Source organism: Gossypium raimondii, chromosome 7 (genome assembly GCF_025698545.1).
Source record: "Gossypium raimondii isolate GPD5lz chromosome 7, ASM2569854v1, whole genome shotgun sequence".
Classification (NCBI taxonomy): domain Eukaryota; kingdom Viridiplantae; phylum Streptophyta; class Magnoliopsida; order Malvales; family Malvaceae; genus Gossypium; species Gossypium raimondii.
Window position 1 is genome coordinate 31,695,669 of NC_068571.1, and position 69,214 is coordinate 31,764,882.

A 69,214-nucleotide genomic window follows, 5' to 3' on the forward strand; every position below is an offset into this window, starting at 1 on the left:
TGGGACGATGAGCCACCTTGATAGAATAGTGACTGTGGAGATGTTTGCATCACCAACGGCGAAGCTGTTTAAAACCCATACGGTGATGGGGATTGGTAAAAAGAAGAGCTCCCCGACTGCCCCTCTTGCGATCCCTCGTACGATGCTGGCCTATACATCGGCGGTCCACTCGGCACAACAGAAAATGGAGATGAACTGGGCCATGGACTCTAACATGCCATAGGACTGGGAAAAGGAAACATATAAGGGTTAGGATACATAAAAGGGCTAGGATACGCACCTGGCATCATCTAAAAAGGCTGTGTCGTCGGTTGAATAGCTGGGTCGAGTGACTGTGTCGGTGCTCTCGCTGGGCCTGGTGATTGAATGGCTGCTGATGATGGGCCGGGTGAATGTTTGGGCCTCGTTGATGGGCCTGCGTCGTCGTCCATTCGTCTTAGATTTAAAGGCCCACGTCGTTCCCTTTGGACACGTAATTCCCGCTGCCTCTCCTCTGTCGACAGTAAATACAGCTTGTCATGGATCCTAAACCATGGCATGTATTTTGGCACGCACGCTAACTCCGGAACTATGATCGGTTCCCGAGTAGGTATATAATCATACCAATCTTCCCACATTTGGATGTAGTAGGACCGGAATCTCGACCAATTCGTATGCAATTTTCGTAGGTCGATTTTGTGCTAATCATCAAACACCTCAGGTACCACGGAAATCAGTTGTCTACACCTAAATTGTCGTAACACTCTGTCTGACTGGTGTATCTCCACAGTCGCATAGTTGATCAATGTGACTTTCATTTGCCAAGCGTTTGGATTTTGGAGGTACTCATACTGAATTACTGCCCGAATTGCTGGATCCTTGTATGGTGTCCATTGAAACTATATAAACATGATGGAAATATTAGTTATATACATAATACTAAATACTAAATACCAATCGACTAGCTCATGATGGAAATATAAATTTTATCTAATACTTACATATGCTTTCAACTGTTGGTCTAATAGAAGTCGCATATCTTCAAGAGAGGTAGGTAATCGAGCATAACTTGCCGGATGGTTCCACCTAATTAAATAAATTTTTAGCATACTATTATTTTTAAAAATCTACGTAATAATTGTAAAATCTAATATAAAATTTACCTCGTTATGAGTGGGAATGTATATGGGTGGTCCACTCGAAGACGTAAAAATAGAAAGTGAAACCGTGCCCATGACTGTAGTAGTGACAAGAAACCTTCGATTTTCGCTTTACTCGGTTGCGTCGCCCTGCACATCTCCTGATATAATGTTGCCAACATGGCAAACCCCCAACTCAATTCACCAGCTGCTCTAAAATCAACGAGTTTCAGCAGCCATCTTAGATGTACGAGGTTCCATGACAAGTCTGGTATCAGATAACCTCTAATTATCTGAAGAATGTATGCCCGAGCATATCAAATTCTTTCTACTTCGGTTGAATCATCATCCGAATCCGAGAATGTGCCTCGTAACCAGCCCATCTCAATCTGACCTCCGTTAATTAATGTGTCTCGTAACCAACCCATCTCGATCTGACCTCCGTTAATTTTTTCCGGAATAGCGCCCAAAAGCTCGTAGCACACCACTCCCCAATTGCCAGATTGAACAAACCCGGTGACTGGGTACCCGTCCACCGGCAATCCCAATTGCAGATTGACATCTTCCAAAGTGATAGTGCACTCTCCACATGGAAGATGGAATGTGTGCGTATCGGGTCTCCACCTCTCAACCAACGCACTGATAAGTTTCGAGTCCAACTTGCATCCCCGGCCTACCGTCGTCACGTGCCAAAAACCCGCTTCCCGCAGGTAATTCTCTACCAACGGTGATGGATGACCATGCATATTCCGGATATAGCATTCTGATATCCGATCTATAGACTTTTATAACAAATAATAAATTAATAATTATTTAAAAATGCATAAATAAAAAAATCTTAAATAATATTTAAAAAATAAATTTAATACTTACCATTTTCATTTGTTCGACGTATATGCGCTTGTTATCAAGACGAATCAATTCACCGGCCATTGCTAAATTCGTACAAATTTTTACGATTTAAAAAAAATTAAACATATCATTAAAGATTTGGGGTAGAAATTTTAAAGAGTTGTAAGGTTAAACATTGTCCTCAAAGGTTGAACAAATTAGTTAATTTGGAAAAATCATTAGTGGTGGAAAGCTAAGGTAGTGGAGTATGCAATTGGGGTCGAACAACTCTAAGTCTGTGTCAATAGTTTTAATTTTCTCTCTTTACTTCTACCATTACTTAAAAAGGCCAATTCACTCCCTTCTTGGTGTTTTTGGTTTGTTCTATCGAGCTAACAATAATCTATCTGAGGTCTCTGCCCCATCCGTTTGTTCCACAATATAGTAAATTCTTCATGCTCCAATGCCCAATTCTTGTTGTGTTTTCCCATTTTGTTAATTTCGTTTACAACAACCCCCAATCTTTGTGGAGGATCTGGAATATGTTGGACACACCCGAATTGTCGCAATACACAGTCCCCATTATACCACTCGATCATTTGAAAATTCAACAATGGTACGTTAATGCACCACAAGTGTGAATGGATGTGAGCAGACGGGGGAATAACTTGCACAACATTTGGTAATGAGTACGGCAGTCAGATGAACTGCACAATTAATATCATGGAGATAGTAACACGATTAAAATACCATGAAGGTAGTAACACAATTAATAACATGTATTAAATATTAATAAAAAAATACCTTGGCCTCGGCGTGTGTTTCGACCATCTATCGGCATATGGGAAGCATATATGACCTCCCGATACCTGGAGAAGTACTCAATCTACAAAAAATTTAAACCTGTTAGAACAATTTTCCATATTGGACAAAGCAAAATTCTTGTTGTGATTGTTAAATTTTATCACCTATTGACGAGTGGGAAGACATATGCTTAGTGCTTAACTGGTGCCAAGAATGGCATCCTATAAAGCGCCCAGGATTGCAGCAATACCAAGAAATGGCCTATGTCAACGGCATGGTATTTTGTTGTCCGACAAAGCTCGCGACACAATGTAGCCAGTACTGCTGAACCCCAACTATACGAACAGGAAGCATATAAATCCTACAACAGGGGCAAGAACATCAAGTGGACCTTGTTATTATTAGCATCTACCATGAGTACTCCCTCTATGAGATGCATTATATACACTCGAGCGGCGCACATCAAATCCTGCTCAATGGTATTATTTGGTAAATATTCGAAGTTTGCATTCAGCCATGAAAATCTCAAAGTCGTTAATTTATCACCACCGGCACCAGGCAAGCGCCTTAGTATGTCATCACAAAAGGTCTTCGGATCGAACAATGTAATAAAACCTGTGACCGCAAAACCTTCGATGGGAAGGTCCAATTGCAGTGCAACATCTTCTAGTGTTATGGTGCACTCCCCACATGACAAATGAAAGGTGTGGGTCTCCGGACGCCACCACTCGACTAACGCGGAGATCATGTCATACTTCAAATCGAACATGCGGACCAATGTTGCCGATCTGAATCTAGATGTCTCCAAGTATGGCATAATACGTTCATCCGACAAATAACCCCCACCGTTGACACGGCCCCTCAGTACGCAGTAAGGAATCTCACTCTAACCACATATTAAACCGTAATAGTTAATGTATACCAATTACATAAAAAAAATTACGTGCAAGCTTATAAAGTGACCATTGCATAACAAATAACAATTTTATTATCAATAAATCAATCATATCTGATGTATGATCCATTTCTGTGATCAAAGAAGCAACTCTGATATCTGCATTTTCACGCAGAAAATTTAATTATCGCATTAACAAATAACAAAAATAAATTTTGTATTGTTTTAAATTTTTTTAAGAATTACTAATATTTTTACAGATAGAAAAAGTCAATAACAACATAAGTTGGGATACAGAATGTAAGTCGATCGCTTATTTTTCAAAACCATCTCTTTTTTTCATTTTTATCCTATAACAATTTTTTATTACATAACATTATTCAACATTTGTAAAATACAATTCTTTTACCGAATAATAAAAAACTTAATTACAAAATGGATCACTATAAAATTTCAAGCAAATAACTCATTTCGTATTTATTTTTTAAACCTATTATGTATTTATTTTTGTAGCAAACGATCTGTTTTGATAAATAATCTCTTGAACATACTATTTCAGTTATTAATTTTTGTATTACATTCTTGAACATAATAATCATCTATATACTAGTTACGTAAATAACAAAATAAAATTTCCAATAATCTCAACACAATGGGACCATATATTAAGAACAAAAATTTAAAAAATTAATGTTAAAAAATCAACAAAACAAACTATTGTTATTTACGTTTTAAAAAACTATCCACAAAATTAATGTCATTATACTTGCTCCTTTCTTGAAAACAACTTCTCTACCAAATAAATTATAACAAAAAAATTAAACTAATACACTTTCTATTGTTATTTTCATTTAAATTACAAAATAAAAAACAAAAATTAAGACAAAGTTTAAAATATACATGTCTTCCTTTCAAACACACCCTTTCTACAAGATAAAAAACCAAAAAAATTAACACATTTATAAAATAAACAAACCAAAAAAAAAAATTTAACATAACCAAACAAAACTAACCAAAATGTTTTTTCTTTCTTCCAAACGATGGTCCATAGTAGAGGTGCTCATGGGCCGGGCCTGCCCAAAATATGGGAGGATTCGGATAAAAATATAGTCCCGAAATATGAGTTTGGGCAAAAAAACGATGCCCGTTTAGAAAACAGGCCAGGCCTCGAGCACCACTTTTTTGGCCCGGGCCCAGCCAGGCCCGAATATAATAAATATTTATTTTTTTATTTTTAAAATATTTTTAAAATACTTTTTTTTATTTTTAAAATACTTTTTTTTTAAAAATTTGGTGTTTATTAAAAAAATGGGCCGGACCGGGCCGGGCTCGGACTTAGAAATTCTTTCTCGGGCCAAGCCTGGACAAAATTTCAGGCACATATTTCAGGTCAGGCCCGAGCCTAGAACACGGGCTAAAAAAATTTTTTGGGCCCGGTCCATGAGCACCTCTAGTCCATAGTCCCTCTTATATAAGCAAATAAAATAAAATAAAATAAAATACTACAGCTTTTGTTGGCACCCCGTTACCGAGTGGTCACATGGACGCTAGCGGTGTCGCCTGCCTCCACCGCCTACGGGCAGTCCTCCAAGTCCCGGTGCAAGTTGATTTCTCAACAGCTAGTCTTTTTTTTTTATTTTTTTTGAATTAAATAAACCACTAATCACTTCTCCTCCACCTTTTAAAATTTTTTTGAAAACACATCATTTTGTAATGATGTGTTAATGATAGTATCATAAATCTTTTAGGAGCTGCCCATCCTTCTCCCTTTACCCATTTGTATTATTTCAAACACCCTTTTAATGGTATTGCCACAATTATTACCTTTTTTATTTGAAAAATAAAAGTAAAACTTTTTTGTTTTCAATTTTCGTTTTACTCTCTTTTTACATTGAAATTTTTTTGAGAACTTTCTCTCTCTTTTATTCTTTTTGGTTTTTGTATTCTACGAAACTTGAGTTACAAGCGTGCTAGTGGGTGAAGATCGTCGACATCCTGTGAAGCCACCTTCATCAGAGCTCCCCTCTTCCTTTTATTCATCCATACAAAAATAAAAAATCGAAAACAAGCAGGGAAAAAAAAGAAGACTTATTCTACCTTTGAAGAACTTGAAATGCTTTGTGTAATTTTTATATTTCGTTTCTTGACTGATTGACTCTTGATTCTCTCATTGACTACTACTAACTTCTTTTTCTTCTTTGCTTTTTATTTGCAGGTGAATATATATTGTTTGACTAATTATTATTAACTTCTAATCAGGCCTGCCATGGGGTGGTCTAGAGGGTGTGATCACTCAGGGTCCAAGGTTGAAAGGGTACAAAATATTATTTTTCAATTTTTAAGGGGCTCCTCAAAATTTTTTTTAATCCCATTTTATTTCAACAACGGTCCTGCTTCTAATCATGTGTTAGATTGACTAAAAAAAAACTTGTTTTGATATGTTTTCGTGCAAAAATCTATTGAAATTGATTTGGCTGAAAAAATGGATAGCTGTCTCCTTTTGTGTGTTGACACTGGCGACAGTCGGAAAATTAGGGCTTCTAACCCTGTCGTGTACATTGAAATATGAAAATAGACTTTTGGTTTTGACTAATTGAAATAGATTGAGCTCAAAAGAAAAGGGGATGCAATTTAGAATTGATATGGGCATTGAGGAAAAAACATATTAAAATTTAAACATTCTTTCAATATTTAGTCCAATAAAATAATTGGAGCCAAATTTTTATTTTATTTTCTAAAATGGATTTCATTATTTATTTCAAAACCTCCCTACCAAAATTTCAAATTTTTAATTAAATTAAATTAAAACTAATTGAAACCAAAATTAAACAAAATCTAACTTAATCCAATTTCAAATTTTTAAAATTTAAGATAAAAGAATTCTAGTCCCCATTTCATTTTTAATTTCAAAATAAAAATAGCAACAATTTAACTTAGAAAAGGAAATTCATGGCGGTTTAATAATTTTAAAGCTCAAGTCAATATCATAAGTGTGTACGTTGCTTGTGTAATAAAAACGTGCAAAGACGTAAAATCTAATTATTTCGAACATTTTCTTGAATGAAACAAAATAAAAAAAAATCAAATGGTTAAAATTCATAACAATTTGATAAAGAAAAGAACAAGTTGAAGAGCCTCACTACTAGGGTTTTAAGAGAAAATGAAATAAAAGTGAATTTCACAATTAGGTTTAAAATATAAAATGAAAACACATCAGGCAAATGACACAAGCTGGCCCTCTAATAACAATAATAACCATTTTCCATTAAATATAGACTTGGATAAGATATCAAGCTAAAACAAAGATAACGTCATAAATTTGTATCTATGGATAGTATTATTATGACATTTTATTTTAATTATCTGGTTTTTCTCAATCATTTATTATTATAAATTTAATTTTAATTATAAACTTTACCATATTTTATTAATAATTTTCAATGATAATTAGGTTCGAACTTGATCGCATATTAAAATTAATTATCAATTAACGCACTAATATTAATAGTTCACATTTTATTAAACTATGAAATTAAAATTATATTAAAACAAAGTTATGTATATCTATTTTAAATCTTTCAATTTTTTTACATAAATAACTCCGTGTAATTTTATTATTAACTAATGGTATATATTAAATTTTTTATTAAAATATGAAATTAAAATATATTTTACTTCTTTGTAGTTATACCAAAACTACTGGAATATTTGATATCCGCTATTCAAATTTCAAATAAATTTAGGTATGTGTTATAGATTACATCAGTAAATCAAGAATTTATAACCAAAACATGAAATTTTGTAATGTTAAAATAAATATTATATATTATATATTATATAAATATTAGTGTATAATCTTTTCGAAATTAGATAATTTACATAAAAAAATTAAAAATTAAATGATTAAAATTATGGTTTACTTTTTATTAGTCTGCAATAAAATAACATCAAATTTTGGAAACATTCAAATGATTCCCAGTTGGTTCCTAGCATGCAAAAAGGTCACCTCAACGTATATGAACTTGGTCATAAAAACAGTATAGAACTTTTGTCACTGCATAATCCTGAAACTAATTGCAGTTTACAAAAGAGGCAGTACGTTTCTCTTTTCTAGGCAAGCCCCTTAGTCACCACTGCATGCTTGATGAGCCTCAGTGATTCCACTATGTCATCACATAGCTGGTGAGGATTGGGTATTGTTCCTTCATCTGCCGATACAACAATGGTCATCTTGTCGATATAACTCTGGAAGTTGATCATCAATGCCTGCAATTTTCAGTCATCACATCAGCAACCAATTAATCGGCCCATCAACATCAACTGGACGACATTGTAGCTGCTCTCGAATGAAACACTTACATGGGGTTGACCATAAGAGCTAGGTGCAAGGAAAGCCATGGGATGACCGTAAAACCCAATTTCCTCAAGTGGTCCAACAAGATTCGAGAAGCACATTGTTGTATGAGACAAAATTCTATGGGACAAAGCACTTGCCGTCTGTTTTCAGCATTGGACAAATCAGTGAAGCAGCTAAGACTAAAGAATAATTAGAAAGATTGAAATTGACCTTAACGCCAAAAAGCTTGAGTGCTAACTCAGCAATGGAGAAAGTGAATATAGCTTCAAGGGAGCGTTTCTTTCTGTCTATTGTGGCCTTAGCATCACGAACATAATCTAATGGATCATCCCTTCTCGCAATGGTGAAAGGGAGGAGAACATAACCAATCCAGTTGCCCCACTTTGCTTCACCATCCTTCTCCATTATATCAGCTAAAGCCTGCCATGCATGCATTCAACATGTTTAGTTCAGATTATTTCAGAGATTAGGGAGCAAATATAAAATTATTTTGAGAGAAAACTACTAACCTGGATTCCTGCAGATGGTCTTATGTTGATGAGCAAAGTTGATCGGAGGCGAATTTTCTTTGGAAGATTATCTATTTCTATTGCTCCTTCAGCTTTGTTATTCCCACCTAATTAACAAGTGAAGGAAAAAATCAATCATTCTTTCTCGTTTCAGGCATAAACTATATCCTAGTAAGAAATCTTACCATATATTCTGTTGATATAGCGGGACAGACCAGCCTGTGTAATCCCCAAAGCAACATCGTTTATGGTCTGCAAATTGAAATGTTTTTATAAAAAAATTCTTCTGCAGTAACTGAGGTTTTTTCCTAATGCAACGCATGGACTTACAGTGTTCATTGCATTCTTGACCAACTTGATGTCATCCAAGCTAACTGTTCTATAAACAATTCGACGAGGAGTGAATTCAACTCCCGGTGGACCCTTGAGAGGATTCTGAGTGTCTTTCAAGAACAACGCGGTGGCAATAAACATGAAAACATCAACCACAGTATTCAAAAACACCTGAAAAGAAGACCAAAACATGGACGTAATTCTCCAAAACCATGTATGGTCATTCTTCTTTTCTTGCTTCTTGATTGGAACAGTTGGCAAAGCCAGAGGATCATTCATTTGGCGAGTACAAGCGAGTAGAAGAGACATGAGAGAAGTGCCATCGCCAAGGGAGTGATGGATCCTGAAAACACCAACGGCCTCGGATTCTGAGGTTCTTAAGTTGAGCAAATGGAGGTCCCAAAGAGGCTGCGATTCGTCAATGCTGGTTTTGCTCAGGTTGTAAATGTAATCCTCCAGGAATTTTTCGGGTGAATCAATGTTTGGGTCCAGCTTTGGAACAATCACATGTTTTTCCAAATCCACTTGAGTTCGAACCCATTTCATTCCTCCCTTGTTTCTCTCATCCATCACCTGACATTTTCAATACAGAGAAGAAGGGGAAACAAGTAAAGCATACATTTTTGAAGTACCCAGAGAAATTTAAGAAAATTGAATATGAATTCGAGCATGTGGTACCTGCAAACTAGAGAAACGAGGGTGTCTAAGCAAAGTATGGCCCAAGTTAGCTTTGAAAACGTCTGGGTAAATTCTAGTCTTGCACCCCATGATGGCTATAACATAGACGTTGAAGTTTGGTTCATGAAACAGACGAGATGAAGGGCTCAATGGCTCTTCTTCACCTGTTTTCTGGCTATTCTTATTCTCTTCTTCTTCTTCGCTTTTGCTTGATGATGATCTTCTCGTCGTATCAATCGGTTTGAGAGCTTGCTTCCTCCATTTGAGCTCGTTCGCAGATTCCATTTTACCTCTCAAAGCCAATTACACGAAATTCTTTTGGCAATTAACAATGAAAAGGAAACGAAGTAAATATGAGAAGTGCATGCAGAGGCTTAGCTTCTTTTTTTATTGGTAATACAAGTGGCTTAGCTTGAGCACAAAAGTTCATCATTTATAGAGAGGGCCAAGAGAGGACGAATTATTATTTCTTTTAAGAAATGGCAATACCAAAAGCAATACAACAATTCATTAAACAACAGTAAAAGTACAAATAGAAAAAGTGGAAGATCAATGAAAACCAACTAGTAAAACCATAATCTTCAAACTGCGCTGAAAATGAATTTTGATTAACAGTAACAATCTCATATTTTCTCATTGGTAATTATGGTAATGCACAAAACCAATTTACACAACTAAATTAATAGATATTAGGCTAATCCAATCTTCTTCAAAAAATTTAGAAACAAAAATCACTTAATGACCAGAGTTAAAATTACATTAAAAAATATTGGGATTAGGATTTTTACATGCACAAATTTTACATCATAAAATTTTAAATTGTAATAATGATGACGTTTATAACTTAATTTAAATGGAATAATAATTAAAGTTTTTATCATACGTTCAAAGCATTGTTGAATCGGATTATAAATCGTGCTAAAGTTAAAACTAAAATGATTATGAGAAACAACACCCTAACAGAAAATTTATTACAAGCAATAAATCTGGAGTTGTTCGCAGGTATGTTGAGGCCTTTACTCTCTTTTTTTCACAACGGTGCAACATAATATTTCTTGTGTGAGGTCAACCTCCATTAATATAGGCCTGTCTTCACTCCTCAAAACAGGGTTTGACTCTAGAATTCCTAGCCATGGAGCTTGGACACATGGTGGAGTCTTGCGGTGAAAATAACCAGGTGGCTCCTTTCTTATGCAATATTTTATGATAATGTTTGATACATAGTAATAACAATAAATATACCTGTCACTGCAAATCAGTGCCATTAACTTCACTGCCATCAACATAACAAAAATTCAACCTTATTGTCAGTTGTTACTAAAACATCCAAGGAACTTTAAATTTCTTTTCTGAGATAGGTATATAATAAGTCAATGCTAAGTTATAGTGGCAGTATTAATTCAGACAGAACAAGTATGCTTACCTAACCAATGAATGCTTGTTCCTGCATTAAACCAGTCCTTCAAATAGATCTGAATTAGTATTCAAAGATCCAAAATCTTCTAATTAAGAAAAGAAATTTCAAATGTACTCTCTGAGTAACAAATTCTATGGCTAATCTCATTTCAACTACTTGGACCAGGCAACAGCATCGATCTCATGTTGTGCGCTCCTGTACAATTCTAGTCGCTTTGCAAGGTTGGCACGACGTTGTTGAACTGCTGGATCCTCATCCAGCATCTTACTCAACTGTTTTGACTGCAAATATAGCATTTGCAAAGGCGATTATAGGATATAGTTTCATATATTGTTGCATTTTTGAACAGTGAGGTGAGAGTTGAGCCATGCGGTTGGGTCCATGATATATACTTACCTCTTTCTTACCCAATTCGGTGAAGAAGAAGTCAAGCAAGCTGCGTTTGGCCTCACGAACTTGACAATAAACAATTGACTTGGGGATAGAGTTCCTCAAACTTGCACAAGTCATATTCACGTATTGCAGGACAGTGCTACCTGTTTTTACACATTCAGAAAAAATTAAGGAAATGTCTCCATACCCAACCTCTTAACGCTCTCGTTTATCTGCAGGATTATGCCATGAATTAACATGGTCTGCTATGAACAAACCAAAAAAGAAAAGGGTAAACAACATATTAGTGACTAAACTATGGTAAGTTTTTGTTTTGGCCACTTAACTAAAAAAAGGTTATAATTTAGTCGCTGAACTATTCGAATACTTAAGTCACTGAACTATTCAAAAGTTTTTATTTATTTAACCCGGCTGTTAAGTTCTTTTTAAAAAAAACTCCGCTAGCAAGTTTCAAGTGATGATTCGACAATTAGTATGGTGGATTAATACCCATCGATGAGTAGAAGAACATTTCTTAGATCCAAGTCGATCTAACGGTTAATGTCGGAGATCGGAGAAAAAAACAGTTCGAATTTTGATTTGCCAATTCGTAATGTCTAAAACTGTTTCATAAAAAAAATGAATAGAAGAGGAAAAAAGAGAGAGCTTTTGATTAATGCAAGCAGAGAAAATCATCTAGCATCGATTTTAATAGCCTAGTGACTTAAATGAAAATTTTTGAATAATTCAGTGACCAAATTGTAACTTTTTTAGTTAAGTGATCGAAATAAAAATTTACCCATAGTTTAGTGAACAATGATTAAGTTTACCCAAAAAAAGAAAAAAGGAAAGAAATTAGTACATACCAACTCGTCGAAGATAGGAATCGTTATATCTATCAAATAGTGAATGTGTAGGATTTCCACCCTTCTCAACATCTTGAGGAAGCTTCCGGAAGAATTCAACAGTGAGATAACCACATTCCATATCAACTAGCTGTAGAGTAGCTCTCTTGCTTTCTTCCCTCATTCTCTCCAACGATTCAAATGCAGCATTCCCTACTTCCACTCTCAAAGTTGGGTACTGCTTTAGTTCCTATATATACAAAAGAAAAGAAAACCAGTAACTAACAAGATAATACAGAGCATGGTTAAAATCATAAAGTTAGCATGGCCAGGAACTTACCGTTGTCTCAGCTATAGCCTTCTGAACAATTCCTTTTAGTATAGCATGGACCTGAAATTGAATCGTGAAAGATATCTCAATCAAAGGACATGCCACAAAAATTGAGAGAGGAGAGCTTGATATAGCAAAATGAATTAAATACCCCATCAACAGCTGCTTCAGCAGGCCCTCTTATAGTTACCAAGCAAGACTCAATAAGACGGCGATATCCTTGCTCAGGGGCTATAAGATGTGGTTGGTATCCATCAGCTTCCGTAATTAACTTCCGTACATTTTCGATTGAAAGATGTTTATCAAATTGCAACCTCTTCAAAGCCGCAGGGAGTTGATTATCAAATACGCCATATATTTTCTCACCTCCTGCACGCCTGTTAACATTGACATAACCAAAATGTACACTAAATAGGAAATTGACAAGAGATTAACAATTGATAAAACACATTAGTACATAGAAACATACACGCCATCAAGATGTTCTTTGAAGTTTTGGTCAAAAGCCCGACAGATTTCCATTGTGGTATACAACTTCCCCTGCAGGAAAAAAAACAATCGTGACTAAACCTGTGAACATCATGCATTCTCTAAGTATCAATTATCAAAGTCTGATATACGGGTAATAGTAAAACAACTTCTATGAAAATCTCTTCCAGTATAAATTTCGCTCAGAAATTTGATGAAAGGCAAAACTTGAAAGCAATCGAACAGGTTTAACACTTACTCCAGCATCAGCAGCAATAGGCTTCCCAAGTTTGGTCAATTCTCCTTCCAGTTCAATAATAGTCTTATTGATAAGAGACTGAAGACCAGGTATTCGAGACTTTATCACAGTTTCCAAATGCTGCAAATTTAACCAATTTCGGTAGCAAGAATAACATTAATAAGTTGGAATGCAAATTATCACTTAAGGAACCCCAAAAAGAAAACGAAAAAAAAATCATCAGCAGGTAAATTAATCTTTGTAAGCCTCACCATATAAATTTATTTACATAAATTACTAGAAAACAATATACATTTACCTTAGAAAGCATCTTTCCTAAGTGCTCAGAACCCATCCTGTGAGCAAGGTGACTGTACTCTGGGCTACTTTGAAAATATTCTCTCTCTCTACGCCGAGCAGCAATCATATCAACACTCTTGTTAATGTCAGCTTGAGAGCGGTTAACAACACCAACCCATGGAAACTGCAGCTTATATGATTTTCCTTCTAGAATCTAAAATCCCAAAAATATTATAAGCAAACATAATCATCGAACGAGCTGAATACATGATTATTGGCAACAAATTCGCACTAATATAATGAAACGAATAACAAGTCCACAAAATACTTTATAAGAATACTTTTGTATGAGAATGGAAAGGCTCTTTAAAGGGGGGGGGGGGAAGGTTGAACTTGATTTGTATATAATATAAAAGATAAAAATATATATCTTAGAGCAGTTGGTATTATATTATACAATGTCAGCTATATCAACCGTTTGAAGAACAAAACTTACATCAACTGCATTGGTACCCTTGTCCATCAGATCAATCTTCGTTAAAACCCCAAATGTCCTATCTCCTGATTTTTGACCATCAACCAACATGAAATTCTATACAAGTTAAATGGAAAACTAGGAAAATAATCACCTTATCAAAAAATGGGAAAAGAAGTGTTCTATTGCTGAATATGATGGATAAATTTATATCAATAAACTATCTGTTTCTCCGGCCAGTAGGCAATTGACCTTGCAATCGAAGTGAAAAGTACCAAACTGTTAAAATGAAACCTAACACTGCTGCCATAACAATAGGTATTCTCCCTTTGATCAATTATGTCACTATTCCATGCACATTTTTATCTAGTCTCTAAGCAGGATCCTTACTACAAAATGTGTTTTATGTAGATGAAATACACAGCTGAGCAGGTAACAGAGGCATGAGGTAAGGCAAAACTAAAGAAAACTGTCAGTCAAGCAAAGGAAATGGACTTCATTTCTTTAACTCGCAATGTCTTCCAACTGATCTTCTATTCCATTTTCACCTCATACAACTTCTCTCTACTAGTTTAAGAGTGGTTCTTAATCACATTCAAAGAGGTAATGCCGTCTTGGAATGTATTTTAATCTGTTGCGAGGTGACCATCCATGCATTGACAAACCCAGATTGCAAGACTACGAGCTCACCAAAAGTGCGAGCTCTACAAAGCTGCGAGCTCACCCAAAACTGCAAGCTCACTCAAGACTGCGTGTTCTCCAATAGTGCGAGCTCATCAAAGCTACGAAGTCTCCAAAAGTGCAAGCTTGTTAGGTGAGTTTATACATGCGAGCCTTTACTTTACAAGTTGCCAACTTGCACTGAAACAGTGATAATTTTTTATAAAACGTTTTGGTTGCTGATTAGACTGAAATCAGCCAATAAAGAAGCAAGTTGTATGAATCAAGTTGCAAGATTAAGCCAAGTTGTAATTATTTTATTTAAGCATAATAGTTCATGTAAACTAATAAGGAGTTGTGGTAACGAAACACTTGTTCACAATTTGATTTCTCCATTTTTATCTTATTTTTGCTTCAGTTTCAGTCCGTCCTTCATCATATATCCAACAGATTCCTTGAGAATGAAATTTCTTCTTATTAACTTAAAAAAGAGGAAATCCCAAGCAGGATGCACCATACTCTTCACTATTGATCTTAAATTATCTTTTTAAATTACTAACGCCTATTTTATTTTGTTTCACCTTTCTCCTTTCTCCTATTTCTGTTTCAGCAGGTTGATTTCTTTCTACTATCAACTCTTTAAAATGAAAACAATGTCTGTTATTTAATACATGAAAGAACATTGACCAAAACTATACCTTTTGGATCAACCTCTCGTGCAATCTTTATTGCATCAGAAGTGGCAAGATCCTGATTGGCAGGAGAAATTGCAAGTATGATACAGTTGGGCTGCAATGAGAAACAAGTATAGCATAAATTTTTTTCCTTTTTGGGTAAAGTATATATTCTACATGTTAATAAGCATTAGAAACAAACACTAGTTTAGGCATTAGTAGACCCTCGAACATCATAAATACTAACAGATTGCATGTTTATGAACAAACAGTTGGAAAGAAGAATCAGATGAGCAATAATTAACACCATTTTCAATTAGGATAGGTTTAGTGTATGAAGAATAAGCAAGAATCTCTCAATTTCTGCCTCTATTTACCTTCTCAATAAATGATCGAACCATATTCTCAATGTCTTGCACAATTGTTTCAGATTGCCCCTCTACATGACAAGCCAATTGCCATATAAGCTAAATTAATTAACATGAATATGCCAACACAACATAAACAAACTTGCAAAAGGTGAGACAATCACCGATAGCTACTTTTGTAAGTCCAGGGAGATCAATCAGTGTCAAATTCACCACTGCAAAGGTATTGAAGAGCAAAAATAATAAACAAAAGAATGTGGTTTATTTTAGAAAAAAAAAAAAAAAGGACACCTATTTATGATAAGGGGTTGAACAACTTGACAACCACTCTTATCTCACCATTAGGAGAGAAGATACTGAGATGGATTGGAACACTAGAGATTTGTTTGGAACGACCAGTTTCTCGATCTGTCTCGTCAGAAATCTCCTGCCTAACAGCAGCTGCAGAAAGTATAGTAAGCATAGCGTTCAAGATTAAACAAAGTATTAAAATGAATTGATAGTGGATGGATTAGCTTAAGAAGCTGAAAAAGAAAATGCTAAGCAGTTAATTAGTACTAACAAAAGTTCTACTCTAACAGAAAGCATACCAAAATCGGTGAATCTCTTTTTTGGGAGATGCATAAATTCTGCATATTCTTTTCCATCATCGATCCTATGAAGTTGCAACACAAGAGGCCGCCTTGTAACAATCCCTGTAAAAATAAGTTTTTGTTTTTTCAATCATATCGATGTTTTTGCATTCATAAATGGGGTGAAAAATGAAAAAGAAAAAGTTTACCTGCGCCACGAGGTAAAAAATCTTTTCCAACAACACTTTCCAGCACTGATGACTTTCCAGAACTCTACATCCATTGAATTAATAAAAGTATTAAATAAAAAAACCTATTATGGAAACAAAAGACGTGAATGATCAATGCCCAATTTCAATAAACTCAAATTTCTAGCTTCAAAATGGGAAAAAAGCACAACCAATACATTGTGAGTCAAAATAACGTAGAACCAAAAGGAAAAATAAATGGATCAAACGCCGAGAAAGACACAAGAAAACAAATATTCGGAAAAACCCGACGAATATTAAAAAAGAAAAAGAAAATCAAGAAAAGAACATTGAACTGATAATAAAATGTCATTTGATAGTTATGACGATGAAGATCGTACTTGGCCACCGACGACGGCTATGGCAGGCAAGGAATCCCAAAGGGTAGGCAATGCGCTTTCTTCGCCATGATCACCAAGAGCGGTACACGCTCTCTGTATATTATTCACCAATGTTATCAAATTCTCCATGTTGTAGTGACGGAGTCAAAAAAAATGAAAAGAGAAGTTAAGGCCGAGACGAATGAGTCGACTCGGAAGCTAGCGCATTTTGAAGAAAAATGTGATTTTTTTTTGTTTTTTGGTTGAGGAATTTCTGAAATGAGATGGGAATCAGTCGTTTTCTGTTCGACTCAGAAATTTGGGTTGGCGAAGGAAGCGGGAAAAAGTCGGACATAATCGTTCATGGTGACATGGACATTTTATAACGGTCTAAGACTCGATGAGCCGAACCTTGTGAATCCAGCTCATCATGGAACAAACTGAACTTTGAATTTCGTACAGGCTTTCTGCCTAAACTAACCGATGTTCCAAGATTGAGCCTCACTGCCACTGGTCCATCTGTTCGCTTGTTGTAGGCAGTTAAATTTAGTGTTTGGTCATAATAAAAAAATTAAATAAGGGTTAATATGTAGTTTACCCCTGAATTTGTCCAAAAGCTCCTACTTGGTACCTGAAATCTTTTTTTTACCTAGTTGGTACTTGGATTTGAAATCTATCACACACATTGCTCTAATTTCTTAACAACCTTTATTTTTTAAGGTTAATATGTAGTTTATCTCCTAAACTTGTTTAAAAGTATCTAGTTGGTACCTGAACTTATCCAAAAATTTATTATTTTTAAATTAATTTATATTTTTAAAGATTTTAATTTTTTTTGTTTGCCACATGTCATATTGAGAAGCTTCCATGTTTCACAATCAGTGCCATGTTAGCCCAAATTAACGATGTTAGTGCAAAGGTACCAACTCGGATGACATAAAACAATTTTAGGTACCAACTAAGTAAAAAATAAAATTAGGTACCAACTAGGTACTTTTGGAAAAGTTCAAGAGGCAAAACTACATATTAGCCCAAAAAATAAAAAAAATGCAAAAAGGGCACTGTCATTACAAAACGTTTTCATTTTAATCATATGTTATTATATATTCATTTTAATTAATCAATTTTTGTAATTTTTTTTTTGCCACTCATTTTATATTTTTAATTTCCTTTATTTTTTTAAGGAAATGAGTGACCAAAATGAAAATTGTTGATGCAATGATACAACAAGAAAGAAATACAGATGAGTGGTGGTTGCTACAGAGCCTAGTTCACCCAATTAAGGTGGAAAGCCAGAGGTTATGGAAAGTGAAGGTGTAAAGAGTGCTAAGGTTGAGAGCTAAAGGTTTGTTGATAGAGTATAGGTTTGGTATTCTTGAAGAGTCCATCTTGTCTTCATTGTTCCTAGAGATATTTATGGGCGAAGGTCTCATTCAAGATGGTGTTAACGTGTTTGACTAGTTATTTGGCCATCATTACGGAGTGTGTAGGGGGATGTTTTCGATGGGATGAGGATGTTTGTGACAAGACAAATTTTATCATTCATTCTGACTTGATGGAATAAAGCAAATGAGCCTACGTGATGTTTGGTGACTGACAACTTTTTGTTCCTAATGAAAATTAGACTATTTGTTGCCTGGGTGGTCATCTCGGAAGGATGAGTTTAGCTTGCTGCTTAGGCATCTTTTTGGCTTGCCACATGTCTAAACGTGAGTGGAGGTATAACAAAAATTTATTAAATTTGGGCGAATAAAATAAGTGTACAATAATATTGAATTAATGACACGTTATTAATATAAAAACGTTTTGTAATGGCAATGCTTTTTTTGCAAATTTTTCTTTCCATAACCAAAGTGAAAACTTATAAAAGTTGAGACACTAACTTCGTAGTTTACCCTTAAGTTTACTTAAGTAGGTCCTGGTAGCATATTCTTTGCGTCGCGGCCTTGAAAGAACGGGTAAAGACTAAAGAGTGGCATATTCGTTAAAATAAACCAATAACGAGGGTTGTTCTCCACCACACGTTTCCATCTATCTAGTAGTATCTCGTAGAAATAAGAAATTCATTCATTCATTCAGTTGCTTCGTCTCTCCACTCTCTAATCTCCAAGTCTGAAGTTAAGCTCCCCATGTAGATCCTCTCCTCCTTATCTTTACTGTTTTCTCTTTTTTTTTTTTTCTCTCAAATGCGGATAGAAGCTAATAGAAACTAGCTTTTTCACTCATGGGCTCTGTCACTGTAAAACCCTCATTAAATACTTTCTGTTTCATTCCCGAGAGCCCCAAAATTCGTTGTCATTCGCCTCACTTCTCATTCCTCAAACTCAGACCTTCCCCTGTTTCTTTCCCCTTTAAATCTCCTTCTGATCCAATAAACTCATCTCCCAAATGTAAAATTCGAAGCTTTATGGTTAACCCTTTATTGGTTTTAGTCCCAGTTTTGAGAAGCATCAGAGGCTTGGCTTTTTCGCATTCCCAAAAATGGGCTTCACGTTTGCACGATTGCATTACAGAGTCGGAGGAAATTTTAGACCAATACAATGGCAATTGCTTGCAAAGTGGAGGTCTTGGGATGGCTTTATTGAGTGTAACAGCTAGCGCTAAAGTTCGGATTAGTCCATTCGTGGCGACATTGGCGGCGAATCCCACGTTTGTTTCTGGTTTGTTTGCATGGTTCATTGCTCAATCGGTGAAGATTTTTTTAAATTTCTTTATAGAGCGGAAATGGGATTTCCGGATATTGTTTGCTTCTGGTGGGATGCCTTCTTCGCACTCGGCTTTGTGTACTGCTTTGACGACATCGGTTGCCATTTGTCATGGAATAGCGGACTCCCTGTTTCCTGTTTGTTTGGGGTTTAGTTTGATTGTTATGTACGACGCCATTGGAGTTAGAAGGCATGCGGGGATGCAAGCTGCGGTAAGAACTAAGAACCAACAATTTTATTTTCTCTGTTATTTACCTCGAAGATTTTTGAGTTTTGGGTTGTGTTTGTTTATAATGCTGCATCAGCTTTTCTTTTGTTGTTTTAATTGTATAGGTTCTTGAAGCTGGTCTATTAAGATTTAAGAGGGCTGACTTGATTTTCTGAACATTATCTTGGCAAGTTGTTGGTCCTGTTATTAACATGGCGAAATTGTAATTGTAACAGGGACATAGGTCTTGGTTGTTTAGAGAAAAGGAAAAGGAGACTTGCAGGGTGGGTAAACTTTGGACATAGATGAAAATTAATGAAAAACACCAAATTTTTTAATTTACTCAAATAGAGTCCGGAGAGAGATAGACTTAATATTCTTTTCAACTTTGAAATTGGAATATTTGCAGTGCTAATCTTTTGTCAGAACTCAGAAATGCACCTAGTTTGAGGCTTAAAATCTGAATTTGGTTATAGATGAATGTTGCCAATGTTTGAGTACTTATGTATGCTTAAATTGTAGGTGAATGGCTAGTTGATAATATTCTTTTTGGGTATATTGTGTAGCATATGCCATTGGATTTCCATTTACAGAATCTTGTTCTTGGGGTCACGGACCTCATGTATGCGTGGTATATTTGGCATTACAATTACATCCTACGCTTCTGTAAGTGAATTTTCCCCACTGATGACTGGAGCTTTGAATTTGATATGGACTTTGAAGTGGAAGTGTTGAATGGGTTCTTTAATGATTAGAAAAGCAAAGATGTTATCACAACATGGTTCTTGAATGTCACTAAGTTTAGATTCTGAATTGCAGTATTGCTTTTCTTTAGCTTTTAAGAATTAATATCAAATAATGAGGTTTCATTCTCATCTAAGCAAATCGCAGGACGAGCAATGTGGCTAATTTCAAGTACATGCTTCACATTTTAACAACTTTTTCAACTGCTAATTGAATCTGATTCATCGAAACAAATATGGTGGCCATCGCTACCCTGCTTCAACTTAAAATGATCATAATCTGTCTGCCGAAGATTAGGGTTTCATAAACAATAAGAATGCCTTTCCATATTTTCTGTCTTGCAAAAATATTGAAACATTTGGGTAAGCTTGTTTTTCATAAGTCTACATCTGCAGGAGATTCCTATTGCCTACAGATATATGCCTAAATCTCACTTGTTTTTTTTTCCCTGGGTACAAATATGACCTTTACTTGAATGTTAGCTCATCCTCCAATAATTGCATGCAACATTCCGAAATTCTAATAGTAGCTTGCCTTGAAAACTTTCTCTTTGTTGGTACTAACATGTGTTGGGATCATGGAATAATTTTTTCTTCCCGGTTGTAGGTTCTAAATATGATCGTTGAGGACCTATTTCAAGGGCATCCAATTAGTCAAAGAAAACTCAAGGAACTTCTTGGCCACACACCGTCACAGGTCTTTGCTGGAGCTATGCTTGGGATTGTGGTAGCTTGTATATGCTGCCAAGGTTGCTTGACTACAACCTAGAAATGCTTATAGAGGTAAATTTTTTGTCATATCATTTGGACAGTGTTTTACTATTGTAAAAACCTGGCTCAATTTTATGGCTTGATGTGTTTATTGTACTCTCACCAGAAGATGCTGAACTTTTGTTCTTGTTTCAGTAACTTTCCTACTTGTAACACAAGTCCAACTTGACGCTAATTTAGGAATCTAGAAACTTTCCTGCCTTATCAAATAATGAGGTTTCATTCTCATTTAGGTAAATCACAGGACAGGTGATGTGGCTAATTTTCAAGGACACATTTTTAACAACTTTTCAGCTACTATTTGAATCGGAATCATTGAATTAAATATGGTGGCCATTGATTCCTGCTTCAACTTAAAATGGTCATAATCTGTTAGCAATTTCAAAGTATTTAATGTTCCAATAGTTACAAGGGAAATGTTATAAGTAATCCAAAATTTAGCAGTGAAGAGTTATAAGTGATAAATTAAGTCTCTTAGTTATTAAATTTTACATCTCTTGGTTATTTGTTACTAATCAAGAGTTGTGACAATCTAGATAGATACTTTTTGAATGGTATGTCTATTGCTAGGAGATGTTTGTATCTATATGAACAAACATGAAATTTGTTATAGATAAAATTCAGATTTTATTTGGAATGACATATCAAAAGCTTTGAAACAAAGTTCCGTTTTGTTCTTTCTCCATCTTTTGATGTTCATAAATTATTTTATAAAGAATTACTTCAGAATTCTTTTATAGAAATTTATATTCTGTTAAACATGGCTTAGTGCTCAGTGAATTGTTTTTGTCTGTACAAAATGTAAACAATCATTTGGTTTCATTATATTCTTGAGGTTTATTTGTTCATAATTATTTTTGCGCACAACATTTACAATGGGAACTAATAAAAAAGACTAACAATGGCTTGATATATGACTTGGTGTTTTGTCATATTGATCAGTTTTTGTGTTCAAGCTTTATTTTCATGTTTGGTTCAATTATTCAGACTTACATCCCCAACAATTGAAGAAGTTCTGCACCAGCATAATCTATCTGCAAAATATTAATTTTCCATACAAACAATATGGACGTCTCCGCATTAATATTGAAACGTCTATGTATGGTTGTTTTTCTCAGGTCTACATCTGCAGTTGCCCTATTCCCACATATGGGTTCCTAATTTCTTCTTTCTTTTTTTCGCTCGATACAAATATGACCTTAACTTGAATGTAAGTTCCTCCCATAATTATATGCAACACCCCCCAAAACTCTAGTAGCTTGCCTTGAGAACTGTCATTTGATCTCTTTGTGGTTACTAACTTATGTTGGAATCGAGTCATAAAACTTAAGGAACTTTCTGGCTAAACGCCATCACATGTCTTTGCTGGAGCTATGCTTGGAATTGTGGCGGCCTGTATATGCTGTCAAGGTTGTTCGGTTGCAGCATAGAAATGCTTCTGCAGGTAATTTTTGGTAATATAATTGGAACGGTGTTTCGCTATTGTTTAAACCTGGCTCAATTTTATGGCCTTCTGAGCTTATTGTACTCCACATACTCTCATTAACCAAAAACCTGAAGATGTTCAACTTCTGCTCCCGTTTCGGTAACTTTCCCAGTTGTAAGTTAGATTTGTTTTGTTCGTGAACTGGGTTACTTATTCAAGTGTAAAGGTGTACCCAAAACATGGTTGGGTTTGAGTGAAAATATTAATCTCGAAAAATGGGATTGAGCAAAAATAATTAAACCAGTTTAAGATATAGGCTTGGGAAGGACTCAGACATTCAAGGCTCGAGTCCGGCTTAAGTATCTATTTTTCTGAATTTATGATATATTATATTATGTAATTTTTATATATTATGCGATTTATAATCCATAAAAATTAGACTTATAGTAATATAATACCCTAATGTCAAATTAACCGAATTGAAATTTAAGGGATAATTGAAATAATCGAATCAATGTTTTGATTCCGTTTATCAGGTGTTTTTTTTTTTACTTGATTGAAACAATCAAGGATCTTGAAGCTATAACCTCCAGTAATGGTGTTTTCAGATTCGGGTTTTTAGCCTTATTAGTTCTATAGATAACTACATAATCAGGGTCATTAGCAATTTATACAAATATTATAGAGATCTAAAGAAGTAAAAATATAAAAAATTGGTGCTTAATAAAGATCAAATTTTATATTAAATACATTTTATGATCAGTTATTTACCTTTCTGAAAAGCAAAGATTAGTCACTGGTTGTGGCTATGAACACTTTAGTTTCGACCCAAAAAAATATATAATTTTTGAATTTCTTTTTTGAAAAATTTAACATTAGCCTACCAAAGAATTGAACTTGGAAGTGAAAGTGAAGCAAAATATAGGGGTGTTGGGCAGACGAATGATGTTGTGGGCTGGTGGTGGTGGACGCTAGACGGGTGTGATCATGTGGCCTTCGGTAGTGGTGACCGTGGAGGAAGGGTTGGTGGTGATGCATATGGTGTTAACCTTTAGGTATTGGGATGGAATTTCGGATATGGGAAAATGAAGAACAATTAAGTTTAAGGTTTTTTACCTTTTAAGGCTTTTTCTTTTTTGACTTAATAAAATTAATGCAAATGGAGAGATACAGAGAGCCAAAGATGAAAAAAGAAAGTAATTGTCCCTTTTCCCCACAACCCCTCCCCCAAACATACCAGACGCAAAAATGCTTCAGTTAACATAAAAACCCATTGAAAGGCTTTAAAACTGGAGCGATTTAATAAAAACGCTAATCAGCATCTTTTGATCTAGCATTCCTTGTCAGCACAACCGGAATCGTTAGCTGGTACTACGCATATTTTGCCCTTCGGCCTCCACTAGCCTTTGAATCCCTACCGGAGCCTCCTCCATTCATCAAACGTCTCGTTTCCGGAGGAAGCCTTCTCTCACAAGCAAGTGAGCCACCTGATTACCTCCCCTTTTTATGTGTTGAAATTCGAAGCTCTCAAAGCCCATTATAATTTGTTTGCCTTCCCAAATATATTTGCTAACCTTCGATCTATCTATGCATGGCATCCTAAGCTTTGAAGTAATCAACAGTCTCATTCAACCTCCACCGTCTAAAACTCCATCTCCTGGGCAAATTTGATAGCCTGAATGGCAACCAATGCCTTCGTCACCTCCACGGTTGGTATGTTTCTATTCCAAAGACACACTGCACCTATTGTCAACCCGTTGTTATCTCTAATTATTATACCTGAACTTAACGCCTCCAAATCTCTGTGAAATCTATAATTGAAATTAACTCTAACCCACGGATTTGGAAGAGGCCGCCACACCACCGTCTCATCTGTCATATTTCTCGTTTAAGCCCCCTCCAATGCTTCCAATTCCCTAACATAGCCCAAAATGAAGATACATAAGTCATTGTTGGTTTGTTGTTTTCCTTCATGCAATAACTTGTTTCTCGATAGCCATAAAGCCCAAATGGTAACAATAACGAGTAATTGTTGTTGATTACGCCTTGTAAATAATTGCATAACCCATTAACGCAACGATTCCCCTCTCTGGTTTAGTTCCCAAGTTATACCTAGTTGTTGCCAAACTTGCAGGGCATAGGGGCAACTGCGACAAGCATAAGAGCCAGTTTTGAACTCTTCTCCACATCGTAAACATATTGCATCAATCACTAATATTCTAAAACAAATTAGACTTTGTAGGTAAATAGTTATGTATAAATCACCAGATTGTAATTTTCATCTTGTTTGGCACTTTTGCTTGCCACAATTGTCTGTATAAAGATCGTGTCTCCAAACCTATGTCTCTATAAAAGTCATCCTCAACTTCGGGGAACCCTCTCAGCAAAAGTCGATACCTTTTACGCACCATGTACTCTCCAGAATTCTCAGGGCACCATTGCAATTTGTCCGAGAGCGCATGCTATACTAATGGAATGCTCAATATTCTCTTTGCTTCTTGGTAAGTAAAAGTGGTAAGCACTAAATTCTCTTTCCATGCCCAATCTTGCTCGCCAATTAGATTAGCAATCATATTAACATCGTAAACACGTGGTGAATTAATTGGGTTAGGTCTATCACCAAGCAGTCAAGCTGCCTCGCACACAAGTACTGACTTTCCATCATCGACTTGTTAGCTACTCCCCAACAACAGAAGCCCCTTTGTTGCCCAAATGCTTCTCTAGATTGCCGAAAGTTGGCTGACTCCTCTCTTAAAAAAGCGCCGCTGCCATATTTTGCTTTTAGTACTCGTGCCACCAATGAGGCAGGATTACAAACTAATAGTCACCATTGCTTAGCCAGAAGTGCAGTATTCGAAAACCCAATCCCCCAACCTCCTTCAATGCGCACAATCTTTCTTACGAACACCAATAAATTCCTTGTTGTGACTGTGATTTCTGCCACCAAAAACGGCATAATAACGTTTCTATCTTCTTGCAAAAGGAGTTTGGCAATAAAAAACATGACATAACATATGTGAGAATCGCCTGCAATATAGATTTAATAAAAATTGTTTTACCTCCTTGCGATAACCACCGATTACACCACCCATTAATCTTCCATTGAATTCGATCCTTAATATTTTGGAAAGTCAATTTTTTATTTCGACTCACCACCATCGGTAGCCCCAAATACTTCTCAGGATTCATAGAACTTCTCACTCCTAGCCCCATTTCTATCAGGTATTGATTTCTTTCACTAACGTTTGAGCTAAAATAAATAAGGGATTTTTAAAAGTTAATCAACTACCCTTTTTCCTTTCCCTAGCCTTCCAAGCTAATGATGCGTTCGATTCCCGCCACCCGTTCGATATTTGAATTCTATCTATTTGAATATTTATTAATTCAATTCAATGATGCTAAGAGAAAAGAAAAAAGAAAAAAATTTCACATGTTCTTTAGTTTTCCCAACCAAGAGAAAAGAAAAAACCGAACAAGAGAAAAAAAAGTCAAAATATCAAAAAATCGTAATGAAAAGCATCCATTGTCTAATGGATAGGACAGAAGTAATTTAAACCTTTGGTATAGGTTCAAATCCTATTGGACGCAATTTAGAATCAATTTATCTATATTCCATTAAGTTAGAATTTTCTATTTATAATTGTTCTTGAAGTAGAAAATGTTCCATTTATTCCTGAATAATGTCTTTCAAAAGCGTTTCTACTTCTTCAGTGAATGTCTTGGTAGAATATATGATTTCTTGGAACTGAGGTTTATTCATTTTTAAGTAAGTACGTAACTCAATGAGAAATTTCCTTACTTGTTCAATTTATAATGAATCAAGATAACCATTCGTTTCGGTATAAATAGCACTTATTTGTTCTGCCACCATAAGAGGATCAGATTGGGATTGTTTAAGCAACTCGTGTAATCATTGACCTCGTGTCAATTGATTTTCAGTAGCTTTATCAATATCAGAAGAAAATTGTGCAAATGCTTCTAATTTGGCGAATTGGGCCAATTCCAATTTTGATTTACTAGCAACTTATTCCAAAGCTTTAATTTGAGTCGTGGATCCTACTCTAGAAATGAAAATCCCCACATTAATAGTAGGTCTGATTCCAAGATTGAATAGATCGGCGAATAAAAATATTTGTCCATCTGTAATGAAAATCACTTTAGTAGGAATATACGTCGAGACGTCTCCCAACTGGGTTCAACTATTGGTAAAGCAATTATACTTCCTTCACCTAACTGAGAACTTGATTTAGGGGCTATTTCTAAAAGACATGAGTGTAAATAAAAAAAATCTCATGGATAAGCTTCACAGCCCGACAATCTTCGTAATAGAAGAGACATTTGGTGATAAGCATGTGCTTGCTTGGAAAGATCATCATAAATGATTAAGGTGTGTCGTTCACAATACATAAAATATTCAGCCAAAGCAACTCTTGTATAAAGAGCGAGGTATTGTAATGTAGTTGGGGAATCCGTCGTTTCGGCTACCACAATGGTATACTCCATCGCTCCCCTTTCTTGGAAAGTGGTCACTACTTGAGTCACAGAACATCTCTCATATTCTGCCAAAACATTTTTCACATTTTTCCCCCACTAAAGATGCATCCTCGAAAATCAAACTATCATTTGCAAAGAACAAATGCAATACTATAGGCCTTGATCGATCGCCTCCGCTCCCTCCACCAAACCCTTTTGATAGGCCAATTGCAATAAAGATGATAGCCCCTCGCTGCAAAACAAAAATAGAAAATGCCTCAAGGGATCACCTTGTTGAAGTTCTCTAAAGGGGGAAATTTCTCTTATTGCTACACAATTTACAACCACTGAATACTTAATAGACTTTACACATATCATTACCAATTTTACCCATACAACCATGAATCTTATTTTTAGCATTTGCTCCTCCACCAAAAGTCACTTGACTCTATCATACGCCTTGCTCATATCCAACTTCAACGCAAAATAGCCCTTTTGACTACCCTCTTTTTTTTCTTACAAGAATACAATATTTCAAAAGCCACTACCATATTATCCGTAATCAACCTTCCTAGCACGAAAGCACTCTACACCTTATTAATACAATGCGACATAATCATTTACAATCTATTAACAATTGGCTTTAAAATTATTTTGAACAACACATTACATAGACTGATTGGTCGAAAATGAGTCATACTGGAAGGACTAGTTTGCTTTGGAAGAAACATTATATTAGTATGATTGATATCTATTAGGGACCTATCACCATTCAATATATCAAGACAATACTTACTAACATCTTTACTAATTATATGCCAAAATTTCTACTAAAAAGAGCAGGCATACAATCGTTGCCTGATGCCTTTATAGGATGCATACTATGAATTATCGTCTCGATCCCCTTCTTTGTGAACCTCGATCGCAAAATCTCATTCATGCCTTCAGTAACATGAATCGGAATACCCAAAAGAAGTCTCTTCATATCCCCTCCACCTTGTGATGTGAATAGCTCCAAAAATACCAATAAGCAATCTATTAAATCCCTTCGTCTCCCACCAAAATTTGACCATCCTCGTTTTTAAGTCGTTTAATAACATTCGTTCATTTTTCCTGCGAAGCAAACTTGTGAAAATAAGTTATATTTTGGTCCTCATTTCTTAACCAATTAGCCCTTGCTCGTTGTTCCTAATATCTTTCACCCTTATCAATTTCTAAATTCAACTTTATCTTAGTAATGACTAATTCTTCCAATACATCGTCATTCAAAGGCTTGCTACTCAGCTTTTCTAATCAATGCTGTAATCTACTTGTGGTCATCCTTGAAAGTCACCTTATATCCTTTACCCACCTTATTAACCCTCATCCAATCGACTTAATCCGATTAGGCACAGTACTTACTGAATCTGCCCATAAGCGATTGACCTCCTCTTCACATGATTCATTAAGTATCCAAGTTGTCTCAAATTTAAAGTTTCGTTGCCCATTCTCATGCATTTCAGTCGGACAGCTTGTATTAAGTAATAACAGACAATGATCAAACACTGAGTGTACATAATGCTTCAGTCTAGAATTCAAAAATAAGTCCCACTATTCCGATCGTACCACCATTCTATCAAGCCTTTCCCAGATATTATTTTAAGGCAATCTACTACACTTTCATGTAAACCATTGGCCTTCATGTCCCAAGTTTAGGAGTTCACAATCATCAAGAACAGATCTAAAAGCTTCCATAGCCCTCTCATATCTTATTCTACCGTATTATTTCTTATAGGAATACACTATTTTATTGAAATCTCCCACGACTAGCCATGTATTGTTTCCTTCATCTGCTAGTCTCTGAAGTAGTGCCAACAATTGATACCGTAAGGTTCCCACCGAATTTTCATAGAAACCAGTGAATGATAAACCACCATTTGTACCATTACTACTCACCTCAATTTCATTCGTAAAATCCCAACTCTTTCAAACTTTCTCCATCCTCAAACTCTTCAACTTTGTTTCCATGAAGAAATTCATCTCAAGATTAATTTCCCTCAACACATGCCGAAAGCGACGAATAGCTCAGGGGTACCCCAACCCCCAAACATTCCGACTTAAAAGTTTCATCGCGTCTGGCTGCTCTGCCGAACAAAACTAGTCGTTATCTCAGAAATGTGAACAGTATTTTGTCCAGCAGAAGCCTTCCCTGAATCCAACTCATCAGAAACTTAAAAAATAATGTATTGTGAGGTCATTTCTTTCCCTCCCCAACCTCCACCGAATGATCCTCCTCAACCATTTCCCAATTTGGATCTACTTTCACCCTCGCTCCAATATCAACTAGTTTCCTTCCTCCCACATTCAATCCCAGATTTGCACCGATGTGATTAATAAAGTCAGCATTTCGAAAAAGGTCATGTATGTCTTTCTATCCAATCGTCTCAGACCAACCGCTTGCCTTTCTTAAGTCACCTATCCGCGAAGCATCCCCTTTCTCACGTAACCAACAACTTGTAGCCACCATTACTCTTCTTAGATATTTTGAAGTGTCTTGAATACTTCTAATCTGATTTAGAGCTCCTTTGTATGCTCGTTTTCCTCCGGTGTGGTGCGATTAAGTGTTATTTCAATGTAATCATACCGGTGGATGTAACACTTCTAACCTGTATCCGACGTCAGAACAGGGTTACGGAGCATTACCGAACTTACAATCAAAAAAATAGTCATTTTATTTTCGTTTCACATTCAAATCAAAAACCAATCACATTTAATCATATAGTCCTTAATACGAGCCCTCGATGCCCAAAATAAACATTAAAAATAAGTCGGGACTAAACCGAGTACTCAAAGAATTTTTCAAAAAATATGGAAATTTTTCAAAGGTGCAAGGGACACACGCCCATGTGACCAGGCCGTGTGGACATTCGAAATAGGGACACACGCCCGTGTCCTTGCCCGTGTCCAATCTAGTAAGATTACTGACTTGGGTCACACGGCCAAGCTACACGCTCGTGTGCTAGGCCATATGAAAAATGGTGAGCATACTGACTTTTAAGACACAACCAAGCCACACGCCCATGTGCTCGGCCGTGTGAAAATTGGAGGTTATACTGATTTGTGTTACATGGCCAAGCCACACGCCCGTGTGCTAGGCCGTGTGAGGCTACTGACTTACTTTCATTAAAAGTTACTTATTTTGGTGTGTGTCTCAGCTGTGTGAACAAAAATAAGTCATTTTTCAAGCCATATTTCTCACCCAAATAGGTATCAACCTAAACACTACAACTTGCATATAACCATGACATAAATAGGCATTCAGAACCAACCAAAATCAAGTTTAAAACATGCAATAACATCACATACAACTATAATGCACATAGGCACCTCAATTGTCCATTTAAAAACATGCCAACTATGTCTCCAAAACCTACCTAAATGGCCAAACACATATATGCATATTTGTACCAAAACTTAACATGAATGACACTTATCAAGCTCAAATATTTGGTACCCCAAAACACCAATTCACAAATTAGACATTCACATGACAACCATACACCACATATAATAAGGCCATTTACATATTTACATGACAAAATAGATCCACAATATAAGCCAATTCTAATGGCTAAAACACAACAAAACATATAAGTTACCATTAGTCAAAATGACCTATACATGCCATTAAACCCAAAATATATAACCAAAAGTACCAAAATAGACGATTGATAGTGTGATGAGATCTCCAACAACTTCCAATCCGAATGAACTTCTGAAACACTATAAAATACGAAAAATAACACAGAGTAAGCATTTAAGCTTAGTAAGTTCGTATAACTAAAAATATAACTTACCATGTAACCACAATTTAGGCAAGAAAATTAAGGCATAGCACAATTCAATTTGGCCCCAAAAGCCTAACACGTATCCATCAACCAAGTTAGCCATGAATTCATTTGTCATATAAATACCATTTCCAAGTAATTCACGTAAATACCTGTACTAGTTCATATCAAACTCATATAACCTCATAACTGAACTGTGCCCGCTGAACCACTTAGAATAATATCGGATACATGTCTTGCACACTATGTGCCAACACGTGGTCGAAACCACTACTATCTAATATCTCATATCAATATTTCTCTCTCGAGCCATAACTGGGTCTACTCACACAAGTTGTCAATCAAGACGTAGTTACACGGTGCTGCTCACACAAGCTATAAAGTAACCGCAACACATGTCGGAAACTCAGCCACTGGTAGGACGTACGAGGCCAGCACCCAAAACACAGTAACCCCTAATGGCATGTAATTTGTATCCTATTTATTCCTAAGGTTCAATCGAGATCCTTAAGTTGTCGAAACTTCGTCGGAGATTTTCGTAGAGCCATAATACAAATATTATAACACACAAGCATTTAAATCACATATAATTTAATGCTAATTAAGTACACGAACTTACCTCGAACTCGTACGAAGAAAAACAATCGATTACTACAACACTTTATCTTTTCCTCGATCTAATTTCATACGTTGCTTTTTTGATCTATATAATAAAATTTAACTAATTCAAACCTCATTCTATTCAATTCAATCCAAAAGACATGTTTTGGAAAAATTACTATTTTGCCCCTATACTTTTAACTTCTTTACAATTTAGTCCCTAGGCTCGTAAAATGAAATTCATGCAATTTTATCCATACCTAAGCTAGCCAAATTCTATACATGCTTATAACAACCCATACATTTCATAGTTTCACACATTTACCACACAATTATCACATTTCTCAATTTAACCCCTAATTGACAATTTCATCAAAAATCACTTAACAAAAGTTGTTTATCTCACAAAAAAGATTCATTTTCTTCCATTAAACTTCCCAAGCAACTAAAATGTACTCATGGTAAAACCCTAGACATTCAACCATTTTTCAAATTAGTCCCCGGGTTAGCTAGGTTAAACTACAACGATCCCGAAAACATAAAAATCATTAAAAATGGGACAAAATTTCACTTACATGCAAGGGATTTATTTTGCTGAAATTTTGAGCTTCCTTGGCTCTTTCTTTCTGTAATTTTCAGTTGGAAAATGAAACAAGAAGGTGACCATTTTGTTTTAGTTTATTTAATTTAGCTTTTATTACTAAATTACAAATTTACCCTTACATAACTTTAAAATTTTCATAATTACCAAGCCATGCACATCCACTAACTCATTTAATGGTCTAATTTCCACATAAAGACCTCCACTTTAAAGCTCTATAACTATTTAATACCTTTAGCTAATAGAACACAACTTTTGCATTTAACGCGATTTAGTCATTTTCATCAAATTGAACATGTAAACATTAAAATTTCTTAACGAAATTTTTATACTATAATACTATCATGTTGTAGATCATAAAATAATATTAAAATAAATTTTTTGACCTCATATTTGAGGTCCTGAAACCATTGTTCCGATTTCACTGAAAACAGGCAGTTATAATGGAAGCTGTTTGGATTGCACAGCATCAGTGTGTTGAATGCTATACAACACCAGTAGAAATGAAATTTTTCACTGGTGAGAAAATTGGCAGTGAGTTCAACGCAGGTATGCTTTTACCCTTTTGTCTTTGTCATGTGCTTATATATATATATATATATATATATATATATATATATATATAATTTATATACTTTTGGTAAAATATATCTCATTTTATCTTTTATCCCAATCTATTTTATATTTAAAATGTTAGTTTTATTAAATTTAAAACAATGCTTCATTATAATAATATTGTTTGTATTTTCATGATATTAAGTACTATTTTTAAGTAGATTTTATAAAATTAATTATATAATTAATTAAAATATTTTTAATAAAATATCATACCATACATTTTAATATTTTATTAAATGAATTTATAAATTAACATATTTTTAATAATTTTGTAAAAGTAAAATAATTTTAAAAACTTCTATTATATATATTTTCTAATTTGATGTCATTAATAGTCATTTTCTACTCTCACCAAACCGTTACAGTTGCGTTCGAATCTAAACACATATTTTACTATTGTTTCTAATATCACCGCTACAATATCTAATTTCACTGCTACAGTAATTAATCTCACTGCTATCGTTGTTTTTAACTTCACCGGAGATAAATACACCATCTATCCAAACTAAGCTTTAGTCTTAATTACGAAATCTGCCTGATGATTCCGATTGCCTTATCCTGCACCGTGATTTTAACTTGGAAGTTCATTTTGAATGTTACGAGAAAAGATATGTGGATTGTACAAGCCCAATTTTTATGTCCGGCCCAATTAACCATAAACCTACCTAAGTCCAACCTCAGCTACTCAAACACAACCAAACCCAAATCCAAACAGAACCAGACCCAACTAGCCTAACCCACTAACCCTCAGCCCAAAACAATTAAGCCCCAAACCCGAACGGCCCAATAGACTTAGGCCCAAATACCAAATTCAGACTAAGGTTTCAGTCTCTGAAACCCTAGCGCCGCATGCTTTGACTCTTGGTCTTCTGGCACCGCACCCTACCCCTAGCCACTGCCACCGCCGCACGTCAGTTACCGTCACTGCTCCCATGCCACTTGCGCCCTCACCTACTCCACCTGCAAACACGCAAGCAAAGAAGGACAAAACAGCAGTAGAAACAATAGAAAAATTGTAAAATGGCTATTTAAAAGCCATTCAAACATATCAAAGGGGGGAACCGATCTTGTTTTGTAAAAAGATGGGGCTCTTCTTTTTTTCTTTTGGTAATATTTTCACAGAAATAAAAGCAAAAAAAAAAATCAAAGGTGATTTTTTTCATTTTCGCATCTCTTCTCTTTCATACTTGTTCATCTTATTTTTATACATATATACATACATATATATATATCAAAAACAATTTATATTTGCGGAAAATACAAAAAAAAATTTACCTTCTTGAACTTTCGGCCACGGCGTGCGGTGGCCGGCGTGGCGCCAGTGCGGTGGGCCGACGATCGGCAACAGGGGTCTTAGAACCCCAAAGGTCGGATGTTGGAGAGAAAGAAGGAAGGATTTTTGGTTTTTTTTAGAAAAACAGTGGCTGAAATGGGATTTTTGAGAAAAATTGGGTTTAAATACCCTAAACAAAACGGCGCCGTTTTGTCCTTAGGGGTCAGGTGCCAAAACGACGCCGTTTTGGCCCTGAGCCGTCGCGGTGACCCGACCCTGAGGGGGAGGATCTGCGTGTTTTCAACGGAAGGGCTAATTGCACCTTTAGCCCTTCCGCCTTTTTTATGATTTGCAATCAGGTTTTTTTTATTTTTCAATTTTGCCCCGATATTTTTCTGTGATTACGGTTTGGTCCTCGCTAGAACGACGTCGTTTTGGGGAAAAGGGGAAATTTCCCTTTTAGTCCCCCTGTGTTATGCGCGCGTTCAAAAGGATTTCCCCCTTTTACTTTATTTGCAGATTTGCCCCAAAAATCTATTTTCAGTTCAATTAGTCCTTTTTTTATTTTGCCATTAAATTAATTAATTTTAGTAATACTATTAGTATTTTTTAATATTACTGTTGTTATTACCGTATTTATTATTGGTACTTACTTTATTGTTATTGTTATAATTATTTATATTTTATTTCAAATTTATTTATATATACATACTTACATACTTATGTATTTTTATACTTATAATTTATATATACATACTTACATTTTTATGTATATTGTATAATTTTATACATATCTATATATATACATCTATATACTTTTTCTCTCACGAATTTATATATATTTATATATTTTCATAATTATACATATATATGTATATATATATTTACATAACCTTTTATATTTAATATCCTTAAAACATATATATATATATTTTTTTTTTTTCATGTTTTCATAATTTTATGTATATACATACATATATATTTCCTTATATGTACATACACATATCCATATGTTATAATTTTCATCTATTTCCCTTTATTGTTTTTTTTATGTTCATTTATGTACTTATTTATATGTCCATTTTTATGCTTTAGTTCATTTATTTATTTATTTGCTATGGTATATGCATGATTTATTTTATTATTCGTTTTTGTTATCTTTGTTCACATTATCATATTTATTATCCCATTATGCATATTAACACTATACTTCAAAAGGAAATTTTTCAAAATAAAGCAATGTTTTGCGTTTGGAAATTCGAGAAAACGTGCCCTAATGTGCTGGATGTCGATTTTTCTCATTCAACCAAATGGCTAAATATCCTTTTAAAAATTTCAAAATAAGGCAATGTTTTGCGTTTGGAAATTCGAGAAAACATGCCCTAAGGTGCTGGGTGTCGATTTTTCGCGTTCAACCAAATGGCTTAATATCCTTTTAAAATTTTTTAAAATAAGGCAATGTTTTGCGTTTGGGAAATTCGAGAAAACATGCCCTAAGGTGCTGGGTGTCGATTTTTCTCATTCAACCAAATGGCTAAATATCCTTTTAAAATTTTCAAAATAAGCCAATGTTTTGCGTTTGGAAATTTGAGGAACGTACCCTAAGGTGCTGGGTTTCGATTTCTCGTTTAACCAAATAGCCAAATATCCTCTCGAATTTCAATCCATGTCATCCGAGTTTTTTTTAAGGATCGTATTTTAAATCTCTCTAAAGTTTTCAGTTTTTCGACACTAAGACATTAAGTAATCAACTAGGTACCAATTTTGGGCGTGATCGAGGTGCTAATCCTTCCTCGTATGTAATCGACTCCCGAACCCGTTTTTCTGAATTTCGTGGACCAAAATCGTTGTTTTAATAAAATTAAATCGTTTATTAAAAACAACCACTTTTTGAGGTAATTCGATCACACCTCATCAAAAAGGATCGGTGGCGACTCCCGTTTTCGTTTTCATTTTTCAAAACCCAAGTCGACCCCATTTTCAATCAAAAAAATGGTGTCAACAGCTTGGCGACTCCGCTGGGGAATTTAAATAAGAGAGTCAAGCCACGAGTTGATTACTTTTTATCTTTTTGTCGAAATTTGAAAACTTGATTTAAATATATGATCCTCTCATTGCATTTCATTTGTTTTGAGTTATAGTTTTTATCATGTTTTGTATTTTAAATTTTTATATCTCTGCATTGCATTGCATGACTGTTGGTCACACCTTTTTAAGTGGGAGTGAGAAGTTACTCCTTCGTGAGGTTTTTACCTCCGTGCAAGATAGTGAATCGCTTTCGGGATACATTCGTACCTATGTCTTCGTGAGATTTTCATCTCCGTGCAGCTATAGGGAAATGTATTCCCCTGAACCGAACTCGGTCTATATGAGCCTATAATGGTGAAGATCGAGGAATCTGCTGGTTCGGGTACCCTTACTTTAGAGCCAAACCTCATGTAGTGAACCTTAGGAGCTCACCTTAGGTAAAACCACTTCGAACCCTTAGTATTCACCCGAATAGGTGTTCTATTTATTCTTGTTTCGTACTAACCTGTTTTCTTTTTTGTTATGATTGCATTGCATTTTCATCATAAAAAGAGGTGTTGATTTACGTTCGGTTGCTAAATAGAGAGCTTGTCATAAGGAAATGGGTTTCTTGATAAAGTGGATAATAATATGGTTGTCCGAATATGGTCCAAGAAAATGTGATAAGAGAAGGATGATAGTTTAATGGAAGACTACATGATCATTGCTCCGTTACCCGAGAATTTAAAATGACAAAGATTATTCGAGAGCTGCTGAAATTTCTTAAGGAGAAGCCAATGAGCATCACAAGGATGAGCGAGCAACGAGTTGAGGCCCGGATCAAGCAAAAAAGAGATAGAAGAGACGTCGCTTTTGAAGAGTTCATGAGATCTATCTCAACGCACGAATGAAGAAAATGATCGTTGTCTTGGAATATAAGGGCAAAGCCGTATATATATCCGCTTTATATAAAGAGATTTGTTTTCTAGTAAAGTTGTTCTAATAGAATTGAACCAAGAATCAACGTCTCTTTTTGCATTCATTTCATGTATCTGCATAGCATTTCATTGCATGCATCAAATTTCACTAAAAGACCCAAATCAAACGAAATCATTTCAGAGTCAATGGAAACCAACCTACCAAACCAACACCCTTGCGCTACCCGAACAAAAACTAGAGAAGTGGAACAAAGGTTGGAAAAATTAGAGCGAATGCAGATACAGATACAGGAGCAATTGACCAAATTTCAACAGGAGATGAGAGATCAGATGCTAGAATTACAGAGAACCATGATGAACCCGTTCAACCAATTGCTAGCTGGAGAAAAAAGGAAGGACCCGATGGACCACTCTGGGGTTGATAATGAGGATTTTGCTTATTTCCTAGATTGTACTTCGACAAGTGCCCAGGTCCAGCCAGATGGGTGCCTACAAGGGACACTCTTCACTATCAGATCTCAACAATATCAGACTGGTACAGTAACACCAGTGAGTTGCCTGACAGACCCAAGATCCAATTTGAGGAACAATTTTCCTGTTGCTCTTGATAACCCAGCTGAAACAAAGCAGGCGAGGGTGGAGTACCTAGATACTACAAAGGCCCCAAGGAAGAAAGGAAATAAATTGGATAATGCAGGCAAGTATAACAGGGGCCACTCAAAGCCAATCACTGTGAGCAGGCCAAAGACAGAAACCACCAGACATTGAAGTCCTTTAGAGCAAAAATCTTATACAAAGACAAATACAGAAAGGCTGCAGTTCACACCTATACCAATGCCATATAGTGAGTTATACCGAAGCTTATTTGATGCACGTGTGGTGTCCCCCTTCTACTTAAAACTCATACAACCTTCGTATCCCAAATGGTATGACATAAACGTACAATGCGACTATCATGCGGGAATTACGGGGCATTCAATAGAGAATTGCACTGCCTTCAAGAAACTGGTTGAAAAACTCATTAACATGGGTGTTGTCAAGTTGGGTGACTCATCTACTGCAGAAAATCCGCTACCCAATCATGATTGACAATAAGGTGAATGCGATGTATGAAGACATGTTGGGAAGTGTTCACATCGATGACATGTATGAAGACACAAATGAAAGAGGGACCTTGTTAGATGTCTGCCCTTATAAACTTGAGAGTGTTCTAAGCAATTGGGTAGCGGAAGAGACCCCTATAGTTTGTAGAGCTTATTCAGAGTAATATTCAGAACACACTTGTTGCTTTTAGCCTAGAGGCAATAAGAACTCTTTTGTGAAATAGGCTCATGTCTGAACATCATTATTTTAATAGAAATGCGTCTTTGTGATATTTTTGAACCAATATTCTTTCATTTCTTACGAATGATTATTTTTATTCTTTTATTCTTTCTTCCAAATCATTATTACATTCATAATCATATTGTACATAACTTCATACATTCTTTGTATATTCTCTTATACCTACAATAGGTCCCCAGATATCAATGACATGAATAACACCGCTACAGACTTAGAATCTCCTTTTGAGCGAGACATGTGCTTAGGGTGATCTCACGACTTTGAAGATGACATAGATTGTGGCCTATCTCCGGATTTATTGAGGATGGTAGAACAAGATGGAAAACAGATCCTACCCTACAAAGAATCACTGGAATCCACGACTTCTACCTATGTGGGGCATGAATGTCATTGAGACGATCTTGCCAAAAATTTTTGGCGGTCAACAATTCATCTTTGCAGCCGCCGATTACTTCACTAAGTGGGTGAAAGATGCTTCATATGCCAGTGTCACGAAGTCGACAGTCAGCAAAACTTTGAAAAATTTGAACAAGAACACAATATCAGAAGTTTACAGTCTGTTCAAGATTAACACCATATTGTCAAAAAAAAACTTTGCCGAGGCAACGCCTTCCTTTTTGGCTTATCGTGGTTTCACCTATTGAAGTCAAGATTTTCTTCTCTTTGAGTTTTTGGATCTAACCCCAATTGAAGAGGAATGTTCAAAGTTATCCATCATGGTCAAGTATGCCAAAAGTAAATGATGCGAGCTCAAAAAATTCACCCTAGAGGATTCCATAAGAGGACTTGGTATCGAAAAAGATCCTTCTCATACAAAAAGAATTTTATGCCAAACTGAGAAGAACCTTATGTGGAAGGCCTTATATGGAAAAGCGTTGATCTTGATCGAAAAACAAGGATATGCCTAATCCTATGATCCCGGATTCAATAAAACTAAAAAAAAAGAGAAAAAAGAGAAAAAAAAAGAAAAAGAAAAAGGAGAGGCCAAGGCGAAAACCCGCAAAGGGCGCCTTGAGACCAAAGAGGCTTGAGTTGAAAACCCGAAAAGGGCGACTCAAATTGTGGATCAGAATGGGGCATAAAGTGATCAGATTGGGGCATTTAGTGATCTTGCTATACCTGAATCAATAGGAAAGGGTAGGCGACATCTTGGGGCATCGACAAAGTCCTGTAGATCTCTTAAACACATGTCAAACTCAAAATGGTCTTCAGAAAGTTTGTACAGAGAAGTTCAAGCTACGATATCTGGGGTACCCAATTCTCATATTATTTGTTGTTCTTGGAATACTTTTTTCTTTTCCAAGATATACATTCCCAATTAATTCCTTTGTCATCCTCCTTTACTATTTTCGATAATTTATTTTTTCGAGCTATGCTCAGAACCAACTTTATTCTTATCCATTGTTATGACCTTTTTTGCAAACATGTTGTATTGGAATAATGATTTATGGACTAATAAAACTTTCACAAAGGAAGTTTTGCATATTACTCTGAAAAGTTTCTAAATAATATAGGAACCTGAAACAGGACAATTGTTTAGAACACACCAAATTTTAAAGTTGGAAATTTGAGAAGGAAGCGTCTAAATTTGGACTTTCTCTTTTGATTTTGTTGTCAAGTGCATTGATTGAACAAAATGACAAGATGTCGTGTCAACGACAAAGCTTAAATAAACAAGCAAGTAATGATTATCAGGCAATAGGAAGAGGTTACCTCAGAGAAGAGATCCTTCATTTGCACATGAGTACGACACATTGGGAATGGTGTAAGGAACTAGAACGATTCAGGTCCTGTATCCTTGAATTGTGGTAGGAAAGGATTGAGGAAAGGCCACATATTTCTACCCTTGGATTACAGTGGGAGAATAATGGTACAAATTTTGCGCCCCAATGGATTAAACTTTGAGGTTCATAGTGGGGGGCAACCTGGCTAAATGTTTCTTCAGAAAAGCCAGTCAAGCAAGAAGGCGTCGTAGCACGTTAGTCACAAAGCCTTAATAAACTTTGAGTAATGAAAACCTAAGAGGGATCATTTTCGAAGAATAAAATCTTACATTCATGCAAACACCATCCATACATGTCTAGTTAGGAGCATTTGATTCATTTTGATCATGTCATCCTAATCATTAGGCATAATCAGGTTCATTATACAGGTCATGTTCCCTAGAGAACAGGTCAGCGAAGACACAAACCTTGCCTCTCTCGGTTGTAGCAAAGCTGGTTGAAGACAACAGATCTTGCCTTCCTGCATTGACAGCGAAGCAGATTAAAGACACAAACCTTACTTCTCTCGGTTGTAGTGGAGCTGGTTGAAGACAACAGATCTTGCCTTCCTGTATTGACAGCGAAGCAGATCGAAGACACAAACCTTGCCTCTCTCGGTTGTAGCGGAGCTGGTTGAAGACAACAGATCTTGCCTTCCTACATTGACAGCGAAGCAGATCGAAGACACAAACCTTACCTCTCTCGGTTGTAGTGAAGCTGGTTGAGGACACTAGATCTTGCCTTCTTACCTTGACAGCGAAACAGATCGAAGACACAAACCTTGCCTCTTTCGGTTGTAGTGGAGCTGGCTGAGGACAATAGATCTTACCTTCCTGCCTTGACAACGAAGCAGATCGAAGACACAAACCTTGCCTCCCTCGGTTGTAGTGGAGCTGGTTGAAGACAATAGATCTTACCTTCCTGCCTTGACAACGAAGCAGATCGAAGACACAAACCTTGCCTCTCTCGGTTGTAGTGGAGCTGGTTAAAGAAAATAGATCTTGCCTTCCTGCATTGATAGCAAAGCAGATCGAAGACACAAACCTTGCCTCTCTCGGTTGTAGCGGAGCTGGTTGAAGACAACAGATCTTGCCTTCCTGTATTGACAGTGAAGCAGATCGAAGACACAAACCTTGACTCTCTCGGTTGTAGCGGAGCTGGTTGAAGACAACAGATCTTGCCTTCCTGCATTGACAGCGAAGCAGATCGAAGACACAAACCTTGCCTCTCTCGATTGTAGTGGAGTTGGTTGAGGATAATAGATCTTGCCTTCCTGCATTGACAGTAAAGTAGATCGAAGACACAAACCTTGCCTCTCTCAGTTGTAGCGGAGCTGGTTGAAGACAACAGATCTTGCCTTCATGTATTGACAGCGAAGCAGATCGAAGACACAAACCTTGCCTCTCTCGGTTGTAGCGGAGCTGGTTAAAGACAACAGGTCTTACCTTCCTGCATTGACAACGAAGCAGATTGAAGACACAAACCTTGCCTCTCTCGGTTGTAGCGGAGCTGGTTAAGGACAATAGATCTTGCCTTCCTGCCTTGACAGCGAAGCAGATCGAAGACACAATCCTTGCCTCTCTCGGTTGTAGTGGAGCTGGTTGAAGACAACAGATCTTGCCTTCCTGCCTTGACAGCGAAGCAGATCGAAGACACAAACCTTGCCTCTCTCGGTTGTAGTGGAGCTGGTTGAAGACAATAGATCTTGCCTTCCTACATTGACAGCGAAGCAGACCGAAGACACAAACCTTGCCTCTCTTGGTTATAGTGGAGCTGGTTGAATACAACAGATCTTGCCTTCCTGTTGACAGCGGAGCAGATCGAAGACAGCAAATCTTACCTTCCAGGCGATGCAACGGAACAGATTAAAGCTATGACGGCGAATCTCACTTTCCCAACGTTGCAATTTAAAAGATTGAAGCCACAACGGCGAATCTTACTTCTCAGGCGATGTAGCGGAATAGATTGAAGCTACGACGGCGAATCTTGCTTCCCCGACATTGAAATTAAAAGATTGAAGCCACAACGGCGAATCTTACTTCTCAGACGATGCAATGGAATAGATTGAAGCTACAACGGTGAATCTTCCTTCCCCGACATTGCAATCTCATTTCCCTAGCGGTACAGTGGAACAGATTGAAGCTACGATGGCGAATCTCGCTTCCCCGACATTGTAGTGGAACAAATTGAAGCTACAATGGTGAATCTTACTTCCCTGACATTGCAGAAGCCAATCCTATCTCTCTGAAGTTGCAGTGGAGCGGATTAAAACCACAGATCTTATCTCCCAAAGTGGAGCAGATTGAAGATGGCAGATTTTACCTTCCTGTGATTACAGTGGAGTACATTGAAGTCGATAATTCTATCTCCCTGGTTGGCAGTGGAATAGATTGAAGGTTTCAGATCTTATCTCCCTAAGCAGTAGTGGAGCAGATCGAAGATGGCAGATTTTACCTCCCTGTGACTACAGTGGAGTACATTGAAGCCAATAGTTCTATCTCCATGGGCAGTAGTGGAATAGATTGAAGATTACAGACTCTGTTACCCTAAGCAGTAGTGGAGCAGATCAAAGACGGCGAATCTTATCTTCCCGAGATAGTAGGGAAGTAGATTTAAACCACAAACCTCACCCCCTGAAGTTGCTGCAAATAAGATTAAAGCTACAAGTTGTATCTCTCTGAAGTGCAGTAGAGTGGATCGAAGCAACAAGACGCGGCAGACTAGAGTGAAGCTACTTGAAGAGAAGCGTCAAGAGAAATAAAGACTCGGCAAGACCGGGAAAAAATTAGTCTTTCTTAGTCTTTGCTCTGTTATCGTTACACGACAACGAGCAAAGAGGGGCAGCTGTACAAGCCCAATTTTTATGCCCGAGCCCAATTAACCATAAACCTACCTAAGTCCAACCTCAGCTACTCAAACACAACCAAACCCAAATCCAAACAGAACCAGACCCAACTAGCCTAACCCACTAACCCTCAGCCCAAAACAATTAAGCCCCAAACCCGAACGGCGCAATAGACTTAGGCCCAAATACCAAATTCAGACTAAGGTTTCAGTCTCTGAAAACCTAGCGCCGCATGTTTTGACTCTTGGTCTTCTGGCGCCGCACCCTACCCCTAGCCACTGCCACCGCCGCACGTCAGTCACCGTCACCGCTCCCATGCCACTTGCGCCCTCACCTGCTCGACCTGCAAATACGCAAGCAAAGAAGGAAAAAACAGCAGTAGAAGCAATAGAAAAATTATAAAATGGCTATTTAAAAGCCATTCAAACATATCTAAAGGGGGGAACCAATCTTGTTTTGTAAAAAGATGGGGCTCTTCTTTTTTCTTTTGGTAATATTTTCACAGAAATAAAAGCAAAAAAAAAAATCAAAGGTGATTTTTTTCATTTTCGCATCTCTTCTCTTTTCATACTTGTTTATCTTATTTTTATACATATATACATACATATATATATATCAAAAACAGTTTATATCTGCGAAAAATACAAAAAAAAATTTATCTTTTTAAATTTTCGCCATCATGGTGGCGTCTTGCTGATCATTGGTTGGCGACGATCGACAACAGGGGTCTTAGAACCCCAAAGGCCGGATGTTTGAGAGAAAGAAGGAAGGATTTTTGGTTTTTTTTAGAAAAGCAGTGTTTGAAATGGGATTTTGAGAAAATTGGGTTTAAATACCTAAACAAAAGCGGTAGCCGTTTTGTCCTTAGAAGTCAGTGCCAAAACGATGTCGTTTTGTACTCGAGCCATGATGACCCGACCACGAGGGAGGATCCGCGTGTTTTCAACGGAAGGGCTAATTGCACCTTTAGCCCTTCCGCCTTTTTTATGATTTGCGATCAGGTTTTTTATTTTTCAATTTTGCCCCGATATTTTTCTGTGATTACGGTTTGGTCCTCACTAGAACGACGTCGTTTTGGGGAAAAGGGGAAATTTCGCTTTTAGTCCCCCTGTGTTATGCGCGCGTTCAGAAGGATTTCCCCCTTTTACTTTATTTACAGATTTGCCCCAAAAATCTATTTTCAGTTCAAATTAGTCCTTTTTTTATTTTGCCATTAAATTAATTAATTTTAGTAATACTATTATTATTTTTTAATATTACTGTTGTTATTACCGTATTTATTATTGGTACTTACTTTATTGTTATTGTTATAATTATTTACATTTTATTTCAAATTTATTTATATATACATACTTACATACTTATGTATTTTTATACTTATAATTTATATATACATACTTACATTTTTTATGTATATTGTATAATTTTATACATATCTATATATATACATCTATATACTTTTCTCTCACGAATTTATATATATTTATATATTTTTCATAATTATACATATATATGTATATATATATTTACATAACCTTTTATATTTAATATCCTTCAAACATATATATATATATATATATATTTTTTTTCATATTTTCATAATTTTATGTATATACATACATATATATTTCCCTTATATGTACATACACATATCCATATGTTATAATTTTCATCTATTTCCTTTATTGTTTTTTTTTTATGTTCATTTATGTACTTATTTATATGTCCATTTTTTATGCTTTAGTTCATTTATTTATTTTATTTTATTATTCGTTTTTGTCATCTTTGTTCACATTATCATATTCATTATCCCATTATGCATATTAACACTATACTTCAAAAGGAAAATTTTCAAAATAAGGCAATGTTTTGCGTTTGGAAATTCGAGAAAACGTGCCCTAATGTGCTGGGTGTCGATTTTTCTCATTCAACCAAATGGCTAAATATCCTTTTAAAAATTTCAAAATAAGGCAATGTTTTGCGTTTGGAAATTCGAGAAAACATGCCCTAAGGTGCTGGGTGTCGATTTTTCTCGTTCAACCAAATGGCTTAATATCCTTTTAAAATTTTTTAAAATAAGGCAATGTTTTACGTTTGAGAAATTCAAGAAAACATGCCCTAAGGTGCTGGGTGTCGATTTTTCTCATTCAACCAAATGGCTAAATATCCTTTTAAAATTTTCAAAATAAGCCAATGTTTTGCGTTTGGAAATTTGAGGAACGTACCCTAAGGTGCTGGGTTTCGATTTCTCGTTTAACCAAATAGCCAAATATCCTCTCGAATTTCAATCCATGTCATCCGAGTTTTTTTTAAGGATCGTATTTTAAATCTCTCTAAAGTTTTCAGTTTTTCGACACTAAGACATTAAGTAATCAACTAGGTACCAATTTTGGGCGTACCGAGGGTGCTAATCCTTCCTCGTGCGTAACCGACTTCCGAACCCGTTTTTCTGAATTTCGTGGACCAAAATCGTTGTTTTAATAAAATTAAATCGTTTATTAAAAACAACCACTTTTTGAGGTAATTCGATTACACCTCATCAAAAAAGATCGGTGGCGACTCCCGTTTTCGTTTTTATTTTTCAAAACCCAAGTCGACCCCATTTTCAATCAAAAAAAATGGTGTCAACATGGATAATGATGCCCATCAAAGCTGCTTTTTACTGTGAAAGTCTGAAATCATACGGTTGAGTTGAGGGATTCCATTTTTGTTGTACATGTTTCAACTATTTTAGTTATTGGTTTTGCTAACAAAGAAACAAGGGTCATTGGGAGAGGGGATGGGAAGGTTTATTATTATTATTATTATTATTATTATTATTATTATAAATTTAAGTTCATTATTATATTTTTTTGAAAATATCTATGTATTTTATATATATATATTTTAAATTTTTTCCAGTTAAGATCAAATTGGGTCTATTTGTAAATTTTGAGGGTTAATTTTTTAAAATTATAACTAAATTGGTATAATATGTAAAGGTTGAGGGCTAACTTTTTTAATTACTACATCACCCTCTCGTTAGTGCAATTAACGAAATTGGTCAAAAAAACAATCGCGATTAGTTAGATGACTAATTTTAAAAAATTCATAGTTAAGTGGTAAAAAAAGAAACAAATTCATAGTTGGATAACCAATTTTTAAAAATTCATAATTGGGTGATCAAAAAAAAATGACTCATAATTAGGTGACCTATGGTGTATTTTATCGTAAATTTTTTGGACTAGATACTTGAGTTAGATTTTAGTTGATATCGGAGGCCATTTGGTATAGTTATAAAACTTTTTTTTATGTTCAAAAAAATTGGTTATTTCAATTTAGATTATCAAATCGAAATCAAATTGAAATACGATTTGAACTAATCGAATATACCCCTAATTTTTCTAAAATGTTTCATTTAAACTCGAATTGAGATATTCAAACGGCTTATAAAATATAAATTCAAAAATTGTAATTATTGAATTCTATTTCTTAATTGAATATTGAAATTTAACAAAGAGTTAGAAATCCAGAAAGTGGGTGAATGAAGAATGGCGGTGAGAAAGTGTAGTAGTTGGATCTCTTCTTTGTGTTCAGACTCCACAGTTTTTATTTAAAAAAGAAGTTGAACAAGAATCCATCTAGACGATTGGCTTACCACATCATCCATGAGTCATTATAGGGCTGCGAAACCCCTTGGAAATTTCGTTTCATTCAATTTTCAAATGTCAACTTCCGACTTCTTAGTTAACTAATTGGTAGAACGCATATCCGTCTTTCCTTGGAATTTTTTGCTTTTTTTACCCAAACAAAAGCAAATGATACAACCTTTTTAACATTCTTATTCAAAAAAACACGTAAATATAAATTTTAAAGATGATATTATTGAAAAATACAGTCATGAATTTCGAAAATCTAAAACACTAAAATTTTTAAAGAAATTTGAAATCGAAATACTTTAAAAGTGCATTATTTTAATATGTATAATATTTTATTTACATAAATACTTTTACATATTTTTAGCTGATTAGAATTTCATGGATAAAAATAATGTTTAAAAATTTACATATATCTATATAAATATGTATCACTAATTTTGTTTAATATATCAACATTATTTTTTGGTAGAAATATAAAATATAAATTAAAGTATTTTATAGCTAAACTAGGGGTAGGTTTAGGGGTTCGCAGGATTTCGGTCCTCCTAAAATAGAAAATTTTTATTTAAGTCTTTTATAATTTATCAAATTTTAAATTAGAAATGATAAAATTATATTTTAACCCCACAAAATGATAAAATTAGATTTAATCCTCTAAAATTATAAAATATAAAAATTACATTTTTACTGCTATAAAACTATATAATTCAATTCCGCCTTTTAAAAGATTTTTGAGTTAAACTAAGTGAATCAAATACAAAAGATTTTGAAAAAAAAAAGGAATTCACTTAAAAATTTGAAATTAGTCCAAGATTTTGGTTTTAATTAAGCAGAGCCTAAAAAAGAGAAATACCAAAAACCGAATTGCCATGTACCTAAAGTAATGCTTGAGAAGAAATTTATACGTGTATAAAGCCAGTTGGTCAAAACTGAGAAAAGTCAATAGTAGTACAAGTTTTTACGCGTTACCTATAAAACGACGACGGCTACACGCGTCTTCCTCTTCTGCAATTCCATTTTCTCTCTCTCACACCTAAACTAATTTCCTAAATTGGACGTAAGCATCTTCCCTTCTCTTCGCTCCTTTCTGGTAAGAAATCTCTTCTTTTTATGTCATTATTATACTTTTCGTACATTCAATCTCTAATCTTTAATCTTGCAAACCAAGATGAATTGAGCCTGGGATTCGCTTTTGATTCCTAGGGTTTCAATTTTTTGTAGGATTGGATTTTTTTTTCTTTTATTCTTTGTATAGTACTGTTTATATTGTAAAAAAAAAAGATGTGGGGGAAATTACTGTGGATCTGTACAGATAGTTTAAGACTTTTTAGCATTCAATTTTAGAGTGTTGGAAAATCTTTGTTCTTCAAATTTTCACAGTCAACCATGTCTTCGGCTGGTCTTGCTGTTGTCCCGGTTCGAAATGAACCTTTGATCCCTCCTGATCACATGAATCCTGAATTGGGTCTTTGTGAAAACGAATCAATTTGGATTTATCTGGCCCTTTCCGAATCAATGATTCCAATGCGGGTTCTGGAATCGGATTCTATTGAATCCTTGAAGCTACGCATTCAAACCTTTAAAGGTTTTGTTGTGAAGAATCAGAAGTTGGTTTGTGGAGGCCGGGAGCTGGCGCGGAGCAATTCACTTGTTCGTGACTATGGAGTGAACGATGGAAATGTTCTACACTTAGTTCTTAGGCTTTCTGATCTCCAGGTCATTCATGTTAAGACTACAGCTGGGAAAGAATTTACCTTTCATGTTGAACGAGGGCGTGATGTTGGTTATGTGAAGGAGCAGATTGCTAAGAGGGAGAAAGGTTTTTCTGATTTTGATGACCACGAAGTTGTTTGTGATGGGGAGCGATTAGAGGATCAGAGGCTTATTGATGATCTATGTACGCACAACAGTGCTGTATTGCATTTATTGGTTCGGAAATCTGCCAAAGTTAGGGTTAAGCCTGTTGCTAAGAATTTCGAGTTGTCTATTGTGGCACCAGAATTGAAACGCAAGCTAGAATATGATCTTGGTGATGAAGAGAATTCTTGTAGAAGATATGAAGTTGACAGGGAGGTTGAACCAAGAAAGCCTCCTGATAGGGATTTTGTATTAAAGCCTGTTATTGTTAATCCCAAGTTTGAATTACCTTCGGTCATTGTTGATATGATTAACTCCACATTTGATGGATTGTACAATGGAAATTTTCCAATCAGGTCTGTAGAGGGTACTGGAGGAGTCTATTTCATGCAAGATTCATTAGGCCAAAAGTTTGTTTCTGTTTTTAAGCCGATTGACGAGGAGCCTTTAGCTGTTAATAATCCTCGAAAATTACCAGTGTCACCAGATGGTGAAGGGCTGAAAAAGGGTACACGAGTTGGAGAAGGAGCATTCAGGGAAGTAGCTGCTTATATCTTGGATCATCCTAAAGGATGTGAGGAGAAGGGTTTTGCTGGGGTTCTTCCTACTGCTCTGGTCAAGTGTTTGCATACTGGCTTCAACAATCCAGATGATTTAGCAATTGTCAAGATTGGGTCATTGCAGATGTTTGTGGAAAACAATGGAAGTTGTGAGGATATGGGTCCTGGGTCTTTTCCGGTTGAGCAAGTACATAAAATCTCTGTGTTGGATATAAGATTGGCTAATGCTGATAGGCACGCTGGAAATATTTTATTGAGCAAAGATGAAGATGGACAAACAGTGCTGGTTCCAATTGACCATGGCTATTGCTTACCTGAAAGCGTAAGTTTGCTCACTGATAATTTGTAATTTACTACAATCCTTGTTTTCCGTTTTTTACTACTTAACCCTCAACTCTGTTCTTGTTATTTTTGTTTCTAGGTTCATCCTTTAGATTGTAAATGTTAAACACAGTACCGAGGATAGTTTGAATTCAACTGTGGATTTAACTTGAAATATATTCATGATTAGAAGGTTATTGAACTTGTATTAGATCTTACTGAGTCAAGAGGCTCCAATATACTACTAAAATTATTATGGTTCACTGATGGGCTAATTTTAAACTATCTAGCAAGCTCAGTGATGCTCCCAGTCTGATTCTGTGCCCAAATTTTCTTGGGGGGAGGGGGGGGGGGATTTCCATCTTGTATACAGTTTATGAGTGTATCATTAAACTTTGTCATTTTTGTTTCATTCATTCAAAAGCTCAAATTCTGTATTTTCTTGGGGTTTCCATCTTGTATAGAGTTTATGAGTGTATCATTAAACTGTCATTTTTGTTTCATTCATTCAAAAGCTCAAATTCTGTCTCTTTTTTTTTTCTCTGTTTTTGGGTGTTTTCTGTATTTTTCTCATATCGTCTTTGCTGTGTCTTGAAGCTTAAACACTAATCAAGTTTTATGTTTCCATAGTTTGAAGATTGCACATTTGACTGGCTGTATTGGCCTCAAGCTCGTCAATCCTACTCACCTGAGACACTTGAATATATAAAATCATTGGATGCTGAAGAAGATATTTCCCTTTTGAAATTCCTTGGATGGGATATGCCACCAGAGTGCGCACGCACTCTCCGCATCTCCACCATGCTCCTCAAAAAGGGTGCAGAGAGAGGGTTCACTCCCCATGCGATTGGAAGTATAATGTGCAGGGAGAATTTGAAGGAGGAATCTCCAATTGAGCAAATGGTCCAAGAGGCACAGGATTCCGTGCTTCCTGGCACAAGTGAAGCTGCATTTCTGGAGACACTCTCTCAGATCATGGATCGACATCTTGATGAGATTACTGGGCTATGAAAATGCTAACCCAAAACACTTTTAATAGTGATGAACATCTTTAGAGAATGCTGGTTTTTATAGTTGCTAGTTAAGTAGTTGCACATACCTTCTATTCAGCAGAATGCACAATGGTCTATTCTTTCTTCTCCTCCCTTTGATGCGATTCTCTATTCTTTATGGCACTTTACAGAATGCCACTTAGTTAGAGGTTCACAATCATTTCAATTGTTTATCAAGATGTTTTTTTGTTGGTTTTTTGAAATTTGAAGTAAAGACACGAGTTTCTTCTCATTCACTGTTGTTAAAGTGTGTTTAAGTTGAAGTTACTGTCTGTTTTAAGATACTGTGTCAATTACGTATGCTGATTCCGCATCTCTGGGATTGATTTGATTCTTTCATTTTGCTGCAAATACAGTAAAACTAGCTAATATTTTTAAACTATAAATATAGGAAATCAAGTGATCAAATTGCTGTCCAATTACAATTTTACAGATAAAAGAGGAAGGATTTCCGGTTGCACCATAGGCCACAGACAGCTCACACGTCGGCTGCTTAGTGATGTTAAAGTTCCTCAAATGGATAGGCTTTTGAATTGCACGTTGAAACGTGGGAGGCCAAGGAAATAGATCAGAAGGAGTCCTCAACTGTGGTCAATTTCGATGTCACTTCTCACTCAGGTTAGGTATATGAAGTGAGTCTTGGTAGGCCTTTTGAGCTTCATCTTCGTTCTGAAAAGAACAAAAGTAGACATTGAAATGGTAGGAATTAAGTCAACTAGTTTATACTGTCATCTTTTGAGCTTCTTCAACTAGATTTAGATTCCACGTCTCAATAGTTATACAGAGATTAAGCTTATTGTCTAGTTATAAAAAGATTTAAGCCTCCAATGTCGATAGAGTTCAAGAATCCTTAATGTTAACTGCAAGCTACTTTAAATATTACAAGAATATATAACAAGTATTATGGGGATGTGAAGCAGGGATCCAGCTGGGCATTTTAACTACAGAGATTGGGTATGCATGCACCTCCTCCTGGGTTTGTTGTTCTTTCCGTATCCATCTCCATACTCGTAGCTTCGACTCTTTCCTGTCCCACCGAAGTTACGTTGCATGATGAGGCTATCATGATTCATGGCAACCTCTTACACTGCTCGGGGTGCCTTCCCAAATGAGTTTCTTGTCATTCCCCCCTAACTTCTAGGCTATATAACTGTAAAATTAACCGAATTAATCGAAATATTTCGATACGGTTAATGTATTTGAAAAAAATTGATTCAGTTAACAGTTAAAGATTTTAATATATTGGGTAATTCGGTTGGAATATTAACCAAACTAACCATTTGAACACTTCTAAATATCACCAAGCTCCTGTCTACTACAAGTGGGGCACCCATTGTGTACCATTGTTTTACATGTTGAACAAAGAGTATATGCCCACTGTAGATATCAAATTATTTGGGGCAGCTAGATCTGCTCCGCATGAGGCCAAAAAATAAAAAAGAAATCCCATCGGCAGTGCTAGCATTCAATGGCATTGAAAAACTCTTTTGCACAAAAACCAATTCATTAGAAAACAGAACCAGCCTTCGGCATGTGAAATTGGAGAAACTAGCACACCACTTTGGGACCACTTGCAGAGCAAAATAGACAACTGAAGTTGTTCTACAAACATAAATGTACTTGTGTCTAAACAAAGATGAATAAATAACCAAAGCTGAAAAAAAAGCTGTAGTTAAGCACTATTGGGGCTTTTTCACCTAAATAATATAAAATTAAAATTAATAAGATATGCCCATAAGATTATTTACCAAAATGGTATAGTTTTTTTTGGTGCCGCTGGTCAAATTGGTGTCACTGGACTGAAATGCAATGATCTAAAGTATTCAGGAACTTGATATGAAAATTTACCCTTTTGAGTGGCTGCTGAAAAGAAAAGTGAAAAAGTGCGCTTCATAGTGTGGCGGCACCAAACCTTAAATGTGACTAATTTCCTTTTAAGCCCTCTTTATTTATTATTTTCTTTTTATTCCCTTTCAACTCACTACATTGTGTTTAAATAAGCCCTCAACCTATTTTTGTAGTTAAATAAGCTATTAACCTATAATTTTTATTCATAAAAACTCTTTATTTTAATATTAAAGTAAACATATTTTACCCAAAGTAAATATTAAAGTTTGGTGCCACCACACAGTGACACCCTTTCACTTTTTCTTCATAGTCACTCAAAATGGTAAATTTCATATCAGGTTCCTAAATACTTTAAATTATTACATTTTAGTCTGGTGCCGCCAATTTGACAGGTAGCACCAGAAAAATAATAATATTTTGATAAATAATCTAATGGGCATGCCATTTCAGTTTTTAATTTTAATTTTTTGAATTATTTAATAAAAAAGCCGCACTATTGGCCTTGGTCAGCAGCCTGTTACACTGTACAGGGTATTTGAGGGTGAACAAAAATAACGAATCCTATGGAATCATCCTTTCTTACCTCTATATGAAGCCACTATTCCACGCATTTCTTGTGAAATTATGCAACTTTTAAAACTCCAAATATGTCCCAAGAACCAAACTCGAATGGGAATGAAGCAATGATTCTAATATATGTCCCAGCATAAACAGCTAGACATGCCACCTCTGTTCAAATCCACAATTCCCCGTGCCAGATCAGAAATGCTGAATCAGTATTGGGAAACCTTCCTCAAATATAACAAAATACATCCTCAGGAGTTGGGGACTAGACTACATGCAAGATCAAATGGAGAAACATATTTATGATCAGTTCAGTTCTTTGATGAACTAAAACTAATGCACTAGGCAATTCATAGCTAACAAAAGAACAAACATAAACTTCACCTTCATGAAACCAAACATATATGCCTTTGTCTTAATCCCAACGAAAAGTAAACATTGTGATGTATTATTATACTATTTGCAACGCCCTTTGCATTGAGAGTTTGAGGGTTTAGTTTCCCATTGACACAAAGAGGGTAACAAAGCCAAACTACAACTTGATTGTGGACAAAAGTGAGAACTGAACTTAGTGTGGTTAGAAAGCTAACTTGCTTTCGCCTACAATACAAGGCGTATAACTCGAAACTACACCTCATTAATTGGAAGACGGCCAAAACAGAAAAGCACGGTGGTAGACTTGGGGATCAAAGACTCTAAGTCTAAACATACTGCTTTCAGGGTGAAATTAGGGTGGCACAATATAAAAAGAAAGCGATAGGCTCTGGGCTATTAAAACAAGGGCAGAGATGGGTGGTTAGAAACGGTGAGTTGATCAAATCCTGGGGAAGATGCAACTAGACGCCTTATCCAAGGACCACTCAATAATGGAGAAGAAGAACGGGATGAATCTAGTGCCTATGCACTAGCTGAGGGAAAACCTGTAATACGTCAAGGATGTGGTGGAGGTTTTAGATGAGAGTGGGACAGTGTTTGGAAAATGAAAGTCCCACCCCAACTAGAGTTTTAAATATAAATTGTATGTATGCATCATACTTAAAAATCTATTTCTTAGCATCGATTTTATTTTATTTGGTGTGGATAATATGAATCAATAAATATCTTAATTTAAATATTTTCTGTTTGTATAGTGTGATGTCAACATGGGATCTTAAAGTGAAATTTGTCAAAAACCAACTCATTTGCAGAGTCAAACTAAATATATATGCATGCATCCAAATGTCAAAAGTGTGTTAGACAATGAAAAGATGGGGGAAGGAAAACCAAAACTGGTGGAGGGAAGACACCGATAGTGCCAACATGACATCCTTAAAGAAATTGAAACTTTTGCTTTATTTTCTCCGCCTTTTTTAACTTTGAATCATGTGCTGCTAATTAACAAATTCGACGCCGTGACTTATCATCTCAAATTAAAGTAATTTGCACATGCCACTGACTGTGACTTTCTCTAAAGCTTTGGTGTGATTTGCGTGCACATTTGTAGAATTTAAGAGGGAGGAACAAATGGGAATTTAATTAAATATTTTATTTAATTTTATTGTTAGAAATTAAATTAATTTATTCATTATTCGAATAAATTGACTTCTTATTATTGTTCCACAGCACCCTTCACTTGTCCCAATTTCTCTTTATACTTGCAACTTTTGCCCCTTTGATGACGACCTGAATCATCTTTCCGTGGCCATAATTTCAACAAATTGCAATTAAATAATCCAACCCTAACCATGAGAAACAAAACAATTGTTGGTCATGCAACAAATTGCAATTAGTTTAATAAATTAGATAAATAAAATATTGCCTTAGTACGACAATCATCGTTATCTTAACAATGTTCATCAACAAAATCTTATTTTAAGGGTGATTCCATTAATCTTTTTTTATTAAATTAAAAATATATATAACTTTCTTGGACATGCCATTTCTTTTGTTTCAAAAGTACAACGGACAACACGTGAAAACCGAAAACCCGCCGAACGACATTCTCTACTTCTAACCAGCAACCCGCCTTTCCTGGTCACCATCTTTCCCTTACATTCTTATCTATGAAAACATTATGTTTCTTCCTTTCTTACCCTCCCCCAAAAATATCCAAGGAAAATAATATAGAGATAGGGATAGAGCTTTGTCCCTTAATATAAAAATTAAAAGCACCGCCATTTTTAGGCGCATCCACGGGGAGAAAACCCGACACGAGAACCCGCTAAATCATATGCAACCCGGAAACCTTGTTGCTGGATATTTCCAATGATGGACAACCCGTTCATTGTACCCGCGAAAGCAAAGCAAAAGGTCCCGCTGCTATCTACCGGGATCAAATAGTTGGTCGCCGGCAGTGACAAGTCAGCTCCTCTAAAATGCAACACCAGCGTCGGTACCTTAACGGAAGTCTGCCCTGACAAGTCAAAGCACGTGTCAAATAAAGAGAAATCAGGCGCCCGCTTCAGATGTGTAGCTCCGAGACGGAATGCATCCCTCGTTGCCGTGTAAGCGGGTTGAGTCAAGCGAGTTACGGACGTGCCTGAGTCGATAATGACCCCTCCGTTACCGTCTTGATCCATTTTGAACAAGGAAGGTGAGATCTTGGGGACACGTGTACCACCGACGCTGATCCCGAGCAGTTCAATGTAGTAGAAAGTGTCGAGCTTTGGGTTTGTTAATAAGGGAGTGAACAGAGCACCTCGAGGAATGGCGGCATCACCGAAAACCAGGGAGGATGGTTTAGACGAAGCCGATCGGTCGACCAAACAGTAAGAGAACTTCCGGTTGAACCGGCTACCAGTTTGGGAGGGGAACGATAATATCCCTCTACCAAGACCTAATAAACCTGCCGCACCAACAAACAAGCCTTCATTGTCGTGACCGCAACCGAGTGCCACGCGTCCCACCGAGGTTCTTCTAAACGTCAGTGTTTCAGTGGAGAAGTCGCCGAAAGTAACAGAACCGTCGCCGTAGGATACTTGATAAAGACACATCCGGCGTTGATTACATCCCGATGAATCTAAGCTACGGCAAAGTGGGGATCTACAAGGAATACCTGAGAAAGAAGCTGATTTAGTCGGGTCAAAAATTGGGTCAGATTGAGAGTAGCAACTCTTGCAAGGTGAACACTGGACCCAAACCACGTCGCTACCAGTGTCAAGCACCATATAAAGATTCCTCGCAGGAGTACCCACACCTAGGCGCGTGAAGTACTCTCCACTACCTTGAGCGAGTCCAGAAATAATAGAACTACTGAACCCAGAACGCCTACCGGCGGCGCGTGGTGGGTTCCGCGCAACAGCTTTGGAGACAAGAGAGTATATAGTTCCAGACCGCAGCGCGTCCCGTTGGAGTCGTAAGTCGAAGAGTAGCTCCGGAGTATCTTCCGAAGATAAAGCGTCTACATGGTGCAATTCCAGCTGCACTTCCAATGTGGTGTTGGAACTAAGAGGGTCGAGCTGGGAGGTTTCTTCAAGGGAATTAGATTCGGGTTCGGAGTCGTGCCATGAGAGGGTGGGTGCTGAAGGGAGAGGGCGAGGGAGTAGGGTTTGGAGCTGGAAAGGAGAGGATAAAGCGGCGGAGAGAGAAACTAGGAGAAGAATAATGGAGGAGTGAAAGAGACGGTTGTTTCTCGATTTTTGTCCCATTGGTCAGTGAGGGTGAAACCAAAAGGGCAAAAAAGTGAGAAAAATGGTGAAGATGGTGGAGTTGAGAGAGAACTTAAATAATGGAATGTAAGGCGGTTCTTTCTGACAGGCTTTACTTTTATCACGTTCAGATGGGGTTTTTTACAAAATTATTATAAAAAAATAAAAAATAACTAAAATATTATATTTTTTTATTTATTAAAATTTTATAAAAAAAATTTATTTATCAAAATATATCAAAAAACAAAAACAAAAAACAGAAAAAAAGAAAACCTTGACAACAGCCTGATCAGGCCAATCACATTGGCGGCACCAATGGTGCCAAAGGACTAAAATGTTAGTTAAGGGTAGTTTCAAGGACCTGACATATAAATTTACCATTTTAAATTTTGAAAGTTAATTGGTGTTGTGCGCACTAAAATTGAAATATAGCTGATTGCCTTCTAAACCCTCTTTATTTATTATTATTTTTATTCCCCTTCAACTCACTTTTTTATTTAATAACTCTATTTTAATTTATTAAATTTAATAGTTTATGTTTATAGATAAAATAGTTTATGTTTTCATTATTTTTTCCTTTTGATTTAATATTAGTTAAGGAATATATTAAATTTATAAAATTAAAATAGTTTAATTTAATAACTCTATTTTAATGTAATAAAATTTAATAACTCTATTTTAATTTAAAAAATTAAATTAAACTATTTTAATTTTATAAATTTAATATATTCCCTTAACTAATATTAAATCAAAAGGAAAAAATAATGGAAACATAAACTATTTTATCTATTTACAAATTTAATATATTCTTAATAGACTTATAACATAAACATGTTAGACTATTTTAATTAAAATAGTCTCTTAAGATATTATGAAGCTACAAATTTTATATTTCAGTAAATTTTATATTTTAAATGAAAATAGAGTTATTAAATGAGAATAGTTTATTAAATTAAAATAGAGTTATTACTTAATTAGAACTCTAAGTATCTTAATTATCACTTAACTAATATTAGATTTAATTGAAAAAATTAATAGAAATACCAGGCTTAGAAGGGGAATAAAAAAATTAATAAAAGAATTAATAGAGTTATTAAATAAAAAAGTGAGTTGAAGGGGAATAAAAAGAAAATAATATAAGGAGGGCTTAGAAGGCAATTAGCCATATTTTAATTTTAGTGCGCACAGCAATTAACTTTCAAAATTTAAAATGGTAAATTTTCATGTCAGGTCCTTGAAACTACCCTTAACTAACATTTTAGTCATTTGGCACCATTGGTGCCGCCAATGTGATTGGCCTGATCAGGCTGTTGTCAAGTTTTTTTTTGTTTTTTTTATATATTTTGGTAAATAAAAAAATTTATAATATTTTGATTATTTTTTATAATAATTTTGTAAAAAAGCCTTCAGATGGTGCAGTCAAATGTGTGTCTTACCCTTGAGGATTCAGCTTCAAGATTGTGTTTGGAACCCGTGACATGGTGTGAACCGAAAGCACCGCCACGATTTACCAATCCAAACCAAAACCCAATCACCTACTATACATAATTTACTAATTTAATTTAATTATTTTTATATGTTTGTAGTGCAGAAAGTAAAGAGTGACCATTTCCTCTCCAATTTTCTGAACAATCATTTAAATTCAGTTGTTTGGATGCACTAATAATTCAATTAAATCTGTGATTGGACAAACAAATTTCTACAAGATGTTATCTTCTCCCAGATTTGACTTGACTCTGACCACACTCCCAGGAGCTCCCTAGATTGGAATTCACAAAACAACCACATCCTTTCCTTATACAGGATTTCGCATGCTTTTCCCTGCAATTCTCATCTTTACTCTTTAATTAATTACATAAATGATCTATATTTTTTATTAAACACGTAAATGACCTAAAATTTACAGAGAAAGTTAGTGGAATAAAAAATTAATTTTTAGTGGAACCATATAGAATAGCCTCACCTATATAAATATAAGGAAATATTATAATTTTTGAAAATGGGGAACTTTAAAAAATTCCATTTTCTGGTGAAGCCAAATAAGTTGGCACCACCAGTTTCCAATGTGAGTTTCTTTTTAAGTTTTCTAAAATTTTAAATATATTAAAAAATGTTAAGTATAATTCATTTTAAAATTTTAATATATTTAAAATTTTAATATACTTAATATATATTTTAATAGGTAAAGACAAAAAGGTTTTCTTAATATATTTAAAATTTTAAAAACTTAAAAAATTAAATATATTTAAAAATGTTAAGTATAACCAATTTTAAAATTTTAATATATTAATTTTTTTAAAAATATATTTTAAAATTTTAATATATTTAATATATTTTTAATATGTAAAGAGAAATTTTTAATATATTTAAAATTTTAAAAATTTTAAAATATGTAAAATATTAAAATTTTAAACATGTTAAAGAAAATGTTGAGTATAACCAATTTTAAATTTTTAATATACTTAATATATTAAAATTTTAAACATATTAAAAAAATTTAAGTATAACCAAATTTAAAATTTTAATATATTTTTTAATAGGTAATGACAAAAAATAAGCATTCTTAATATATTTAAAATTTTAAAAGGAAAAAGGTGCGGGCAACACTTAGGAAATGGGTGGCGCCCATCTATTTGGCTCCACCAAAAAAGAGAATTTTTTTTTAAAGTCCTTCCATTTTTTTAAAAATTATAGTATTTTCTTGGTATTTGTACAAGTGGCACTATTCTACATGGCTCTACTAAAAAAATGATTTTTTTATTTGAATTGCTGATGTGGCATGTTGGTGGCGCCAAACTCCTTGGCTCCACCAACTTTCACTGTAGATTTTAGATTATTTACGTGTTTAATTAAAAAATGGGTCATTTATATAATTAATTAAATTTTTAGGGTTAATTTTATAAAAAAAAACCCTTTACTCTCCTTAGCTTTCACTCATGTGTCCATTATATTCATCTCTCACTCTCTTTCTTTTCCTTAGGCTTTTTTACTCAATTAAAATAATAATAATAATAAATCCGTGCAACCTTGGAAACCGGTTTCCAAGCTTTGGAAATGAACAAACAAACCCATATCACATCCGTAAAATTGATTAGGTCTTTAACCTAACAGGATTCCACATCCCTGTAACAAAAACCAGTGTAACAATTGTCGTGATTTTGGACTATTGAGTTGCACATTCAAATCTCCTGGCCTCAAAGTGCAGCAATAACTTGGGTTCCTAGGACACTACATTTTGCAGCAAATGGCGTTGGAAGGTTCCTTGTTTTCTCCTCAGTAATAAACTTACTTTGCTACAGCTTCACCAAAACTTGTCTCCGGTCTAAATTCTCACAAAGCATAATAATATAGGAGCCCCTCTTTCAGATCTTTGAACATCGTCTTTAGAATCCATATATTAAAAAAAACAAAACTGACATGTGCATGCAATGCAAGCATGGGACAGTATGTAGATCAGAAGTTTCTTGCCAGTTCTATGATTGATTTTCTTTTGGTCAGATTATCTGAACACACAAGACATTATCATGTCTGGATAACATTAATCTTGTTTTCGGTCTTACTCCCCACAGACATATTCTTGTTGCATTAAGAAACATCTCCATTCCTAGTTTCAGAACAGCGTAATTTACGGAGCTAACGAGCCGAAATAGAATCTTTTTATATAAAGGAAAATGAAGAATAATTAATCAAGTAGAGAAAAACAAAAAGTTTTCCATGTGTACACCAGCCCACATGGTTAGCAGATCCATGATATCAGGCATTACACTACTGCGCTTCTTTAACAACAGTAAATCAAGGCTACTTTTGGTTGAGTTCCCACTTTTGTTGACTAGCTGCTGTTGAATTTGTATAGTTATAATAATTGTACATGGAGACAACCTTCAACACTTGGACCCAATCCGGTTGCGTATATATCAAATTTATCAAGTAAGATCTATCGAAAATCATTTCCGGAGGACTTGTAAAATTAGATTTTGAGATGATGACAAGGAAGAAAAATTATTAGAGAAATGACTTTTTCTATATCATTAATGCAGTAGGTATTTTAGAGTTTGATCGAATTTCATTCAATAATTTGATTAAGATAATTTAACTTTTTCTTCTTTCAGGATAATTCTGTAAAGATAATATATGTGTCTCATTCATTTGTGAAATAAACGGAAGAAGAAGAAGAAATAATAATGAAATTACATGAATTACAGAAAAGAAAATGTAGTAAAGAAGCTGGAGAGGACCACCCACCAATTGAAAGGATCACGGAGAAATTGAAGCTTTTGTCTTTTTTGTATCTTAACTTGCACCGCGACTCTAGGCCATCTATTTCTCAACTTTTGCCGTTCATGCAAGACATTCAACTCTCAGGCCATCTAATGTTTTTTTTAATTGAATATAATGAAAATCTTAGAAATAATGTAATAATTAATTCAATGATGACTACCATTAACTTAAGTTTTTAAGATTAATTAAGAATTCATTTGATGCATTAAAAATTATAATTTACTAGGGATATTATCCCCTTTGCATGCTTTGATTATATATTGAAACATTTTTAACTTAAATTAACTAATCAAAATGACTTTAGAGAATTAATATATGATTTATGCTAATGAGACTCAAGATTTTAATATCAACTTTTGTCGACACAATTAAAATTTGAATGCCGAATCTTTAAGAATACATGAAAATTTTTATCTTTTCTTTTGTATATATCAATTATGTTTAGTCTATTTGTACGAAAAATTATAAGTTGATGTAATTTATAACTTTTAATGTTTATAGTAATATTTTGTACTTAGATTGTTTAAGATAGATTTTAGTAATAGAATTTTGGTTTATTTACAAATTAGCCCCTAATTTATATCTTGATTTTCAAATTAGTATTTAAAGTATTTTTCATTAGAAATGATTTTTAAACCATAAATTTTGTCACATTTATCTTCTCTATATATTTTCAAGGTCTAATAAATCATTTTCTATTCTCTTGAGCCACCAATTATACTATTTACTGAGAATTACCTCTAAAAACTTGCACAGTAGTTAAAGCTTCTGCAATAGTAACATTAAAAAATATAAAAAATTAATATACACAAACAAAAACAGAATTTAAAGACAAGAAAGTAATTGATAAAAACTAAGTATAACTAATTAATTATAAATTAAATGAAAAGAACATTTTAAAGTTCAATTAATCCATTAAAACTGTAAAATATAATTATTAAAAATTAAAATGTAACTAACAAATACCACCCTATTTATTACAAATAACTAAAGAGGACACGGACAGATATAAGTGATAAAAATATTATTTGATTCATTATCCTATTGATAATATATTTATGCAACATCTTATATAAATAGATCAAAATACAGCACCAAAAAACATAATCCTGATAACATGAGTTTCCATATCCTAGCTTAGTTTCTTGTAAAAAATTGTCACCGACCCAAGGAATATTGATGTATAATCTTTCATCCATGCGCATTCCTTATAATAGAAAACAATGAAAATCATAGCTAACATTCTGTACAAAGAATTACAGAAATTAAAAAGCAAACTTGAAATAAAGAAGCTAACAAATACCAAACAATTTTATCAACTAAGCAACTCTAATGGTTCAACTTTGAGCATAGTGAGTCATTGTCCTTCTACCATGTTGATTCCCTATTCACTCACCCTTTCCCTCTCAAAACTTTGAATTAAAGTGTCAAATATCAACTTTAACACGTTGGGGCAACACCATTTCAAGGCAAACTCTTTCTTCCTAGCCCAAGTAAGGATGCTTATATACATGCAAAGGAATATCGTAACCATAATTTTTTTAAAAATGGAACAGCATAAAAAATTAAAGGACAAAATAATATATAAAAATGAATATTAAAATAATAAAATAATTCATGTTAGTAGTTACAAAATATTAAAATAATTCTATTTTGATTAGTCATTCATCTCTTTCTGCTAATTACAGCTTCTTTGGGTCCTTTGAAGGAATAGCTTAAGTTTAGCTTTTGTCAGGAGCATATTCTCTCCTAAATCATTACTTTACAAATGTAACTCCTATATATATATATATATATTGTCTTGGATTTTGAGTAAGAGAAAAATTGGAATGGGCAAGGATGAGTTTAGTGAATTGGTCTGGCAGAAAATATGATGTGATGAATTTCAATAAATTGGCAACATTGTTTGCAGGAGAATCCAATGACTTGAGGCCTCACTGATGAGAAATAAGGTAATTGTGCTTTGATGTCATATTTCATGCCTTTCCTGGCCTTGCCCAACCCCTGACTTGGCTTTCCCTACGACGAGAGAAGCCCACAAGAAGATATAAAAGGCTATAATTTACCACAATACTGTGAGTATTTGAGCATCCTATTCATTATTTTCAAATATATTAATATAATTAAAACAAGTCTTCTGGACGATTCCCGCAAGTTGACTTTGGGCTTTTTCACGTTTAAACTTTTTTTAGTATTATTTATGACAGTAAATTTTTTTACTAAATTTATATCAATCTAGATCGTTTTTCGGCTTTCTATTAAAACGATCTTTTCTATTATTCTCAAACTTTGATTTACTTAAATTGTGGATTCTAATTCACGAACCATGAGCACAATGAAAATTTTATTAGTATGGGCTAAAAAAAAAAAAAATTTGAGAGTATCAATACTTAGTATAGTCAGATTTAACCTAACCTATGATCTCTATTTATAGAGAAAATCACTAAAATCTTAGTTGAATTATTTTGACAAGGATAACAAAGGTAGGCAAGGGACACCCCCTTTGGGATCCTTATGTGTTGCCCATCCCATGTATGATAAGTTTATCAGGCATTTTTTCTTGTATTATTGGGTCTATAAATCAGCACATATAATTTAACCAATCCAATAACTTGTTTTTGTTTCCAAAATATTATTTACTTAATCAATTAAAATAAATTTAATTAATTCACTGTATTAAATTATTTTCTCAACTCAATTCTAATTTCGTTAAAGTCATGATAACTTTATCATTCTAGAATTTATGAGTAAATAAATTTAATATTATTGTTCAACAAAATTGTGATGGCTAATTAATTTAATTTCTATTTCGAACTTCAATTATTTAATTGTAATCAATTAAATAATAATTTGAATAAATTAATCTAATATCTAAGTCATCTCTTGTTTATAGCGAGAAAACACATTACTGTGTATAGTGATACATGTGGTCTATTTCTCTAATTCGTGGTTTTCAATTAACCATCACATCGATTCAAATGAAACCGTCAAGGGTTGTACCGAGCTTGTAGAGGGGCCAATTAGGTATATAATTAGAGATCAAATAATTTGTAATTAATTTCTAATTCTTCATCTATTAATTATGACATTATTTAGGGTGAGTTTGGATGGGCGGTGCATTTAGTTGCAGTTAGTGTAAAAATAACAGTGACAGTGAGATTAGATACTATAACAATACTGTAGCGTGAGACAAAAAGTAAGCTAAACGCACTACACCACACCCCACTGCCCATCCAAACTTACCCTTAGTCATGTAGTTATTTCACTAAAGTATCATGATTGAGCTCTCCCTATTATATACCATTACAAAAGTAACTTATTAAGTGTCCATCCAATGACCTTGTCATATTTGTGTTACTCTTATAGGGTATCTTTAATCTTTTTTAGTTAAATTCATTCATCCAATATGATTCTATTTTATCTCATGGTAACCATTAGATATTCTATCTCATGGTAACCATTAGATATTCTTTCATGTAAAAGTTAATTATTAACAAATAGTAATTACATCATTCATCCTAAACAAATGACCCGCGGCCACCTTACTTCTCCATCTATCATGTAATGTCAGTGAGAGAATATTACTTACCCTTTGATTTATTCATCAAAAATTGGTATGTTGGGTATACAAATTTTGCATGACAAGACTTCCTTTACAATAGTAAAATTCAGGCCATTTTACCAAAATAGTCTTAAAAATATTATATTTATAAAAATAACTCAGGTTTAAAAACAATCACCAAAATAACCTAAAATAAACAGTACCCACTCGTTTTTTGCACTCATGATTGCCTAATTATTGTGTCAGACTTAAAAAAATTAATTTTTTGGGTTTTGACCTGTCAATGGCCGGAACCTATGTATTTTTTTAAAATTGTATAATACTGATATACGAAAAAGGAAAAACAAGAAAAACGAAAAAAAAATTTTGGGTGTTTGGCTTCATCAATGGCGGCACCAGACAATTTAAAAAAAAATTTTAGTGTCAAAATCGATATCGATATCTGAAAAAATTAAAAAATTTTGGGTCTTTGGCTTCATCAATGGCGGCACTCAATACAATTTAAAAAATTTTTTTTTTGTGTCGAATCAAATATCGATATCTGAAAAAATCAAAAAATTTTGGGGTGTCATCTGTCAATTTTGACACGAAAAAAATTTTAAATTGTATTGGTGCCGCCATTGAGCCAAAGACCAAAAATTTTTTAAAATTTTTTCAGATATTGATATATGATTTTGACACGAAAAAAATGAAATTTTTTAAAAAAAAATTTGTATTGGTGCCGGCCATTGATAAAAGCCAAGACCCAAAAATTTTTTTTATTTTTTCAGATATTGATATCTGATTCGACACTAAAAAAAGAAATTTTTTAAAATTGTCTTTGGTGCCGCCCAAAAAATATATATATTTTAATTTTATTCAGATATCGATATCTCGATTTTGACAAGAAAAAAGAACATTTTTTAAATTGTCTGGTGCCGCCATTGACAAAGCCAAGACCCAAATTTTTTTTATTTTTTCAGATATTGATATCTCGATTTTGACACGAAAAAAAGAAATTTTTTAAATTGTCTTGGTGCTTGGCCATTGATGTGCCAAGACCCAAAATTTTTTTTATATTTTTTTCATATATTGATATCTGATTCTGACACGAAAAAAAAATTGTACTAGGTGCCGGCCATTGACAAGCCAGCACCCCAAATTTTTTTTTCCTTTTTCTTCTTTTTCCTTTTTCGTATATCAGTATTATACAATTTAAAAAAAATACATGGGTTCCGGCCATTGACAGGCCAAAACCAAAAAAATTAAATTTTTTAAGTCTGACACAATTATTAGGCAATCATGGGTGCAAAAAACGAGTGGGTATTGTTCATTTTAGGTTATTTTAGTGATTGTTTTTAAACCTGAGTTATTTTTGTAAATATAATATTTTTTTGGACTATTTTGGTAAAATGGCCTGAATTTTACTATTGTAAAGGAAGTCATGTCATGCAAAATTTGTATAGCCAACATACCAATTTTTAACTCTATTACAAATTAAACTTAGGCTATAAACACATCAAAATATACTAGTCACGCTCATATAGTCGATTACTTACTTAAGATTAAGGTTAGCCACATTATGAACATCACAATAAATCTATAAACGGATCTATGATTTATTCATCTTGGGTCATGTCCAAAGTATTGCCAGTCCAAACAATCACATTTATGTTTCTATCTTTGGGAGTCATTCGCTGCGATACCCAAGATAAGGTATCTCCCCACTGGGACATGATAGACAACATAATAGTTCTTGAATTTATTTACTTAATTTTGGTTCATCAGACCATTAACCATTTAGATGACCTACTAATATAAGTTGTCTTCTCGCTTATGATCCAATCACGTAATGTAATTCAATATTAGTTAAGTGTTAGGTAATCAGTGAGTAGAGGTAATCATGGGCCGGACGGCTCGGCCTGACGGCCCGCCCAAAATATGGGAGGGTTCGGGTAAAAATATAGGCCCAAAATATGGGTTTGGGCAAAAACTGAGGTCTGTTTAGAAAACGGGCCGGGCCTCGGGCAAAACTTTTTTGGCCCACGCCGCATATAATAAATATATATTTTTTAATTTCTAAAATACATTTCCCATTTCCCATTTCCCTTCCCCATTTCCCATTTCCCCGTGCATCTGATAAAAATCCCGAAGCCCTTCCCTCCCTTTTTTTCCCCAATTCGAAAATCCACCTCCACCGATCCACCATTCCACCTCCGATCCTCCACAGCTCCACCCAATTCGAAAATCCACCTCCACGGCTCCACCGCTGCTCTAACGGTGCCTCTACGTCTTCTACCTTTGAATTTCAAAGGTGAGTTTGCTGCTGTTAACCCTAGTTTATGTCGAAGTAGTTTTTTGCTTGTTGCTTTTTTATTTTGATTTTGATTTTGATTTTGATTTTGATTTTTGTTGTTAATGGTTTTCTGATTTTGATTTTGAGACACTGAATCTTCGGGGGGGAATTAAATCTAGAATTTTGGTTTTGATTTTAATTTTTGTTGTTAACCTTATTTCCTGTTCGAACAATTAGACTAATAGGTTTAAAGCAGTCAAAGATTGTGTTGACATATTTAACCTTTAAATGTTGCGTGTTTTAATCTTGTTATGCATAAAATGAACAAGCATTTCTGCATAATCATCTGCTCGTGGAACTTGGAGAAAGAAGTAGAGAGTTTAATAGTGTTGAAGATGTCATCCTTATCTTTTAAGTGTGTTTGACACTCATGGAAAACTTTACTTATGAATAAATGTGTAAGATCATCATTGGAAATAATTCAAGAGATAAATTTAAATATTATATGAAATTTTCAAACTGATCTAAATGTTGCTAAAGAGCTCTTGTATCAGTTTATAAATGTTACTTTATTGAGTTTTTTTTTTTTTTTTGTTCAACACTCCTACTCCTATATAAGTATTATTTGATTTAACTGATAGTGAGAGTGTCTTTTGTAGAACTGATAGTGAGAGTGTCCTTTTGAACCCTTGTTATATTGCAGTTTGGGAATGAATAGTTGATAAAAATGGAAAGGTAATCCTGAATTTCGAATTACTCCTTGAAAATTTGATCAAAATTTGACTTTCCCAGATTTTGATTTTGCAAATGGACATGTGGACTTGTGTTAGTTAATTATTTTTGGAATTTTAGATTAGTAATAATGATGTTAAGAATTGAGATTGTCCTTTTGACACCTAGTTGTATTGCTGTTTATGTTTCTGCAGTTTGGCAATGAATATTTGATAAAATGGCAAGACAAACTAATATCCTTTTTCTTGAACAATGGTTGAGTACTAATATTGGTGGTATTAGCTACTCTGGTTCAGAAATTGGGGTTAATATTGATGAAAGAGAGAACATTAGTAATTTCAATATTTTTAAAATCTTTAATTGAATTTGTTAAATCTGAATATTATGCTGAATATTCAATATTTTCAATATTGAATTTGTTGAGAATATTATGCTGTCATGTTTTTTTTATTGGGAAAGACATGTTCTGGTATGTCTCTTTGTTGGTACATTGGAATTTTAAACTCCTAGAAGATGCTTAGATTAAAGCTTTTCTTGATGCTTATGAGTAAACGCCACTAACCATTGATAACTTAAGGTTCAATCAAGCTAAAAATATTGTTCGTATCTTGGTAGAATAATGCATGAGCAATTAGGTTGGAAATCCTCATGTTGCTTTTAACCTTTGCAACTCGTCGATGGTAATGTTCAATGCTACATGGCTCTGCATGTTCATCGGTTAGCTCAGAGTACATGGACCCTAATCTTGTTAAGGTAATTAGCTAAATGCTTGATGGTGTTGTCATAGTTTCCTATATATTTGAAAAAGTAATAAAGTTGTTTTCAGGTTGTGATTGGCTCAGAAGATTTAGCTGCCAACCATGATGTTATGCAGATAGTTGAGGACTAATTTTATTTAACTAAATACATCATCTAGAATTGCTTGATGGCTCAAGTTGTTTGAGTTTAAAAGTTCTAAATCAATTGTGGATACTTAATTGCATTAGAATTTAAGTATTTTTTATTGGTTCAATTTTGAGCTTTTTTTTATGTTCTTTCTTTCATTTAATTTCATGAGTCAAATCTGTTGTTTAATTGAGTTGATTTTGTTTTGCATGAGTTAATTTACTTAAAAAACGGGCCGGGCTCGGGCTTAAGAATTTTTTCCTGGGCCGAGTCTGGATAAAATTTCAGGCCGGGCCGGGTCCGGGCTTAGGAAGCGGGCCGAAAATTTTTTCTAGGCCTGACCCGAACTCGGCCCGGCCCATGATCACCTACATCAATGAGTCAATATTTGTTTGTTCATTTTGTTTTGCATGCAAAAATCATAGAGGAAAAATACAAACGATATTAATGTGAATAACAGAAATTTTATTAAACCAATCTGTTCTAAAAATTACTTGCGTATATGACAAAAAACTATACTAAGAGTACTAGATCCAAACATTGTGTTCTATTGGAGTTTGTTTTAAATTTGACATAATTTAAATTTTACATGTCACTATAAATTAGCTAATATGTAAATATTAATGGCTACTTTTTAAAATTTAATACTAAATTGACATCATGTGTAAACTTTGAGAGTTACATTTTTATTATGCAAATTTTAAAAACTGTTGTGCCACTATTTTAATGGAAGGTAACTGAAAAAGAACAAACGATAAATGATTGAATTATCATTTTGTAAGAGTGACTATTTGATGTTCATGATGGAACGGAGGTAAAACAAGAATTTAATGAAAATTTTTAAAAACCTTAAGCAATAAGCGGTTTTATAGTTTCCTTTTACTGTCTCAGCCCCCAAACAGTGTTATGTTTTGGAACCTTTTAGTAGATTTAGGGTTGATGATATTGAAAATCGAAAAAAAATGGTTGTGGGTACTATGCATTTTTATCTTATTCTTGAATTTTCTTTATATCTGCACAAATTAGAGAGATATTGGAGAAGGTAGGATTAACGCAAGAGA

At 34.7% G+C, this 69,214-nt stretch overlaps 5 protein-coding genes and 2 long non-coding RNA genes across 11 annotated transcripts; 3 read left to right on the top strand and 4 right to left on the bottom strand.

The window, feature by feature from the left end:
- Nucleotides 1-7,548: 7,548 nt before the first annotated feature.
- LOC105795959 (wax ester synthase/diacylglycerol acyltransferase 11) lies at nt 7,549-9,937 on the bottom strand. Its single transcript, XM_012625608.2, has 7 exons — nt 9,526-9,937; nt 8,845-9,420; nt 8,700-8,766; nt 8,515-8,621; nt 8,216-8,425; nt 8,008-8,145; nt 7,549-7,914 (listed from the first exon to the last, which is right to left on the bottom strand). The coding sequence occupies exons 1-7, from the start codon at nt 9,808-9,810 to the stop codon at nt 7,759-7,761; spliced, it is 1,539 nt and encodes a 512-aa protein (XP_012481062.1). The 5' UTR covers nt 9,811-9,937; the 3' UTR covers nt 7,549-7,758.
- A 503-nt stretch (nt 9,938-10,440) lies between these two features.
- On the bottom strand, nt 10,441-17,146 carry LOC105795928 (phragmoplastin DRP1B). The gene is made up of 16 exons (XM_012625592.2): nt 16,835-17,146; nt 16,455-16,518; nt 16,264-16,368; nt 16,013-16,114; nt 15,838-15,888; nt 15,683-15,744; nt 15,330-15,420; nt 13,993-14,057; nt 13,516-13,710; nt 13,218-13,337; nt 12,960-13,030; nt 12,642-12,867; nt 12,500-12,550; nt 12,181-12,409; nt 11,339-11,478; nt 10,441-11,223 (listed from the first exon to the last, which is right to left on the bottom strand). Exons 1-16 carry the CDS (start codon nt 16,961-16,963, stop codon nt 11,095-11,097), a joined length of 1,830 nt encoding a protein of 609 aa, XP_012481046.1. The 5' UTR covers nt 16,964-17,146; the 3' UTR covers nt 10,441-11,094.
- A 1,719-nt stretch (nt 17,147-18,865) lies between these two features.
- Nucleotides 18,866-22,926, top strand: LOC105795906 (uncharacterized). Of its 5 annotated transcripts, none has more exons than XR_008197919.1 (4): nt 18,866-19,730; nt 20,293-20,392; nt 21,077-21,252; nt 22,359-22,926. XR_008197919.1 is itself a non-coding variant. In XM_012625564.2 (4 exons), exons 1-3 carry the CDS (start codon nt 19,038-19,040, stop codon nt 21,236-21,238), a joined length of 903 nt encoding a protein of 300 aa, XP_012481018.1. In that variant the 5' UTR covers nt 18,866-19,037; the 3' UTR covers nt 21,239-21,252; nt 21,474-21,903. The 5 variants fall into 5 exon arrangements, 3 of the variants coding, with proteins under 3 accessions (XP_012481018.1, XP_012481014.1, XP_052489628.1); XM_012625564.2 differs by lacking the exons at nt 20,293-20,392; nt 22,359-22,926 and adding exons at nt 19,963-20,010; nt 21,474-21,903; XR_008197920.1 differs by lacking the exon at nt 20,293-20,392 and adding an exon at nt 19,852-20,010 and having other exon boundaries at nt 18,867-19,730.
- A 24,509-nt stretch (nt 22,927-47,435) lies between these two features.
- On the top strand, nt 47,436-51,655 carry LOC128042373 (uncharacterized). The gene is made up of 2 exons (XR_008197682.1): nt 47,436-47,683; nt 50,817-51,655. It is a non-coding gene; the product is annotated as an uncharacterized LOC128042373 (long non-coding RNA).
- Nucleotides 47,677-50,615, top strand: LOC105795878 (phosphatidylinositol 4-kinase gamma 4). Its single transcript, XM_012625533.2, has 2 exons — nt 47,677-49,332; nt 49,962-50,615. Exons 1-2 carry the CDS (start codon nt 47,980-47,982, stop codon nt 50,340-50,342), a joined length of 1,734 nt encoding a protein of 577 aa, XP_012480987.1. The 5' UTR covers nt 47,677-47,979; the 3' UTR covers nt 50,343-50,615.
- On the bottom strand, nt 51,081-53,779 carry LOC105795904 (uncharacterized). The gene is made up of 2 exons (XR_008197683.1): nt 52,815-53,779; nt 51,081-51,533 (listed from the first exon to the last, which is right to left on the bottom strand). It is a non-coding gene; the product is annotated as an uncharacterized LOC105795904 (long non-coding RNA).
- An 862-nt stretch (nt 53,780-54,641) lies between these two features.
- On the bottom strand, nt 54,642-56,502 carry LOC105795882 (aspartyl protease family protein 2). Its single transcript, XM_012625538.2, has one exon. The coding sequence runs from the start codon at nt 56,419-56,421 to the stop codon at nt 54,955-54,957; it is 1,467 nt and encodes a 488-aa protein (XP_012480992.1). The 5' UTR covers nt 56,422-56,502; the 3' UTR covers nt 54,642-54,954.
- Nucleotides 56,503-69,214: the final 12,712 nt, after the last annotated feature.

Excerpts from the sequence above, each read along its gene's own strand:
- LOC105795878 (XM_012625533.2), top strand. The coding sequence starts at position 47,980 with ATGTCTTCGGCTGGTCTTGCTGTTGTCCCGGTTCGAAATGAACCTTTG. Across the intron at positions 49,333-49,961 it reads GCTATTGCTTACCTGAAAGC|TTTGAAGATTGCACATTTGA; the intron begins GTAAGTTTGCTC and ends ATGTTTCCATAG.
- LOC105795928 (XM_012625592.2), bottom strand. The coding sequence starts at position 16,963 with ATGGAGAATTTGATAACATTGGTGAATAATATACAGAGAGCGTGTACC. Across the intron at positions 13,031-13,217 it reads CTATTGCTGCTGATGCTGGA|GGGAAGTTGTATACCACAAT; the intron begins GTAAGTGTTAAA and ends TTTTTCCTGCAG. Across the intron at positions 11,224-11,338 it reads CCGAATTGGGTAAGAAAGAG|TCAAAACAGTTGAGTAAGAT; the intron begins GTAAGTATATAT and ends CTATATTTGCAG.
- LOC105795906 (XM_012625564.2), top strand. The coding sequence starts at position 19,038 with ATGGGCTCTGTCACTGTAAAACCCTCATTAAATACTTTCTGTTTCATT. Across the intron at positions 19,731-19,962 it reads ATGCGGGGATGCAAGCTGCG|GGACATAGGTCTTGGTTGTT; the intron begins GTAAGAACTAAG and ends TAATTGTAACAG. Across the intron at positions 20,011-21,076 it reads AGGAAAAGGAGACTTGCAGG|GTTCTAAATATGATCGTTGA; the intron begins GTGGGTAAACTT and ends TCCCGGTTGTAG.
- LOC105795959 (XM_012625608.2), bottom strand. The coding sequence starts at position 9,810 with ATGGAATCTGCGAACGAGCTCAAATGGAGGAAGCAAGCTCTCAAACCG. Across the intron at positions 8,622-8,699 it reads CTATATCAACAGAATATATG|GTGGGAATAACAAAGCTGAA; the intron begins GTAAGATTTCTT and ends CTTGTTAATTAG. Across the intron at positions 8,146-8,215 it reads TCAAGCTTTTTGGCGTTAAG|ACGGCAAGTGCTTTGTCCCA; the intron begins GTCAATTTCAAT and ends TGCTGAAAACAG.
- LOC105795882 (XM_012625538.2), bottom strand. The coding sequence starts at position 56,421 with ATGGGACAAAAATCGAGAAACAACCGTCTCTTTCACTCCTCCATTATT.